The sequence below is a fragment of the Lutjanus erythropterus genome, chromosome 20, assembly GCF_056507025.1.
Source record: "Lutjanus erythropterus isolate fLutEry1 chromosome 20, fLutEry1.hap2, whole genome shotgun sequence".
NCBI classification, from domain to species: Eukaryota; Metazoa; Chordata; class Actinopteri; order Lutjaniformes; family Lutjanidae; genus Lutjanus; species Lutjanus erythropterus.
Genome location: NC_139336.1, coordinates 18,768,200 through 18,839,717, shown reverse-complemented (window position 1 = coordinate 18,839,717; position 71,518 = coordinate 18,768,200). Strand labels below are relative to the sequence as shown.

General features: G+C 39.0%; 4 protein-coding genes across 8 annotated transcripts in view; 2 read left to right on the top strand and 2 right to left on the bottom strand.

Annotated features, from left to right (window-relative positions):
- Positions 1 to 20,647, top strand: part of glis3 (GLIS family zinc finger 3) — a 22,363-nt gene extending 1,716 nt beyond the window's left edge. The window contains exons 2-10 of one of the 4 annotated variants that reach the window (XM_084745919.1): positions 893 to 1,055; positions 1,142 to 2,270; positions 11,273 to 11,434; positions 11,561 to 11,671; positions 15,395 to 15,536; positions 15,674 to 15,746; positions 19,105 to 19,262; positions 19,782 to 19,946; positions 20,108 to 20,647. In XM_084745919.1, the coding sequence (XP_084602045.1) occupies positions 893 to 1,055; positions 1,142 to 2,270; positions 11,273 to 11,434; positions 11,561 to 11,671; positions 15,395 to 15,536; positions 15,674 to 15,746; positions 19,105 to 19,262; positions 19,782 to 19,946; positions 20,108 to 20,229 (2,225 nt within the window). In that variant the 3' untranslated portion in view covers positions 20,230 to 20,647. Of the gene's footprint in view, positions 1 to 892; positions 1,056 to 1,141; positions 2,271 to 11,272; positions 11,435 to 11,560; positions 11,672 to 15,394; positions 15,537 to 15,609; positions 15,747 to 19,104; positions 19,263 to 19,781; positions 19,947 to 20,107 lie in introns of those variants that run through there. The other 3 variants (XM_084745921.1, XM_084745920.1, XR_014772625.1) reach the window with 3 other exon arrangements.
- Positions 20,648 to 26,433: 5,786 nt separating this feature from the next.
- rfx3 (regulatory factor X, 3 (influences HLA class II expression)) lies at positions 26,434 to 47,334 on the top strand. The gene is made up of 17 exons (XM_084746361.1): positions 26,434 to 26,548; positions 32,934 to 33,046; positions 33,150 to 33,238; positions 35,067 to 35,325; positions 37,847 to 37,921; positions 38,201 to 38,382; positions 39,310 to 39,429; positions 39,523 to 39,647; positions 39,751 to 39,866; positions 40,756 to 40,871; positions 40,957 to 41,111; positions 41,210 to 41,307; positions 41,862 to 42,011; positions 42,372 to 42,580; positions 42,670 to 42,823; positions 42,990 to 43,032; positions 44,394 to 47,334. Exons 2-17 carry the CDS (start codon positions 32,939 to 32,941, stop codon positions 44,672 to 44,674), a joined length of 2,280 nt encoding a protein of 759 aa, XP_084602487.1. The 5' UTR covers positions 26,434 to 26,548; positions 32,934 to 32,938; the 3' UTR covers positions 44,675 to 47,334.
- A 6,856-nt stretch (positions 47,335 to 54,190) lies between these two features.
- Positions 54,191 to 62,081, bottom strand: smad4a (SMAD family member 4a). 2 transcript variants are annotated; one of them, XM_084746691.1, is made up of 11 exons: positions 61,683 to 62,079; positions 59,925 to 60,289; positions 59,636 to 59,810; positions 59,386 to 59,415; positions 58,312 to 58,515; positions 58,105 to 58,212; positions 56,765 to 56,815; positions 56,488 to 56,671; positions 56,160 to 56,328; positions 55,731 to 55,869; positions 54,191 to 54,848 (listed from the first exon to the last, which is right to left on the bottom strand). In XM_084746691.1, exons 2-11 carry the CDS (start codon positions 60,162 to 60,164, stop codon positions 54,637 to 54,639), a joined length of 1,512 nt encoding a protein of 503 aa, XP_084602817.1. In that variant the 5' UTR covers positions 60,165 to 60,289; positions 61,683 to 62,079; the 3' UTR covers positions 54,191 to 54,636. The 2 variants fall into 2 exon arrangements, with proteins under 2 accessions (XP_084602817.1, XP_084602816.1); XM_084746690.1 differs by having other exon boundaries at positions 58,105 to 58,515; positions 61,683 to 62,081.
- A 6,546-nt stretch (positions 62,082 to 68,627) lies between these two features.
- LOC146308374 (bone morphogenetic protein 10-like) lies at positions 68,628 to 70,769 on the bottom strand. Its single transcript, XM_084745970.1, has 2 exons — positions 70,241 to 70,769; positions 68,628 to 69,719 (listed from the first exon to the last, which is right to left on the bottom strand). Exons 1-2 carry the CDS (start codon positions 70,572 to 70,574, stop codon positions 68,677 to 68,679), a joined length of 1,377 nt encoding a protein of 458 aa, XP_084602096.1. The 5' UTR covers positions 70,575 to 70,769; the 3' UTR covers positions 68,628 to 68,676.
- Positions 70,770 to 71,518: the final 749 nt, after the last annotated feature.

Sequence of the window (71,518 nt, the reverse complement as noted above, 5' to 3'; positions counted from 1 at the left end):
TGGAAATGATTATATCTGTCTTTGTAGAATAAAAAGTTTTTGGACTTTTGGACTTGGAAATAATATTTGAAATGTTTGGATCACATGAGTCAGAAACAATCCTACGCAGCCACCATGGACTCTAATTAAATAATATAATACTAATTAACTTTATCTGAAACTGCAGAAATAATGGGTTTAAATGCACAGCATTTGACTGTTGATTTAGAATTCAAATAGTCATGTTATGAACAAAGCTTCAAACTATTAAGGTGACAAAGGTACAAACATGCTTTACACGAGTAGAAATACAGATGCTTGTGTAAAAAGAGAGTGAAGTACTGATTCAACTTCTTTCCTTCAGTAAAAGAGAAAGAGTACAGGCTCTGAAATGTGCACAAAATATAAAAAGTAGCCGTCTGAAGGACATTCCTACTGGCTGTCTCTGTGCAAAGCTAACTGACCCTCATCTTTTCTCCTCTGTTGAGTCTCCCTCTCCCTGTCATCTTTTAAGTTGTTTTTGTTTTGTTGTGTGTGATATGCATCAGTGGACAAATGAATCATCATTTCTATGTGTTAGCGTCCCATCCATTTAGCTTGAATTCAGTCATGATGCTGAGAAGGCAGTATACAATGATGCAAACCAACAATAATCAATAATTTACCTCAAATGCGTTAAAACTAAAGTAACATGCCTGTTTTGAAAGTTTAACGACTAGAAAGTACATATTCTTGTGTTAAAATGTAGAGAGCAAAAGTAAAAAGTTGTCAGACAAACAAATACTCAAGTTAAGTACAGATATCTGAAAACTCCATTTAACAACGTGTTTGTAATTCATTACTAAACTAACTGTAACCTTTTCATTACTAAATTATCTCCCATACCGACATTCTGTTTTGGTGTTGTGTCCAGCAGGTTGCTCCGTTTCTGGACCCACCATGGAAGTATGCGGTCAGCCAGCTGTTGCTAACCTGACAGTGACCAGCAGTCCCATGACTGCTGTGACAGGCCAGCAGTACACTGCAGGACCTCCATCACATCCACACAGTGTGCAGATTCCCCACACTGATGCCAGGTGGGAAATATCAATAACAGTATGCGATGATGAGCTCACTAAAGCTTAAAAGTGATACTAAAGTGAATAACAACGATCTGTTTCAGATCCTTACTGTCCAGAGAATCCCTGGCATCCACTACGCTGAGTCTGTTTGAAACACAGTCAATGTTTAGTGGCAGACACGACTGGCCATATGGTTACCGTGTGCTTCCTCCTCTGGGTCCAACGCAGGGCTCCACCCAGGCCAGCGAGGGAGGCGTGCAGCTCAGCCTTTCCCCTGGCACGGCCATGTCTGGCACGACTGTATCAGGTGGCACCAGCACCTCTGCCTCGCTGCCCTCGTACCTCTTTGCAGGTGATGCCGGAAGCCCCAGACAGTCCCGTGCAAAGAAGAGAGCGCTCTCCATGTCACCTTTGTCAGATGTCATGGGTATTGATTTCAACTCCATCATACGCACCTCACCTACCTCACTCGTGGCTTATATAAATGGTTCTCGCAGCTCTCCATCCTCCTACCCCACCCTCTCACCTGTCCAATCTGAAGGTTACGGTCACTTCCTGGGTGTGAGGGGCTGCTCCATCCCCCAGACCCACCCCTACAGCATGCCAGGCTCTTTGCAGGCTCTGGCCCCGCACACGGAGTGTGGCCGCATGCAGATGCTTGAAGAGGGAGGGGGTCTGGAGAGCCAGATGGCTAACATGGTGGTGGAGCAGCAGTGCCTCCCAGAGGAAGGAGGGGCACTGGAGAAGACTTCAGAGAGCTGTAGCCAAAACACCAACAACCTGCTGCCACATCTACAGTTACAGCCAACATTGTTGACTACAATCCAAGAAACTGCTACTCCACAGGGGCCTCCGCCACCCTACCACTCACACCAGCACATCCACCTCACTAGATGTCACAGCAAAATAAAGCCCCCTTCTCAGGATCCCATGGTTCCTCCCAGGCATGGGATGAGCTTTTTACACCAGGCACCAATGCTGGAGGAAGAAGAAGGAGAGTTGGAGGACTATGGGGCCCACTGCTGCAGGTGGATGAACTGCAGTGCAGTGTATGAGCAACAGGAGGAGCTGGTAAAGCACATAGAAAAGCTGCATGTGGACCAGAGGAAGGCTGAGGATTTCACATGCTACTGGGTGGGCTGCCCACGCAACTTCAAGCCATTCAATGCCCGATACAAGCTCCTTATCCACATGAGAGTCCACTCTGGAGAGAAACCCAACAAATGCACGGTACACAATGCAGATTACATGTTATCTAATGCAACTGTCTATATAACTGAAGTCTGTATTTTATTGTCATACTTTCTCTTCCTCTTTGAGAGAAGATTCAGTAACACTTTATAATAACAATCATTAATAAATGGGAAATTAAACTTTAGTTAATAGTTATTTTACTGTTACCAAACATTCAAATATTGTGCATATATTCTTTATAGACCATTTAAAAAGTAATTCTAACATCAGTTGCAACTTAATAATGGCCATCCATATGTTTTTCGATGCACTACACAGTATTTATTAAACATTTACAAAATATTATAAACATCAGTTGTAACTTTACAAAAACCATCCAGATAATATTTATTGACAACACACTCCCTACTCATCAAATGCAGCAGCTTGGTCAGTGGCTCTACACTTCAAATGCTGATGTTGCAAGTACCACTCTCGCATTGGTTTTGCACTTGCATAGCACATACATAATGCAAAGTAACAAAACGAAACGTAACCCAGTGTGAAACTCTGTAACACAATACATCATATTGCAACACAATGTAACACAAGACAGTGTAGCATAACATAATGTAACATAATACAACATAACATAATGTAACGCAACATAATGTAGAACAACAAAACACAACATAATGTAATGCAGTGTAATGCAACATAACATAACAGCACAGGAGATAATACAACATACCATAATGGAACGTAACATAGCGTAACACAACAACACTTAACGCAACATAAGGCAGCATAACGGAAAACAAGTAATGTAATGTAATGTAATGCAATGCATGACACAGTGTGATGCAATGTGACATGATGTGACACAATGCAACGTAATGTAACGGAACGCAGCATAATATAACACAAGGTAATGTAATGTAACGTACCATTGTGTGATGTAACATGATGCAATACAAAACAACATAACGGAACGTGATGCAACGGAAAGTATCACAGCGCAATGTAACACAACATAGCATAACACAACATAGCGTAACACAACATAGCATAACACAACGTAATGCAGCCCAACGCTACACTACATAACGCAACGTAACATAATGTAACGTGACGTAACACGACATGATGTGACATAGTGTAATGCAATGCATTAATGACTTCTTAAAACAAATTTTAAGTTTCATTTTGCCATCTATTAATGATAAAGTGTTATTGAAGACTGTGTATGCTGTCCTTCCTCCTAACAATACACAGGTAGCACAGCTCAAACTGAATCAGGCGATATTTTACTCATTTGTGAGAAGCCTGAGTTAATGCAGTCAAAGCAGGAACATGATGAATGTCAGGGGCTCACCGAGTTCAATACTCAGTGTTCCATTCAGTGCCACAGTATCTATTTGAAGGCTTTCAAGCCCTAGGCTGCAGGAAAAAAAGCCTTTTTAGGACAAATGCCTTCATGTGCTGTGTGTTTATGGCCAAGGTTTAGATCAGAAATATGGTCTCTCTCGCCTCTTAACTTTAGCCATGGGGTAATTAGCGGAGCTCTGTGATAATTGACATGGGAGTTAACTCAATTATGTAGTTATTAAATCAGCACAAAGGATGCCTAGCACTTTAGATCTGGCATGGCACCATGGTTCTCTAGTAGCTACTGGGCCTGTCAGCAGCAGGGGGTTTGCCAGGCCGCCGTCTGACAAACTTGGCCATCGTTCTGGGAAGGTGATGCCCCGTAGTCTGGCTCTCTACAGGTCTGCCTCTGTGACCAAAGAGTTGGCATTTTCCATGGGCCTGATTATTGATGAAATAGTAGCTCTTTTTGTCCAAGATGGATGAGCTAGTTCTTTTAGATGTGGTTTAATTTAATGATACTTCTTTAGTTTGGTTACTTTTTTTTAATTTAATGTGAGTCTAGAATATCAAAACAAGACTTAGAGGCTACAGCTGAACTGAGGCACAGCAGCGCTTTGAACTTAATGCTTTTGTCAGCACGCTAACATGCTCACAATGACAAAGCTAATATGCAGATGCTAATATTTGATAATTGGTAATAAACACAAATTACAGCTAAAGCTGATATGAATGTCATTAGCTTCTCCGGTATTTGGTAAAAACCAAGCCACTGGACAATAATAATTTTAATCTAATCATTAGCTCACGTTCTCAAAGTTTTGAAAACTGAGTGCCAATATAGAGAGCCAGTATATGATTAGAGCTGCACAGGAAAACTATGAACTTGTTGTAGGATTTAGTATTGGTCTCACACTCAAGGAACATTAAAAAATCCTTGAGGACCAAATTCACCTGTTTGCAGATAAGGCAGGTGACTTTATCTGTCCCTTGAGATCCAACAAAGTTGAAAGAGTTGATCAGTTTTCCCTGAAACCTCCTTTTGTACTTAACCATACTGCGTTTTGTCTGTGGTGGCTTTTTCTTCTCACTTCCACATGAAACTGCAGAGTTGTACACCAAAATACATCACTAGCGTTGATGACAGAATGTAATTCCCACGACACTCACGATGTGCCACTAGTTGCCATGCAACCAACAGCTTTCTACAAGTTGTGTTTCTTTACCTAACAGACACTTCACAGTGTAAAGGGGGCACAGTTTGATGCAGTACCCAAGTGGTGTATTAAGTGTAGACGATTGAAAGTGAGAGTATTGAAATGGACTGATGATAAATGTCTAATGCATGCCTTTCATATCATATTTTGGTGCTGAATCTTAGGGCTGCCATTGGCCCACGGGCCACACTTTAAGATCCCTGCATTAGCTGAATAGTTGAAGGGATCGCCAAAGTAATTACAATTCATCCAGAGAGGACCTCTACTAAATTTCACAGCAAACCATCTAAAAAGTGTAATTATGGTGGCACTAGAAGAAAACCTAGGGAATTATCAAAGTCAGTAGGCTGCATTGTCTGGGCAGCATGGATATCCGTAACAGATTTTGTACTAAAAATGTGTCACAGGATGAAGTGAAAACTTTGGCCTGCTGGTGGTGTTTCGAGGAAAAGTCATGGGATCACCAAAGTTATTAGGATTCATTATCTGGGCACCATCAGTACCAATTTCATGGCGTTCCACTTTGTAGTGTAGATCAGATATTTCACTAAAAGCCAGAACAGACAGAAAGTCACAGGATCACCAAAATCAGCAGGATTAATCCTGTGGGGTCTATAATTGTCAGAAACAAATTGGCATGGCAATCATTCTAATAGTTGTTTAGCTATTTCAGTATGGACCAAAACGGTGGACCAACCAACCAACCAACCAACAGACGTTACCATCCATAATTTTTCTGCACCAGTCTCCGTAGTGGTTGTTCTTGGTGGGGATAATTGGGTCTCTGTAAATATTATTAAGACTCTTGACTGAGGAGTTTTGACCTGCTCTATCTGGAAATTGCCCAGAGATTACTTTTGTTATGATTTGGCGCTATACAAATAAAACAGACCCGACTCGCCATGAGCCAAAATGATGTATGGATTGTACAAGACCCTTCTTTTTCTTTTTCTCGCTCCCTCTGGGAAAATACTTGAGACTTAGATGAGTAATTGACAGACGACTGGCCAAACATGCTTCATGTCACTGCTTTCAACAAGTCAATTATTAACAGCGTGCATACCTGCAGTTGACCTTTTGTACCAAAATACTCACTTATTAGTTGAAGCACACTCTGTTGCCATGGGGCCGCGATCGTTGGATGGCTCTGTGTTCCATGTAATCATTCAGTAATGAAGAAAGTATTCATGGTCACAACCCATAGCCAAAAACAAAATAGTGAGAGACACTTGTGTTTTTGCTGCAGTCATTATAGTACAGACTCACTGTGAACATATCATTCCTGTTTAATGAGATATTCCAATTCTGTGTGGATTTTCTTCAGGTCAAGTTTGAACATTATGTCACAGGGACAGGCTTTTGTTTCCTCTCTTTACATGAATATTTTTGTAGATCTGAGCACGAGTCTGTGCATGTGATTACCTCTGCTCTCTCTGAGAAGGAAATGTTAGATATAAAACCTCTGGATGAGTTAGAATAGCTAAAAGTACTTCGTCTGAAGAACCAGCCTTTAAATTCTATAACAGTCCAAGATGCAGCACTTCTCAGGAGATGATTGGCAGCTGAACAAACTGATGTGTGATAAATGAAGTGTGAGCCGGCAGCAGAACAATGAGGTAGCTCCTGTTACACAGTGAACATAAAGGGCAGGCCCGGGCTTGTACCTGTCATCTCACAATCTGTTTAATGATGATTGAACAGTGAATAGTTTGTTAGCATATCCTTGGCTCGCCAGTTTTATTTGCTATTTTCTGTCACTACGATTTAAAAATATGAGGTCTTAAAGGCTCGGCTTGAAATTTCTACATTCATTGTGAGTCAGCACGTTAATTATATTTTTTTGGGATGATTTCTTAAACATAATTCTGTGCTGATAATTGCTCCTCGGGTCGAGGAGAAATGGCTCGGCTCTTTGGAAATATTAGCTATCATGTTTTATACAACTTACTACTACAACACTGAAAATGCCCACTTAGTTCATTTCAGCTATAATATCTGAGTACATTTTGTTTTTAATTTTGATTTTTACTGAATTCAAAATATACTTTTTTTTAAACAATAATTGGCATCAGTTATTAGCAGCATTTAGCCAAGATTTACTTCTTCTACTTTCTCTCACTATGCATTATTCATGCAGTGATCAATCTGTGCGTTTGCATAGAGTGAAAATGAAACCATAGTCTCTTGCTAATCCACTAAATTTTCCTGCATGAGCAGCTTGTAATTCAAGCCATAGGCCTACTAATGCCACTGAGGGCAGGGCTGATTTCAGGCTTGACAGCATTTGAAGTGCCATCCTTACAATTGTTTACAGTGAACAAACTTGGTTTTGGCACTAAGAAATTATTTTACTTTTTAGTACCTGGAATACATTTTCACATCACAGCATTAGTCATTATTCTGCATTAGTTTATTTTGTCCCCATGTAAACTTTTGTTCTATTGCAAACTAAAAAAAAAGTAAACAAAAGTAAAACAAGTTGCTGATTAAAAAAAAACAATGAATTCTAATCTGGAGATGGATGTAATTTTTTAGTGTCAGTGCACAAGCCCTATTAAGCTTGTACTTTACATGTCAGCAAGTATGCAAGGGTCAGATAGGGTCCATGTGAATTTGTGTCAATTTTGTCATCAGTGGGTGCTCGCATAGGCTCTGTGCGGCAATCCGCATATCCCCCATTTGTTGTGACCACGCCAACGTGTCCATGTGGTCACTACAGATGACGCGTGTGTGGAATGCGTCCTGCAAGCAGACTTCAGGAAGTAAAAGCAAAACTAACAGGACTCAGTCTGGGTGTGTAATCCAGCCCTTACAAGGGTTGTTACCATACTGACCCCTGAAATGGCTCTGATACTGCTTATAATGCTCGCTCAGCTATACGCAAGTATGGGAGTCTATATGCACACTTGGATGGATGTTTGCTATTGGCCTATACGCAGGTCAGATATTAGAATCTGGTAGGACAAATGGTATTAGAACAAAGATTATTATAATTATATAAAACTACAAAGAATTAAAATATACAGGAAATGTATTTAGTTTTGGTCTTTGTCAATTTGGTCAGATTTGTCAACACAACAAGCAAAAGGATGCATACCAATTATGTCTACATAACTGTGAGTCAGTTGCCTTCAAGTGTTGTGTTTGTATTTCAATACCTTTTCTAAACTTCTTAAATCTTGCCCCTGACCAGTACCACCCATATTAAAATAAAATCAAAAACTAAAACTAATACTGAAACTAATAAAAATATAAAACTAAACATTTTAAAACAAAATAATTAACTAAAACAAGCAAATAGACAAAACTATAATATCTTTAATTGGACCATCTCTACTTGTTTCAAGATATTGTAGTTATTTATTGATCCATTACTCTAAACCCCCTCTTCCATGTCATGTCCTCTAAATTTAGTTATAATAACAATTATTGATGCTTTGTAACATTTATTATTTAAATATTTGAAGCTTCATTGATTTATGTTGTTTTCTGTGAAGAATTTCTTTCCCATTTTTTGAGTTGTTGTGGCAAAACTATCACTCCTCAAGTAACGTCTCTCCAGGAATGTACAAGCTGGTGGAGACAGGGACTGAAGAGCTAAAAATATACAGTATAAGGAAACAAGTAGGAAAAAAAAGAGCAAAGAGGGTAGAAATATCACTGATGAAACAGAGAGGAGGAGTGGAGTCCTGAGTGAATTGACCTCAGAGTAAGACTGGGCACTGGACAGACCCTGCTGGCACATACTGCAGCTGTCATTGTTCGGCCAGGGCATGAGTACCTGCCAGGACCTGTCAGAAGCTGGCCGTAACACTGATCTACACTGAGGAGCCGTGCTGCTTTCTTTTCAGCCCAAACGTCCCTCGCGACAAACTAAAAAGCCCTCTGCGCTTTATGAGCGCTTCATGAGACAGAGAGGGAGAGTTACACAGTTACCCACCCCTGGCTATAGTCCTGGAGTCTTGGCAGTATTTTAGCTTTATGCTGGTTCTCAATTGTCCGTTCACTTTGGTTCTGAGAGACTATTTATCTCTGTCTGTGCTGTGTTTTTTTCTTATGGTACTCATGCTTAGGGGTCTGTTGTTAATTCTTTTCCTTTAGCTACATGTAGGATTGGTCCACATTGCAAGTGCATCCCCTTATGAAGAAGCGTTTACTGTAATAGCACAGAATTGGAACGAGTGCCTGAGTGAAGTGCGTTGGAAGAGGTTATAAGAAGCATTTCTCATTTTGCACTACTTTGCTGTTTTTGTTCAGTCTCTAATTTAGTCTATTGCCTTGATGAAATGTTAAGAATTCTTCATATTCAGTGCTTGTTCAATGCGAGACCTTGTGCTTTAATAAAATTTCCAGGATATAACCACCACCCATTTAAAGCTTTGACTGGCAGTTTATTTTTGGCATCACTGGGCAAAAGTTCCATAATAACCTTTAAGCATAATGTAATTCATGTATTCCAACAGAAAACTTGACACTTGCTCTTCCACTTGGCTCTGTTTTCAGACCCCCGGTGGGGTGGGTGGGGGTGGGGCTGTTGAGCCATTTTGACCCACTCATCACCAAAACATGTCATATGTAAATTTTCACCAGTTTCATGACTTTTCAAGCAGGTATAGCCCCTCAAAAAGGCACTTCATTTTGTGAAATAATAACAATTCCATAAGGTTCCACAGGGTCCAAAATTGCTTACTGAACTTTTAACAGTGGCTTTGCTGCAAAGAAAGTTAAGCCAAAAGTGATTTGAAAAATGTGTGGGGGGAAAAAAAATCTCAGCTACAGAAACATGATGTGCTTGGTATAGTTTTTGATGAAGAGATGTCAGGAAAAAGCTTTGTCGTGAGGAGAAAAAAAGATAAAAAAAAAAAAAAAAAAAAAGTATTTCTAGGTGGCCTGCAGAGGAATGTTGTTGGTGAACTATTACTGGGAAGAAAAAAAAAGATTTTAATTTGGGTTTGGCGGTGATGATTGAGAGGTATCAGTATGTGAGGAATCTAGCCTTAGAGGAAAAAATAACAAAATTGGACATGGTCTGTGTGTTTTCTTCATAAGGCTTAGTAAAAACATTCCAAACCCCCTGTGAACAGGAAGAGGGAGAGCAAAGTTCTGGCCTTGCAGAAGAAAAGCTTTGATGATTCACATATTTTAGCAGTGAAGTCACTGTGGTCGCATGATGCAGCAAAAAAGCAGTTTCATGGTCTGGATTACTGTGGTATTATTGTTTTCCTGAATTCCAAGAAGTGCAAGGCCATGATGTTATACACTGTCTATATAATATAGTAATTCTACAGTCTAACTTTGTTGTAAATGTAGAATAGTCTACTAGCAGTGACTTGAGTTTTTTGTAACTGATACCAGCTGCTGTCAAGGTGATGCAAGATGAAGGATTCAAAACACAAATGACAATACAGTGATGTGTGTATAAACACTGACCCCTGCTGGTGTAACACACCACCATCATAGATGTATGACTGAAATCTTTGTCTTAGTAAAACAATCAAAGTATATTAGAAACAGTGGGAGAGTAAATAGTCTTTAAACAGATTTTTGCTGGTGCATTTCACTTAAAACCAGGAAGAACAGAAGTGAGAACAAACCATATATTTCAACCACATTTGTGCCTCTTTAAAATTGAATAAAGTATAATTTAGACTAATTCTCACTCATTAATAGTCAATGTCAACATGTGAGTTAAAAACCATAACTAGGAATAAAGAGGTAAAATAATAAAGACAGAATAAAACAACAAAAGATGTAAATAAAATAAAATAATAGAGCAGGATCATGACTTTTAAGAGCAGTAGACACTTAATTCTGGGTATTTTTGCAGGCTTATGCACAGAACAAGAGTGCTTGTTAAGGTAGTTACATATCTCAGATTGAATAAGGTAATTACTGCCCAGCCAATCATGTATCAGGCTCATTAATGTACCTTAAATTATTATAATTACAACAGGTGGATGTTCCTCACAGTTTGATGCTCTCTGTACCCTTTGACTCCAACTAAGTTGTAAATTCCAGTTAAATTACACCTCAACAACATCTGAAAGTGTGCTGACAAATATGAAAAACTCCCAAATGTTACCCTCTTAGCTGCTGGCCTGTCAGCCATGAAACTACTGTAGCATGGAGCAGTTAGGGCTTACTTGAGTGTCAGTTGAGACTAAATGGCAGTAATTTTTCCATTCAAAAGGTTTTCTATGTTTTCCTTTTCCACTCCCTCCCACACACTGAGGTCAGCAGGCCTTTGTCTGCACCGACTTCCAGCTCATAGCTCATAGCTCCAAGTATGTGTGCAATACCAGGTCAAAGATAGATTGTAGAGTCTGTATTGAATATTAAACTGGATGGAGCCAGTAACTAAAAAACATGAGGGCATTGAAATGAATGAGCCCAAGGTCTGTTTTAAATGCATGTAGTATAAATACCTGATGACAGTGGACTGCTTGACTTAACTGCGTTCATGTGTGTTTACAGTTCGAGGGCTGCAAGAAGGCTTTCTCTCGACTAGAAAATCTGAAGATCCACCTGCGTAGCCACACAGGGGAGAAACCCTACCTGTGTCAGCACCCGGGATGTCACAAGGCCTTCAGCAACTCAAGTGACAGAGCTAAACACCAGCGTACACATCTGGAAACAGTGAGTGGCAGCCATGCACAGACAAATACAATTATGGATGAAATTTGAACGTTTTCGTATATTTGTCTGTGTTTCTTTGCCTCTACGAGGAGTCCTACATGTTGTCATGTGTCTGTGGTTGTACAGAAGCCATATACGTGTCAGGTGCCTGGCTGTGCAAAGCGTTATACTGATCCCAGCTCCTTGAGGAAACACGTGAAATCCCACTCTACAAAGGAACGGCAGTTACGGAAAAAGGTACACACTACAGTGGATGCTGATTTTAACATTTTTTTCCTCTTTTGTAACAAACACTATTGTTCGTGAGAAATAAACACATCCCATTTTCTTCTTCTGTGCACACAGAAGGTTTATTTCTCTCAAATTCTGTTCACAAATCTGTTCAAATCCCTGCACAGGTATGCCTTGGACTGGTCGCAGTAAAAGCCCACTTTATCCTGAAAAAAAGACATTTATTAGGCACTGAGTCATGGCTACTTCACATAGGCCAACAGATGGATTAGAGCAGCCACATGTCACATCTCTGTCTTAAAATCAAACGCGCACTGTAAAAGCAGCCGGTCAGTATGTGTGTCAGTGTCAAACACTTCATCACAGCTAAGTTAATGATGTTTGAGTAAATGGCATGTGTGCCCATTGTGCCTGTAGATCGAAGCAAATCAGGAAACAATCTTAGTGATCGTAAAACTAATGTTTTTACTGTGAAAAAATATGAATCTTACCATAAATGACCTCCTTTTAGAATAGAGTTTGGTTTAACAGTCAGCAAAAACAGCAAAATAAACATCTTAACGATATTAAAAGTGACAGATGTTTGAAATAGATTACCTGAAGATTCATTTACATTGTTTTGTTTGTTAACTTTGATGGAGTGAGATTAAAAGGACACCAATTTTTTATTTTGTCTATGTAATAATGATCTTTCATCGGCAAAGACATGGTATAAGTGTCCCTCTGACTTGCCAGAGGATTTTGGCTCCTAATAAATGATAGGGTTTTCTTATTTTATGTGTATAAGCTGGCAAAGACCTTGGAATTTGTATTTACCGACATTCAGATTAGAGTGTGTTTTCACCCAAAAAGGGCGGTGACGTGGCACAGGAGCAAAGTACCCAGATGGACTCATCCATACCATGTGTTTTTCCCAGGAGGGCAAAGTCATGACCCTCTGCCTCTGATTGGCTAACCCTAATCAATCACTCTTCATGCCTAAATATAACTAACCAACGAAGACAGAGTACTACCCAGTCAGTGTCAGACTAAGGTGGGTCATGACTTTGCTCTCCTGAGAAAAAAACTGGAATCTGTAGTGCCAAGTGAAATAACCACAGTTCAGTGCTTAATAAATGTCTTTTTTCAGGATAAAACTTCACATTTCAGAGTGGCATTTTACACACATCTGTGCAATGATCATGCTGTTTAATCTCTGTATGCCACACCTGTCTGGTAGATTATCTGAGCAAAGGATAAGCGCTCACTAATATGGACAATGCATCAACAAAATTTGAGAGAAATAAAACGTTTGTGTGCACAGAAGAAGTCTTAGATTTTTTACTTAAACTCTAGAAAAATGGAAGCAAAAACAACTCATATAATGTACTTATTCATTTTAGTTTATTGACCGATAAAAATAAATTGATTTGTAAAAGATATACAGAAAGCTGACTCCAGGATTCACAGTCAAAAATAACTCTTCACCTTGACCAGATCTCATTAGTGGTGATTACAATTAGATAGCATCACTTCCTCAGTATTACAGCCATGAACAAAGAGCTCCATTTACACATCTCATGTGTGTCATTATGTTTTCATTTGTCCTAATTAACTGACAGTATGAGTATATGTTCTCTTTGATGTGCTCTCCATCCCACTCTGTTAAGGTCGGCAACTTCACTATTCAGAGAAATGAAACTTTCATTAACTCAACATCTAGGTGTCCATGCAATCAGATGGAAATATCCACTAAGCCGTTTTGTCAGTTTATGCACCCATAAACATTAACACAAACAGCTGGTTTACACAGAAATACACATATTATGTTTTTTGTCATGTGTTTGACCTTTTTAACCTCCTTAATTTTCCACTTCGGGCGACTTTATTACACATTATGGCACCGCAGTGTTGCTGTTAAGATATTTGTTTGTGTGAGAGAGATTTATGCTCTTAAGCTCTCACGGAGGGTGATGTCACCATAGATACAGACAAAGAAGGTGGGTTGTTACTAAAAAAAGTGACATTTTACAAAGTCTCCCACATGCACAACTTCTTTCATCTAAAACTCAAATAACCATTTAAAGTAATTCTGATTTGACTGATGATTCTCAAGATAGAGTGCACGGCATGTTTCTTCCTTACAAAGATCACTTAATCCTAACTGATAAACTGTAAAATAATCTTCGTTGATATCCATTAGCTTTTTTTGTCTTGTCTTTTTGTCTTATGAGCAAATAGTTCTGATGGTAACAAACAGGCGTTAAAGCTATAATTCTCAAGATTTTTATCATATTAAACCAAATATTTGATGCTATTTATGGCTGGCATTTATTCTGCTAGAGCTAATAAACGCATTGACACTGATTAGTTACTTCTCTATAAAGTAGTGTGTACTATCAGTGGGGGAGTATGCCATAGTGGATTCTGATGGCATGCACATGCACAAGTAGGGTGACGAGACATCCTACAAAATTCAGGACAGTCCCAAATTACAAGCAGTTGTCCCAGATCTCGGGTCATGTCCTTTGTGTCCCAAAAATTAACCATTATAGTGATATATAAGTTAGGCAAAATATGAATTCCTGAAAATATTCTGATAAAATCAGTTATGTAGGCCATCTGCTTTTAGTTATCAAAAATGTGCTGTTCATAAATAACAGATTGTTTATGTCATCTGGTTTAAACCAGATGATGGAGAGTGCAGACGCAACTTTGGGAGGGATTTGTGATGAAAAATATCCATTAAAAAGTGTTTGTAGCTCCTACAGCTTAATGATAAAACATTTAAAATGACTGTAACACACCTGTCACATGTGGCAGGTCATCCTCAGAACAGCAAAATCATAATATCAGTGTAAGTGCTATATTTAAAATATTTTCACCACAGCCTTTTCTGATGAGAAACCACCATTATATGAGCCAAAATATCCCTCTCTCCAAAGCCACCAGACTCTTTTGACTTTCCTTTGGTCATTTTAACTTGCAGAAGATGGGAGTTCCTGGTCTACCACTGCCTTGCGTTACTGTGTTTATATCTGTGTCTTAAAAGGATAGTTTGAATTTACCCAATAACACAGACTTACAGATCAAGGCAGCGGTAGACCAGCAACTCCTGTGTTCTGCAAGGTAAAATTACTATTTTTGCAAATTGAGTCTGGTTTGAATGAGAGCCAAAGCAATAAATAATGCCTTTCTCATACAGATTCTTACCAATATTAATTATGCTTTGGTTATTTTTGCCTTTATTGGATTAAAGGTAGTAGAAGAACCGGGAATGTGAGAGGAGGCAAAGTTGTGTGGCTGCAACAATTTTTTCCAACCATATTCCAATCAAAAGCACCTTATGTGTGTTTCTGGTTCATTTTTAATGTGATTTTTTTTTTCTTTTGCATAGATTCTTCTTTTTCTTGGCCTCTGCTAATAAAAAAGACACTGCTATGACCATGTTCAGATCTATTAAAGAAGCTTTTCTAACATTTACAAGGAAGAAGTGCTCAAGGTGACCTGCCAGAGAAAGCATAAAAATAAAATTTTAGTTAATTTAGTAATTTCTAACTGATTTAAAACATCCACATGAAATATATACAGTGCACAACAGCAAAGCAAAACAACACAATACACTATTTCTTATAAATGACTAATAGATGTAATCTTGTAGATAATTGTAATATAAATTTTGCCATAATCCCAAACTGCTTCTGCTGTTCACCTCTGTTTATGTTTATCTTCCATGTGTTATTTCTGTAGATGAAATCCACAGCCGATGTGACCCAGGACACACTTAAAGACTGTTTAACCATCCACCCTCTACAGCCAAACCTTTCTCCTCTGGCAAGGATAGACAGCAACTTAAACTCTTCCCCTGTTGCATCTCATGATTCATACTCTGGTATGTCATTACTCTTTACATTAAAAAGATACTTAACCATACTCCCCTTCAAGTTACCGTGTGCACATAATAGGTTTATCCATTAGATTTAGGCTGTGGTGGACAGCCCTGAAGTGTCTGTCATCCCTGTTCCTCAGCTGCTCCACAGGGACAAGACTCCTCCAGCGATCCTCACCTGGCTCTGTTGTGCTCCTTACAAGACGATTACAGGTACTGGGGTTTTATTTGTCTGACGGTTTTATACTTGGAATTATATGAAAAAGTTCTTTGACAAAAATGCACAAAAAGCTAAGCCTGCACATACCTATTCATGAGAAAAAAATCAAAGCCTTTTCATGTTAATCTTTTGGAAACACTGTGAAATATAACCATGTGCAGCAACATAAGAGTCAACAGTTGGAGCAGTTAGCTTTGCTCAGCGAGCCAACTGCTATTTTCTTTTCTTTTTGTATTCGCATTGGCAGAGTGAGATCTTGACTGATTTAAATGCTCTTTTCTCCCTTTTGGTGATCTGAAACAATCAATTTAAACATTGGTTGTCATGGCTTCAAGTCTATAAGCTCATAATTAGAATAATCAGTTTAAAAGAAAGCACTATTTTGTAGCCTGATGAAAGCATCTAAAGGGCTGGGGGGGGTTTTTGGGGTTTTTGTTTTTGGTGTGTGTGGGTGGGTTTATGTTACGGCTGGGAAGAGGTTTTACAGGTTGGGGATGGCCAACAACACATTTCCCTGGTCAGCCCCATAGGAAAACCTCACTTCATCTATACACTTCAAAGCATGTGATAAAGTATTTCTGTCTCTCTGAGCAGCCAGATGCTCATGGCTCCTCACTGGCTCTGATTGTTCTCATATCAGCGGTAGGCCAAAGCATTCACTGCGGGATTCTGGGTAGACAATTGGCTTGTGAAAGCAGACCTTGCCTTGCCTCATTGGTCTCGACCGCTGGTATTAATGGATGCTATAGCCACCGACAAGAGCAGCTAAGGAATTCAATAAGTGAATCATAAAATCTAAAAAATACCATTTAAGGTCCAGTGGGAGAAGAGAGATGCTGTAATTACTTTTTTAGATGTTAAATCAATTGTGAAATCCTTGTTGCCATTTTCTGTACACTTTTCTTGGGATTCCTCTTTGGTTCCCATTCAGTGCTTGTATATTGTCAGCAAACTCTGGCTTGCAAACATGTTTCTTGGCCAAACCTAACAGCAGGGGTGTCAGCTGCCGTGGCCACCGAACAGTATTTAAATTTACTAGTTTAATCCTCCGTATTTACCAATGTGAATCTGAAAGGAATTCCTTGATTTTTCTTAATGTTGTAACAAGTATAAAAATGAAGCTAATGCTTTACTGTAGAGTTGAACTCCAATAAAACTGTATACAAACCATTCTCTGAGGTTAAACAAGTCTTCCTATAAGTCTTTATCATCATCTACAGACTGTAAAAAAATCATACTCGAGTTTAGAAGAATCAACTAATCTTTTCTTATTAATTTAAAGGAGAAATATGTAATATATTTACTGTACTAAATCATAAAATTACCATCATATGTCATATGTGTATAGGACTAGTCCTCGCTTGTAACTGTCAAATTACAATCTTGCACTCCTGTGTTCCTGCAGCCTCTTTGAGCTTCCTCAAGTCGGGGGAGGAGGAGGTTGGGGGAAACAACTTTCTTCAACCATAGATTGTATATTAAGTAGAGATTCAACCTATTTAATATACCGACTGTGGCTCCAACTTGCTATTTGTGGATGAACAATTGTTACATATTGCTCATTTAAACTTAAATTTTTAATTTATTTTCAGACCACTTCAGAAGCATGAGTTCCTCAATTTGATGTCTTTTGACTTGAAATGATGAGTTGAATGAATGTGCTGCACAGATCTCAACCATCTCATGAAATTAAGTTTCTAAAGACTTCCAGGCAGACTTTCCAGCATGCATTATTTGAGAGTTAAAACTCTCCTGAGACTAGTTGCTTGTTTCCAGTGAAGAAACTAACACATCTAACAAAATGAAAAAATAATCAATGATAATAAATATTAAATGCTGTTGGTTAAACTTAATGTTGTTAGCCGCTTGAACATGCTTTCTCAAATATCAAGTTTATTTGACTAGAAAAGTTTATTCGTTTTGAATCATTTCAAAATGAACTCAACTTGTCTTTTCAAATTCAGTCAGCTTGTAATTTGAAGGCAGACCATTGTGTTTAAGTTAAAACAAATCATTTATCACTACAGTGTATAAAAGATTGATGAAGAAACAAATTGCAGGCATAGAGTCGCACTATTGTGCTGGAAAATGCCTTGAATGAGTTTGTGTTGCACAGGCCACAGTGTACAGGGTTCAGACTGCAGAACATCATAAAGTGCCTCTGTTGCTTCTTACATCAATTGCCAAGCACACAGAATCTGTGGTCATAACCTCCATAACTGGAACACCTGAGATGCTGCATTTTTTCATTATTGTGCAGAAACTATATATTTTATTGCAAATAGCAATACCATACATATACTTTGAACTCTCTGAGAAAACATCCTACATGGAGTGCACTGTACAGTGTATCTCCATTGTTGTACCAGAATTATGGGTTAAATCAGCTGTGCTGGAACTGAGGCAGAAGAATCCATGAAAGCATATATTTTTTCCTCAGTGTATGGATGTAGCAGAGACAGAAAAGTTAGTGAGGACAGAGAAAGCTTTCTGCATTCTTTTTAGTGGTTATTTCAAATACATATATGCAGTGTTGTCCATCGCATGTGTGGCATTCAGTCAAATAAAAGATTGCCTCAGGACAGAGGCAGACAATGGCAGATTTATCTCATGCGAATGGTTGTGAAATCAGTGCTGTGTCAAATTTACACAGTATGTGTGAAACTGTCACCTTGTCATTAGCTGATGAGGGGTGGATTAATTAAAGCTTTATTTGCAGGTTAACTGGTTACCATGCATTTTGTTGAACTGAGAAAAAAAACAATTATTAATTTGCTGATTATTTTCTAGATTAATCAATTATTCCTTTGGTCTATAAAATATCAGAAAATAATCTCAAAGTTCACAGTGATGTGTTTAAATGTCTTTTTTGTCAGTCCAAAACCGATCACTACTCAGTTTAATATGATGGGGAAAAAAGAGAGAGAGAGAAAGAGGGAGAGAGAGCAGGAAGTCACCACATGTGATCAGTATTGCATGAAAAATTATTTAATAAATTAATGAAGTTGATCACCATATTTGAATATGATCTAATGTAATGTGCATTTCTTTGGAAAATGTAATATTGAAAGAATTAAAAGACACAACAATAAAAAACATCACTATGGCTGCTGCTTCCCCTGATGTGCAGGGGTGCAAGGGCAAGTGTAAGCGTTAACAAGAAGTATTTTTATATTTAAAATTACGTGTCTGTTGTTTTGGAAATCATTGATGTACAAGGATTTTTCTGCATAATCTACAGAAAACAAAGCAATAATTATTATTTTATTTTTTTTTATAATTAAAACAATATATTGTTCTTTTTTCTTAATTCCACAAGCAGAGTATTTACTTCAGTTTGAAATATTTCAGGTTTGTTGATCCTTCCCCTCACCAGCTCTTCCCCGGGGACCAGTGTGGGCCTTGCTCTTCCACCTGCCTCCAACATCCTCCCAATGGGACATCCCTGCAGAACAAACGAGATCTGAAGCACCCCAGCCAGCCTCCTGATCTGGCAGATCACAATCCTGGTACTCCGAGCTTTACTGTCACTGTATTCTTTAGCTTTTGTCAAGAAAATGTAAAAACAGAGGGGGAATCTCTCCTTAAATTAGGTTAAGAGTTCAAATAAGAGCCTATTAACAAATGTCAGGGTGCTCTGACAGTCTGTTTGAACAGATTTTCTTACGTTCACATTAATTGCGCAGTATATCTTTATGATGTGTAGCAGGTGGCTGGTGATTTTTCTAGTTAGACAGAATCAGGCGGCTCCACTCTGTGTACCTTTAAATAGATATCACTTCTTTTCCCCTCAGAGTTGACAGCCACAGTGATGTTGACAAGGTGTTCAGAAACACACTGTTTTGTTTTAACTGCTGAGATAAAGACAGGCTTTTGAAAAGACAGAAAAGCGCAATTTGTTTCACTTATGGGGTCTAACTCTGCTGTTCTACTAGAATGTATAATTAAGGCAGAAAAGGTATAGACTTTACTTGAATTGTTCTTTACAATAAGGGTAAAACAATGAGGCTTTCTCGTTTACTCTGTAGAGCTCTCAGGGAAGATGAAGATGCTATATTGTCCTCCACAATATGGTGGGATCACAGCACAGAGTCACCTGATGCAAGATGATGCCTTTGGTGACAGCCTCCCTCCAGCAGTCAATAATCCCAATGGGGTGGCCACCTCACAAACAGCTCTTTCCTGCATTACAGGTAATGAAAATACAGTCTAACCAGGATTTCTTAAGAGTGAGCATTTTATTGCCATTGGATTTCACACCTCTCACTGTGCATACATGCATCTGTGTATTTACGTGTATGTATGTGGGTGTGGGTGTGTGTCTGTGTGTGGGTGGGTGCGGGTGCATCTGCAGGATTTGATGTACACAGCCAAACACAGGATGTGGCTCCTTCTCAAGAACTGCATGGAGGGGATTTCTTCAGTGTGGTGGACGAGTGCACTAACCAGGTCTCCTGCATCTATACAGAGGGATGACATCACTCAATTGTTACTATGCACTGTTTTGTGACTCCACTCCGTTTAAAGGGACATTCACCCAAAAATCAAAAATGCATATTGTGCTCTTACCTGTAGGGCTGTAGGGCTCCATTTAGATTGTTTTGGTGTGAGCTGCCAAGTTTTGGAGATATATCGACATGGGCTTCTCTCGAATATAATGGGACTAGCCGGCACTCAAACTCAAGAGCAAAGTCTCTTTCCAGAAATCATGACCAAGTTACTCAAGGTAATCCACAGACTGTGCTGTGAGCAGTTTCACGTAGGAGCTATTTTCTTTCTGCAAAGGAACAAAACTACTTCAGACTTCAGTAGGTATAGGGACCAAAATTACTTGGGTAGGGTTAGGAACAAAAAGTACTTGGATAGGTTTAGGAACAAAATTTACTTGGGTGGAGTCAGGAGCAAAATCTACTTGGGTAGATTTAGGGACAAAAGCTATTTTATTTAACCAGGAAGTCCCATTGAGATTCACAATCTCTTTTACAAGAGAGACTTGGCCAAGGTAGCAGCCGATCACAACATATTAAAATGTAGCAAATACAACATATTAAACAAAAAATTAACAGTAAAACAACAACTATTAAAACATCACCACATTCTTTATGATCCCCTTAAATACTACTGCCAAAAACTACTTGGGAGGGGTTATAAACAAAATCTACTTGGGTTTTAGAACACAGACAGAACAGTAGGACGGGACTAGGCAGAACAGCCTTGAGGGAAAAAAAAATAATGCGGTTGGCAGATGTAGTTCAGGAGAAATAAAATAGTTCATACATGAACCTGCTCACAATACAGGTCTGAGGTTTATCATGAGTTCTGATTGGTGGATGATTTGTTGAAAGAGACATCGCTGTTGAGTTTTTCTTGGCGCTTTGAGCACCACCAGCCAAGTGTCTTCTAGTGCCATTGTGTCGGAGAGACACCTCTACGGCCAATATCTCCAAAACTTGCAACTCACACCAAAACAATCTAGATGGATAAACAGCAAGAGGAAAAAAATATGTATTTTTGATTTTGGTGTGAATTGTCCCTTTAAATCAAATGGTTATAGGAGGAACACTTAAGATGGCGCTGCAACCTGGCAACAGCTTCACTTACCCAAATAAAAGGATATTTGATTAAAATAATCTAAGATGCTGCTCCCTGGGTTGGATAACACTGAGGACTCATACATTCTTTAGATTTCTTTATTTTCTCTCTTCAACTAAACCTTTTATAAACGACTCAACACTCTGAAGGCTTCTGCCTCCATAATCAATGTATAGTAATGAGTGAGCCTAGAGGATTTAAATGTTTACTCTCTTAGTTTTTATACAGCTTGTGTATGACATGTAGTAAGTACTTCAGGGGGTGACATTTCACACAATATTCAACACTGCAATCAAAGCAAAGTATGCAAGGGATCATTTATTAAGGTTTTTCTTAGAACCATGGCTTTGTAACTATAGTAACAAGATAGCCTTACCATTTCACTGTAAGGTTCATAGACATAATCTGTTGTTTGAATATAGTGACTTGCTATGAGTGTTCTTGTGCTGTGTGATTTGACCATACTGGTGATTTTGCATGCTTTAGTGTATTTACTGCAAATATACGTACACTTTACATCACAGATGACCCTTTCTGAAAGAATGGTTCAGTGCTGCACATTTTACAGTCATTAATTTCAGTTAATTTCCATATGGTGTGAAAATGAACTTGTGGAGACTTTAGAACTTGCTTGAGATAGGTAAACTATCACATTGCTGCCTTCATTTTTGCCAGTTAGTTATTGTTGCATTCTAATGCAGTGCAGACTCAATTCAACTTGCACTTTCAGCTGCATTACCATGCAACTATAACACAAATATAAGAATAAAAGAAGACACATGCATCATCATGGATGACCCAACACAAAATTTGAAGTTGCTGCAAAAGTTTGATTGTTATAGTGTTGTGAAATGGCCATGAGGATCATTCAAAAACCTATTCAAACTCTAAAGCAAGCTTTGAAAAATGATCAGGAACTAGGGCTGCACAACTACTCAAACTATAATCAAAATGACAGTATGGCCAAGTGCAATATTCAGTTTCCAATCCAATTTTTGATAAAGGAAGAATGTGTGATAAAGCAGCATTAAAATGAAGTACTGTAGTGCCAGGCCAGAGATGTCCTGGCCTACATGTGTTGTTCTCCAGATGTATGAAAACATGTTTGTTTGGTGTGGCGCGCTAAATTATGCAAAAAATTTTGTTATGGGGCTTTAACTTTTATAAATATTCAGAATGGATCAAGAAAAAGAAGTAAATCATTTGTACCCTTGTCAGTTGTCATGACTTGTGTCTGTCATTAATATGAAGTTGCACCAAGCTCCCTTGTGGATCAGTTCATGCTGACTGTTTTTTTTAAAGCTCACCACACATATCATTTACAAGGATACAAATCCAACACCCCCATTCTCCTGAAAAATAAAAATGGAGGACAAGAGATGTTAATTTATGCCTTTTAAGCAGCCTGTTGGTCTGTCACTCAAGAGCAAGGCCCATGATGTAACCTACTGATATCTTTGTGGCTCTCAAAAATACTTAGTGTGGGTAGTTTGTGGATTTCTAAAAGCATTTTTGATACTTTGCACACTATGAACCATATTTTCTGAAGCAAAATTTAACTAATTTAATTGTTCAAGTCAGTATCTCATTCTCTATTTACATACACAAAACAAGACAAAGTTTTTTTTGTTTTGTTTTGTTTTTTAAAAGGCACAGCAAAACAATATAAATAACTTGATGCACTGAAATCCTGGAGGTAATAAGCTAACGTAAATCACAGAAGTAATTAGCAAGCACTGCTGTAAACCTGAGCAGTGTGAAAAGCCACAGGTCCAGCAGGCACCAGTCTTCACAGCAGTGTATTTTTCTTGTTTGAAATTGAAAGGACAAACTGTATTACTTGAAAATAATTCTTTTAGCAAAAGAGTGTCATGCTTCAGATGGGGGTTTCAGTAGTTGCTTAGCAACAACAACAGCTTTTCCAAAAAGCATCTGTTTAGTACTGCTAACCAAAAAAAAAAAGTGTTGCGCAGTGGACACAGGTGGTTGGTTAAGCTTTGTATGCAGTATCAAGCCTCTTAACAATGCTGGCTTTGCTTGGTCACCCCTTCCCAGTTGAAAACTTCTGTATGTTTTTAGCCCTCCCAATTCTATGTTTTAAAAAACTTATATTTAGTAGTCTAATTTTATGGATATCAATGTTTCTCTGCCAGTAGTCACCACTTTTGCACAACATACAAAAATGAAAGTATGTTGCAGTAATTTAAAATTAAAATATTACAATAATTGCTTGTCAAGTAAAGGCAAACTTCCAGTTTTGTTAAACAGTCTATTGTTTGCTGTACTATGTCAGAAAGACGGGTCTCAGTTTGAGAATCAAACAAGGAACATTCAAAAGCCCTGAGGCGATTTACACCTACAATGATATCATTTAATTGTTCAGGTAGAAAGATTCAGTCACTGTCAAGTAGGTCAGTGAGAATAATGCAAAAAAATGCAAAGAATGGCATTCAACCATCTGATATAGTGAAAAGGATCAGTGCCTGTGGACACTTGTGATTACAAATTAACACAACCACAAATGTAGGAGAGGTCAGAGGTTAATGTAAAGGAAATATTTGGTCAGCATTTATTTTATAGCTATTTACTACCAGTTTTGCCTTATTATTGTTCCTGCCTTTGCCTCAAGACTTCCAAAAAAGATGGGAGGTGGGAGAACAGAAAAAAAAAGCCTAGACTTCATTTGGGCAGAATTTTATATGATCTACTGCTGAGCTCTCAAACTTGAGAAACAAGAAGTGGCTGTAACATGTTTAGACAAAAGTGGGATCCTTTAACATTGTCATTTCCATATTTTCTAATGAGAATTATATGTCTGAATGAATGCAAATGGATTATGGCCTAATTCTGTATTGAAAACAGTTAAACCACTCTGGTGGGCAATAGGGGTTTGATAGTAAACCATTGTTTCTTTTATTCAGCTGTGCCTGATTTTGTGAACTTAAAAAAAGTGAATGTCAAGAGAAGCATACCTCTGTGGCAAAATGAATTGTTCATTCCACTGGAAAAAGGCAAAATGAAAAAGCAACACCCAGATGTTGCTGCGGCTGAGACAAAGACCAGAATGGGTTCACACGGTAACTTTAGGAGCATATTTTGCTATTTGAAGAAAAACTTGATAGGAGAACTGCAACAGATATATTAAACTATATCTTCTCTCTGGTTAAAATAAAAACTTTAATAACAAAATCATTGCAGCATTTAATTAAATCACCTTAAAAAGAAGCACTAGTATCACCATGAATCATCATCTTCACAGGTCTACTCATAATCATGACAGAATAAAAATAAAGTAGCACCTAAATTATTTCCACATTATGATTTATGAATTAGGTGTTTATAAAACCTGGGGGGTATCAGCTTACAGAAAATTAACAGCATCTTGAAAACATTCAGACTTGTACTGTTTAGAGAAGGAGTGTTAAACATATGGCATGTGGACCAGAACTGTCCCACCAAAGGGTCCATTTCAGCCTACTGGATAATGTTTGCAAAGTGTAAGAATCTGCAGAACAGTCATTCATTCCAGAAAAATTGAAATTGGAAAATTAAAAGAATTTCTAGATCTCAACAAGGTCTGTTAAATCTTAAAGAAGTAAAAGACTATTTTGTTGATCAATTCTAAAATACTAGAAAAAAATGTTTTGTGCATTTGTAGATCCACTGTGATCTATATGATCTGTGTGGTCTGTAATGCACATGTAATGACAGTTTACTGAACGTTGAAAAACAGAGAATTGTTAAAAATGCACTTTTTTATAAGACATCTCAGGCTGTTTATCATCAGTAAGTGGATGATTCATTAATATTTAATGTTTTCAGAATGAAGCGTAGACTGGAGACGGCTGCAACAAGGGACAGTTGCAGTCAGTTGTATTTCTTCAATTAGCAACAGACTAGAGTGATGAAACTCATATTGCACACGCTCAGTTAACCCTCTCCACACCAGGAAGACAGAAGACACATTCAACATCTGCTGTTGCATTTATTGATTGCCATATTTTTTTTTTTCATGAGCTGTTTTTTGGCACGCTTTCCTGATCATTTGTATGAATTGATAAAAACTTACTGAGTTTAAATCATAATTTTGTTGATTTCTAGGTGACATGGTAAGCATGTGTCAATGTCAGTGTATCCAGCTAGTGCATGATATTTTGTCATAGCTGATGCCATATCAAAACAGACAAAACAGCAGTATTTTTAAGCATTATCAAGTAATTTTTGCACTTTTGTACAATAAAGACATGTTTGCTAAAAGTTTGTTGCATCGCAAATCGTTCCATTCTTCCTGTCTTACACAGAAATATAGTGATTGAATAACATCTGTAACAGCTGGACATTGACTCAAGGTAGGCCTATGTTCTATGCATAGATAAAAGTAGTTAACTGTAATTTAATAAATATTAATAATTAAATAAATAACATTATTGCAAAACAATGCATATTTTCACAATTCTATGCTCATTGAAGTAAAAAGTATTTTAACATGTTCCTGCCCCTTGATCCTGTTGCAAATGTCTCCTGGGGAGGGGTCAGTTGCAACATCTGACTTACTCCTTTTGAATAAATATTGTTGATAACATGTAATCACCTCTTAATAGTATGGGTAATTAGTAGACAGATGCAAGTTTGATATATTAGGATTTGGTTGGTCTAGTCCAAATAGTCTCTGATTAACTGGGAGTAATGCAAAAAGGGTTGCAACTGCCCCTAGTCTCCCCTACTTAATTACGTCAAAAGAGGGAAATATTTGGGTTGTATGTGGCCCATGAACTGAAATGTGTGGTTTAGAGAACCGGCCTACAGGTTTTGTTTGAACCCAAAATGACCACAATATAAACCGATTTCTGACTTTATTTCAACAATCTATAACATGTTATTAATTCTTGGTTGATTTAAAGTCTCCAAATAAATCCAATTAAACGCTCGGGTCCTGTCGTTACATATTCCCAATATGCTCAAATCCATATGTATCTGGCAGTGATCTTATTTCCGTTAAGGCTGTGTTAAGTGCGCTTTAATCTCCTCCCACCTGCCTGGTAAGGTTGCGCGCTCCCGGTGAGTTTTATAGCAACTGTTGCCCAGTGAAGCAGCGCCATAGTCACCGTAGTCCTGGCGACTGTAACCCACCAACAACAACCTCTCGCTCCATCATTACCACCTCCTCCACCATCCTCATCTCATCAACCAGTCCACAGCTCAGGTTTGGATACATTTTTTTTCACTATTTTTAGCCTGAATTTAACCCCTCTCTCGCTTCGAGGAATAAATTGGTGAAGGAGATATTAATGCTATGGTTAATGTTTTGTCTGCTGCTGAATGAAGGCTCGGTGAATAGCTGGGGTAGTTTGCTAGCGAGGGTGTTTCTTTGTGACGTGGTAGCCTGCTTGCTAACGTTGCCTGTAGATACCCACAGCTGTGAGAGGTCCTGCTCGCTAGCACAAGCTAGCTATGTGCCCTCACCGGGTGCTACTTGGTGGCTAAAACTCACCCAGATGTGCCTAGTGTGACAGAGAACGTGTTTTCCGTGTTACTCGTGTGTTTAAACTTGCCATAGTGAGTGGTAGCATAGGTCTGAGCTAGTCACTGATGCTAGCTGGTCAGCTGGAGCAGGAGCAGGTGTCTGTTGTTGCTAGGTTGCTAACGCCAGCGTTGCCTTCTTACAATGCCTGTTGGTAGCCCATATTTTGGCTAATGTTACGGTGATATAGCAAGTTTGTGTTTCAAAAATCTTGTTCATGATACAAAATCACTCACGTCGATCAGCATTGGAAAGTGCTTTGAGCTACACTGGCACACAGTAACTGCTATTGACAATAGCTAAGCCATTACTTTCCCTTTTGTCTTAGGGAGCAAGATAGCTTCGCTAGCTTTCCATCTGCCCTCTTTGTGGCATCAGATGGCTGTGATAAGCTATCTGATAACAAGGCGAAGTTTTGTAGTGGAAAAAACACCTGCCCGATTAGCATTAAAATCATGATACTACCCATTTTATCAGGGATCATTTCGGTTTTCTGCATTGCACATTCTGCAGCTGGGCTGGTAACGTCAATACTCATCCACCCCTTCTGTAATACAGGTATATTCCAGATTATTAAACAGTTAAACGATTACATTTTCTATTTTTACTATATTTGTATGTGTATATCCCAGGGTGCTCAAGAAAGGGAAGGTGGAGTGCGTTAAATCCAGCATATCTCTAGAGAATGGATGTCTAGTTGTTAGTTAACAGTTTAATATTGTGCTAGATTGATTTTAGGCTCACTTGCATTGGGAATAACTATTAAATGTCAAATACTCTATAGTCCCTTCCTCACTACAGAATTGTAAACTCGCATTTTAGCATATTACAGCTTCACAATTAATAGAAATAATATCAAAATCGCAATATTGAAATCACAGAATCTGCAATTTTTTGATGAAAAAAAAAGTGTGCAACAAAATAGCATTATAAAGGAGTACTGTAGTGCTGCAGAGATGCCCTGACCTTCAAATCTTGTTCTCCAGAAAATGTTTTTGTTTGGTCCATACTTGGGGTGTTAGAAAACATTGAATATTGCTGTATTATATTTTGTGATACTGTATCAATTCTCAAAATATGGTATCATGATATAAAGATACATGCACAGGTTCTTGGCAGTGGCTAATTTTGTGTTTTGTTTAAACCACTGACTGCTAGATAGCATTGTTGTTACCTTTTTTGTTGTTGTTTTTAAATTAAAAAGTAAACTTTTTAAAAAAAAAACTCAAATGTAATACATATGTTGGTTTATTTTTACACAATGACACTTCCAAAAATTAAATTAAAAAATAGTAATATATCATCTTGCTTTCTTACTTTTTGATCGCAATATGTTGAATCGTAACCCCTGTGTATTGATATGTATCATATCCTCAATTTCTTGTGAATGCACAGCCCTAGTCCATACAGCAACAAATGTGTCTTCCTCAATAGTTTTTTTTTCTCAGTAAAAATTAAAATTAGGATGCAGAAACCATGCCGACCACTCCCCACTTCCCACGAATCATATCACCATCCAAAAATCTGTCAAAATAATTGCTTCTTCTTTTTTTCACCATATCATGCAGCCCTATAGAATTCCTTAATCCTACAGTCCGGTCATATGTAAGTAGAGACTTGGTTTCTAAATGTTGCATCACAATTATTCTTGAGTCCATTGGGTCTCCTGTGCAGCTGCGACCTCTGATTCCCGTTGAGAACAGGTGTGTGTGTGTGTGTGTGTGTGTGTGTGTGTGTGTGTGTGTGTGTGTGTGTGTGTAGAAGTGGGTGGCGGATAAGTGCATAAGTGGTGGGACTCTTGCCCATCCAAGCCTTTATTTCTGTCCACTACAGAAAAGGTATTTGGCAGTATATAAAAACTTGATTGTTAATTGTCATCCTTAGATGTTGGTTTAATTGACTGATTTTTATAAGCTATGAACCATGAATCTATAACTACTGATTGATCTCTTTTATTTGCATGTCATGCACTCACAGTGTCCAACTCTCATAAATTTATAAGAGATAAGTTTAAATGCCCAGTCTGTATGCATTTATTACAAAATTACAATTCATTTTACAACTCAGTCTGTAAAAAAAAAAAAAAAAAAAAAAAAACTCAGGCTTTTCATAATCATCTAGCCAAAAGAAGTCAACATAAGTGGAGGACATTTTAGAAAAAAGAACACCCTGTATGTCCTCAACAGGACAGGACAGCAAAACAAAAAATGAACCTCATTCTCAATTTCACCTCGCTCACACAACAAACAAAGCCTGTCCACCTCTGGAGTGGTGTCAAACCTGCTGGCCTTTACGGCAAATGGTAATGTTCCTGAACATAACCATGCACATGGGATTCATTGTCTTTTGTTTAAAGTACTACAGGAAGACAGTAAGTTTGTGTTTTTGTTTATACAATCTATCAACAGACCATTTTTCTCTATATATGAGAAACATTTTGCTTGTGGAATGTGAATGACAGATCATTCAAATAAAATAAGGATTTCAAGTCATTATTAGGTCTTGTGTGTGAGCAAAAACTTTTTTTATTGATATGCAAGTGACAGAGTCAGAGCAACTCTAACCAATTACTTCAAAATACCAAGGGTGCAATTTTCACACAAACTGTAGATGAAGCCCAAAATAATGTTAATATATTAATCTGTTGGCATATACAACCCAAAATAGGCCATGCACAGACACCCCCGCACACACACAAAACAGGATGTTGGGAACTGCTAGTTATCAGATCATGTTTCGACTTTACCTGTTGTCCTGTAGCACAGAAATAGTACCATGCCACCTGCTGCCTGGATCCTGTTACATTTCCAATCACTTAAAGAGGGGCTGATTAATTCAATTATTCACTCATCCATTTTCATGGCTTAGCAGAATGCAGCATGTTTGGTTTGTTATTTTCTCTCAGCCTGCCAGAAATAAGGTATATTGTTGGTGAAAAGGGAGACTTAAAGGTCCTTTTTCATTTTTTTCCCCTTCCTAAACCCACATCTGACAATTAGGATGACATTTCTGCTTGCAACAGTCCTTGTATGACCCAAAATCAGATTAAATGCTGAATCCAAGCTTTGTTACTTTGACTTATTTTTATTATTGTGGCCTGACCAACAGTATCCTATATTTTGATGCAGAGTTTTTGACTTCAAAATCAACATCAGCAGTCCTTAATAGCACAAGTCAGACCCAGTTTTCATTATAATCTGAAAATCCAACTCCTAAACAAACAGCACTTTGCATAACCCTACACACACACACACACACACACACACACACACACACACACACACACACACACACACTCTTCAGCTCCCAATTACATCTTCCTCCACCTGTTTTCCTGCTGTATTACCACCTGATCATGTTCCTGTCTTTCCTTGGTTTATGTGTGTATGTTTGTGTGTGACTGGGAAAGATTTTGGGTACTTTTCAGCCATGTTTATCTGTTCTTATTTCTTTACTTACATTTGTTAGACTCCACCCTTATTATACATGATCATTAGTGAAGCAAATGATGGTTCGGTGTATTTTCTGGTAGCTATTACGATGATGTGAACCTTGCACTCGTCTTTACTCTTTGTTGCTTCTTGTAATGTTAGGAAGGGAGGAACTGAGGGAAGAAAACGCAGGGCAAAATGTTGCCCTCCTTGGTGGCTTTTGTTCCTCTGTGTCTTTGTAGGGCTTGCACTTGCTCAGTGGAGCACAGTATTTAAGTGGGCCACAAGGGAGTGCCTGAATGATGAGGCAGGAGGTGTGTTTTTGTGTGTGTATATGAGTGTGTGTGTGTGTGTTTTTGTGGAGGGGGTTGGGGTGAGGCAAAAAGAGTGTGTTGTGATGCAGGGGCTCCTTCCCTCGATTAGGTGGGCTCAGTCATGGGCTGTGTACTTTAGCTTTCCAACCACGCTGTGGAATATGTCTGTATTCTCTCCTCACAAGTCCTTTTTTTAGCATTGGGATATAGTGAGCTTCAGGCTGCAGTTTGACTGTGCCAGTGCAGTTTGACATTTTTATCACTTTGGTAGCCTGCATCCAGTGGCTTTCACACATCAGGGTAAAGGAGTTGCATGTGTATCACAGTGTAAGCCTATCTTAATCACATCTTTTTTTTTAACCTCTTTAACTCTGATGGATTCAGTAAAACCATCTTTATATGGGGAAGGTGTGTAGCAAAATGCATTGTTCGAACCCACAGAACCAGCAAAACTTTTCTAATGTAGATCTCAAAGCGTTCAATTTTTAAAAAAAAAGATGTGTAAAATGATTCTGGTGCTGATGATGCTGATGATGGTTTTAACTCAAAATTAATGTCTTATAACTTCACTGAAATGTTGGGACAAGCAAACTGCGTGTGGTGCTGTCGTGCAGTCTAGAAAGAAAGACCAGTTTTGATTTAAGCAATCTTAAGGTGGCACTGAAAAGGAAAATCCTGATTTTTAAAAGGTTAATAGATCATCATAGTTTACAGGGCTGTTTGAAGTTGCAGGATATAAATATTTGAACTGGATAGTCGTTTACTTTTCCATGAGCCAAACTGCCGCATGTCTCGCAACAGCCTGCTGACATTGTCTGACAGTGATAGTATATACACACATCCCCCTCCCCAAGGTGTTGAAAATAGTCATGCTGAAGCAGAAGGCTTGGCGTTAATGAATCTCAGTGTATGCTTAAAGAAAATGCATATTTTTTCCTGATGCTTTACTATTCCTCCTAACTCGCAGTGTGCCAGAAGAGACTGACTCAGCTTTGTAGTTCAACTTTGAGGTTAGTCACCCCGGCCCTGAAACAGATAAAGTGATAGCCTTCATCCAGAGAAACAAGCCTGTAAGATATTGAAGATAAAGAAAAAGGGAAGGGGCGGGCTGTCCCTGGAGAGAGTCGAAGCTGTTAGGAGACCCGGCTTAATTAACCAAGAGAGGCTTGTTCATGGAAACTGTGATGGGGAGGAGTTGGCCTGCCCCTGGAAGGAATGGGAGATGGTAGCCTTACTATTATTAACTCACAAACACAGGTTCACCATCAGTGTCTCTTCATGCACTCATCTTTCAAAACAGTTCACTAAAGGCTTAATTAGTGAATATTGTAGACATGGTCTTAAATCTCTGATGCAATATAGCTCTTTTATTAGAAGGAATGACACTATCTCATAAAAATACTTAAAAAGTAGTTATTCCTAGCACCTTTTCTTAGTGTTGGTCTAGGACTTCAACTCTCAAAAAACGCTAAACCTGTAAAAATGGGGACTGGCAGAGCAGCGAGAAGCAGCATCTATTTGGAGTTTGTTAAATATTAACTTGTTTTATGGCTGTGAACATGGAGACAAGACCATGTGGCACTGATGCATGAGGCTCTTTCAGTACATTGAGTACCACAAGGCAGAAACAGGTGCTTGGGAAGAGTTGCTCTTGAGCAGCTTTAGTAGCATTGATTTGGGTAAAACTGACAAGAGTCTATGGTGAAAGCTCATGTTTTATGCCTGGATTGCTATCTCATTTAGGCAGATTTTGTGTTCATACCTAACTAAAGGTTTTGTCATGTAATATAATAGGTTCATCTCTTTGTTATTAAATGCAATTTGTTGTAGACACATATTAAAAATGTGTTTTTCAGGAAGAAAACCCCTGGGTCACAAATATACTATTTAATGGCAGCAATATGTTGAATGTTTTCTTTGTGAAAATCAAATCAATGTCACAGTGATTCGGTCTATGTTTGTTGAGCTTTTAGAAGTTGAGGTCACTGATTTTATGATTATGTCACTAGTTGTGATAAAATAAGACAAGAAAAAGAAAAAAGTGGCCTTTTGCCTATTGTGAATTATAATTCTGTTTTCAGCAATAACCAGAAGAATACAAACCTATAACAGTAATTAGATTATTTAAGTGAGTTATCAATTTTTGATGCTGCATGAGTGTTGGCACAGTGCTGCATGAGTGTTGGCTCAGTGGTATATTAAGATTGTCACGTTGTTTATAATTAGTTGTAAAGTTGCTTTACCAGTTAAACCTGTCGGGTGACAGTTCTTGGTTTTCAGTATCTGTCTACAGTAAGATTGTGTTTTCTCTGTCTTATTTAGGCGCCATGCAGACCCCTGAAGCAGGCGCTGACTCCACTTCCACTGTCCCTCTTCAGACCACCGTGCCTGTCCAGCCTACCGGCTCCACCCAGCAGGTGCCTGTCCAGCAACAGGTACATTCATCCTGTCTGTGTGTATATTGTGTCTGAACAGCACTGTGTGTGATTTAAGTCAGTTAAATAACTGTTTTGCAACTCTTGCAATTTGTCTCATCAGGCCCAGACTGTTCAACAGGTTCAGCATGTTTACCCAGCACAGGTGCAGTATGTGGAGGAAAACAGTGGCGTCTACACCAATGGCAACATGTGAGTCAATCTGTTACCCAGCTCTGCTCTTATACCACTCCACAAATATTAGCGCTACATCCCTGCAGCCTGTTCTTTCTCCTCTCAAGTCTCTTCACACCATCATTCATGTCACAAGCACATGATGTTGGAGGGAGTGCCTTCGTTTTTTTGTGTTTGTTTTCTTTTCTGAGGGTTGTGCAGTGGTCTGTTTGATTGTGCTCAGTCACCTGAACATGACCAGAAGTAGGCCTGGATTTTAAGTGCTGATGCTACGACAGGGTCTCCTGGGTCTGAGGAATGGGGTTACACATACCACTAATGAACCCGAGCTGTGTTTGTTTTGCTGTGATAGACACATAGACTTACATCAGTGCACCAGACACAAGCTGACATACTGTGTGACCTCAGCCACTGGTGGAAACGCTCATGTAAAGGGCAACGTCAGTGCTCAGAAATACAAAGTCATACATCCACCAAACAGCTGGAGGCAGGAACTGACTACCAGGTTTGTGCCAACATAATGTACGATAGGGTCAAAGGGTCACCCAAGTCTCATACAAAAACACATTTTTAAGGTTTGCAAATATAAGGAGTGTGTATTTTCACCTGGGTGACATGACAACTATTCAGTATTTTACACCTGCCCCAGTTGTTTGGCTAAAAATCAACAAAGACTCTGTAGAGAAGAGATTGTGGTGGATGAATGAGGTAAACACAGGACTCTACCATAGAAGACTGGGGTTTGAGTCCTGTTTGGAACAAGAAGTCACAGTGTGACTTTTTAAATTTTAAGTCAGTTCAATTTTATGTGTATTGCGCCAAATCATAACAAAGTTACATCAAGGTATTTTTCAATTAGAGCAGGTCTAGACCATCCTCTTTATAAAGCCAATCGTTCCCACCAAGAGTAAGCACTGAGGCAACTGTGTGAGAAAAAACTTTTAACAGACAGAAACCTTGAATGATCAAGGCTCTTTATTAAGGGTGGGGGCCACGCATCGGAATCAGAAAGAAAGTGGGGGAACTTATCTTTATTATTTCAAATTTATAGTCTTTTTTAAAATATATATATATATATATATATATATATTATTTTCAGTTTTTAGTCATAGTTTAGCTAGGTTTGGTAAACAAAACTGCTTGGTTTGTCTCTGCTATGCAGATGTAAATAGCCACACTGGCTGTGTACATGCAATTAGCATTGTTGACTACTGACACCTGAGTGTCAGTCTCTTTCAGGCTAGTTGATATACACGTGGGTGTAAATAGCCTCACTGACTATTCCATTTCAGGTGCAAATGGAATTGTTGGTTACGGACACCTGGGTGCTAATAGCACCTGCAATAAATACTTGGTGTTACTTTGAAAACTAAGCAACCACTGACCATTAAAATGATAATACATTTTGGACTGTTCTCATTATGATAATGATTGACAATATTGACTTACTAAGTTTTTTTTATTTTTATTTATTTTTGTCATTTTCATTTTTCAACTGCAGTTTTGATAGGTTTAGGAAACAAAACAGCTTGGCTTGTCACTGCCATATGAGTATATATAGCCTCAGTGGCTACTTACACCCTGGGTGCAAATAGCATTGTTGGCTACAGATACCTGGCTGCAAGTAGCACCTGCCATAAATATTTGATGTTACTTTGAAAATTGACCATTAAAAATGATAATACATTTTGGACTGCCCTCACTGTGATAATTATTGACTGTATTTGACTTTATAATTGTTGTCTATAGGCTAAAGATAATTTAAACAAAACTTTATTCTAAGAGAGGTTTGTTTTTCACATCTGTTTGGGCACATTGACTGACTGCTAAACTCTCTTCCGAACAGAAGAACCTACTCGTACTCAGAGCCGCAGCTGTATAGCCAGAACAGTGGAGGGAGCTACTTCGACACACAGGGCAGCTCGTCACAAGTGTCCACCGTGGTGACATCTCATGGCATGACCAACAATGGAGGAGGGGGCAGTGGAGGAATGAGCATGAATCTGGCGGGGGGTCAGGTAATCAGCAGCAGTCCTGGAGCTTACATCATGGACAACGCTGGACCCCACCCTGCCACCCAGACCGCGCGAGCTTCCCCAGCTACTGTAAGTACACAGCACTCACTGACTGTGGCCCCTCAGCTGCCTTTGCCTGCCTGCATTTGTGTGTTTGTTGATAGACCATTTGACTAGTAACTTCTGCCTCTTCCCTGTTTACATCCACTAGACTCTAGACTCTTCATATTAACATAGATGCTCTGTTTCTGTCAGACTTAATGATCTATGCACTTGTTGGATCCAAAATGTAGGACGCTATTCTCAATATTTGTGTCATGTTTTCAAAATTTCAGCATACTAGATATATTTATGTCACGTTATAGAGAAACAACTTTTCTGTGCACCTCCTCCATGATTGTGTATGGTGTGTATTATCCCTGGAGATTATGTGTGCTGCGTAGGCTGGGCCTGAGTCTCTCTAGTGATCTGGCAGCATTGTTCACATTGTAACCCTTAATATTTAATGTTCAACTAATGTGGGGCTTTCTTTACATCCCCGATCTCATCTGTCTGTTATTCCCACTCTTTGGTGTAGAAAAAGGAGGGAGTAAAACCTGACAGACAGTTTTATTAAGGTGGGAAGGCTGTTTTGGGAATGTCTCTCTGGAGAACCAAAGCTCCACAGACTCATCCGCTCCTCATAAGAGTCCTGCACTGGACAAAGTGCTTTGCTCTTTTGCTATAATCTGAGCGCCCCATTTGACATTTTCATATAGTTCACCATAATGACCCTTTCTGGCAGGAATGTAATGGTGATGCTTGTTGACTGAAATTACGTGATGTGGATGTCAGTCATGGCAGAGAATTAAAACATTCAATAATGGCTAAGTAAAGGAGAAATCCTTTTTATTGTAATCAGAATGTGTGCACAGGAGTTTTAACAGCTTAACCAAAATAATGGCTCATGCATGTCTAGCCTAAGTGATGTACTTGACAAGATAAATGGGCCCCAGACATGGGCATTACTCTGGTATTCAATCCCAGTTATTTGCTCAATATTTTCCAGGGCTGTAATCAACAAAATAAAATCTTTGTCAACTAAAATTCTACTTACTCATCAACTAATCAATCGGTCGATGGGGGGGAAATAATGTGCATTATCTCTGGATTAACTAAGCCAGCCTGGTACCTGGCAGCCTAAATAAGTGCTAATCAAAGTTACACATCTCTGCCAAGCAAATGAATTCCTGCAGTTTTCATATGTAGCTGTATCATTACCTTTAGGGCATGTCTATCAAGTAAATTTACATACAGTAACAACACAAGGACACACACACCAGCGACAAGGATCACAGAGCAGAACCGGCTGGTTTCCATTTAAATTAACCCTTCTTATGGCACAAAGTCACTTGAAAAAACAGTTAGGGTTATCTGATCTCCTACTCTCGTTATTAAGTTAGTTTCAGATGAGGCTTAACATTCAAACAGTTTCTCTTGACCGTCCCTCAGTATTATAACATTGTCAAACATCACCCCAGCCTGTGGCATTACAGGCACATTAGCTGCGCAACATGCTAATGCCAATTTCAACATGATCACCTTGGAAATAAACACTAAAACAACATAAAACACATACAGTTTCGAGTTTGAAGTTGGGTCACAAACAGGTGACACTGATCTAGCACTGAGCTTGATCTATTAGCGGCCGGTGTTGATTGCTTTTCAAAGCTTTTCGACAGAGTAAAATCCATGTCATCAAAAAGAAACTTTTTAACAACTCAGCTCTTCTGTCATCTGAGGCTGGGGGCCGATGTAATGATATTTGCTGGTACTTTGGGAGCCAAGTAAATGTTCAAAATAAAATTCATCAGGTCCCTCTGACTCCCCCAGAAATATCAGCATATGAAGCGCTTTTCTCCTATGAAAGTAACACCAACGACTGTCCAGCCAGTGAGAATTTGGTTGGACAAGAGCATGTTGACCAGCTACCTAGAGGGTGTCAGCCCTAATAATTTCACATGTATGGCATTAAAACATGTATCAAAAGCAACAAAAAGTCCCAGAGTTTTGAATTGGTATTGGACAGTACTGGTGCTGATAAACGACGCCAATGATATCAAATTGAAACACAACACTAATTTGCTAGAAATGCACAAGAAAAATTTGCAGTCACTAGTAACAAAACAAATGTCAATACCCAGTTAGACTTCACTCTGAAGCGCGAACCAGCTGTTCAGCATAACTCTCAGGTTGACGTGCAGGTGTTAGAAAATCCATCTTGGCACACTGCCCTAGTCTTTTGTTTTTGTAATCGAGTCTGGCATTTCCTCTGCACCTGACAGTTGTTATGAGTGGATCTGAGCTGGTGGAATCTTGAAGAGTTGTGTGTCTGCCAGCTATCCACAGTTGATGTACTTAGTTGAGCCTGTGTCCCCAAAGCTTTTCCTTAAATGACAGATAGTCCTGCTCTGCTTGGGTTTAGTGGTGCTTGCTTTGGGATCCTTTCTAGATTCTCTTTATTTTTGCTAGTGGCCACTAATGTGTCTACATCAACTCTTTATTTTTCTCTTGCTTTTGTTTTTATTTCCCCCTCTTACATTTTGTTGTCCTGTGCTTCATGGTTTATCAGATTGAAATGGCGATTGAGACGCTCCAAAAATCTGAGGGTTTATCCAGTCAGAGAAGCTCGCTGCTCAACAGCCATGTAAGTTGCTTTTACTAATGCTTGCCCTTGACCTTTGCTAGACTCACTCTCTTGCTCTTCTGCCTCTCTCAACTCTCTGTACATTTGAGTTTGATTTGGTGCTTGCTGTTTTTGTTGCCGTTTTAATTGTAACTATTGCTTTAAATTCACTGGCTGCTATAGAACTGCTTTTGCAGAGGTGTAACACTGCAGCATCAAGATTATAGACGGTCTGCAGTCTTTCCACACACTTTGTCAGAGTGTGAATCTCTTGAGTAAAGAGCATGTATTCCCTTGTAGCTCCAGTGGCTGCTGGACAATTACGAGACAGCAGAGGGCGTAAGTCTACCACGATCCACCCTCTACAATCATTATCTGCGCCACTGCCAGGAGCAGAAACTGGACCCTGTAAATGCAGCCTCTTTTGGCAAACTCATCCGCTCCATCTTCATGGGACTCCGTACAAGGCGCCTTGGGACAAGGTTATTATTTTAGTATTTTTTTTCTATTTTCTTTGTCATGGTTAAGGAAAAGTTGTCAGATTTTCAACTAATGGCAGTATGCTTGGCTTCTCTTACCGTTTGTTATCCACTTAAACTCTGATCTACTAAAAGCCTCATTGGTTCATCTTTTCTGTCCCTCTCCTAGTTCATGTGTACTTTTCTTAAACCTCACACTGAGTATGCTTACAGGCGCACTAGTTTTCTGTCACTCAATATGACAGTATTTCAAATTTGATACAGGTCATGTAAATGGCATATTTCATTTGCATATACTGACTTTGGTCTTATTCTGAATGTAGCATTTTCTGAATATGTGCAGTATGCCAGTATTATTATTATTATATAAAGTCCACATTTCTGTTTAGGACTAACACCTACTTTTAAACATTATGAAAGACTTGAATACCATTTTTTTTTTTTGATATGCGCAACTAGAGTGGCATTATTAATTAATTAATCGATTATTAAATTAATTACCAAATGTTTGGATAACCAATTAATCCGTTTGAGTAATTATTTCAGAAAAAAATCAGCTGGATCAATCAAGAAAATAATGAATAGATTAATCAACAGTGAAAATACTCCTTGCTGCAGTCCTTATCGCAATGCTGGCCTTTTCAAGAAGGCGGTTGAGCAAATGAAAGATGGAGGCTCATTTGTACGGTTGAACAAGTCCAAAGAATTAAAATGGCTCAAATGACTCCAGCCATTACACTTTTCCATAATCAGAGCATGCACAACTGTGTACTTGGTAACATTAATGGAATATTCATTAGTCATATAAACAGCTTAGTAGGAATATTGTCTTTGTCAGAATAAGTGCAAAAACTGGAATATTTTGTGCATCTAAATGTAGTCATTTGAGACTCTTAATGTTTGATCACGTTTGCTTTTTTTTTCTTGCAGAGGAAACTCTAAATATCATTACTATGGAATACGTGTGAAACCAGATTCCCCGCTCAACAGACTCCAAGAAGACATGCAGTACATGGCCCTCAGACAGCAACCTGTTCAGCAGAAACAGAGGTAACACAGGCAGCTAGTAATGCATACAGACATGATGCAGTACATGCTGTGACGCAAGTCTTATAGATAATGAAGTGAGCCGTTTGATTTCAGGTTCAAGCCAGTGCAGAAGTTTGACTCCTGCTCTGGGGAGAATTACTCAGGTGGAGGTCAGCCCCATCCTGGTGCAGCAGAGCAGACGGTCATTGCACAGAGCCAACACCACCAGCAGTTCCTTGGTTAGCTGCTTTTCTCTTTTGAATGTCCAAACCAAAAAAAAAACATGCATGCACTGAAATATACTATCCACAGTGGTCATTTAAATTTGTTTTGCCCCAATAGATGCATCACGGGCACTCCCCGACTTTGTAGAACTGGACCTGGGACAGAGCAATACGGAGAACATCAGTCCAGAGGATGTGAAAGCTCTGCAGTCCCTTTACAGAGAGCACTGTGAGGTTAGACCCATTGCATTCTCTTTGTATTCATTGCAAAGTCTCCACTGCTGAACAAAAGCTAAGTAATCCCTTTCAATATTGTAGAATTCATCGATGCAACATCATCAATATAACTATGCAGGCATTGTGACTGTACATTCATCTATTGATCTGCCAGGACTCGCTGCATTTCACCACTCCTTAAATCTATTCCACTTATCTTCTATCAAGATTGTCATTCACTCCTAGAATTGAGTCAATTTTTTTCCCTGCTTACATATATATATATAGTCTTTAGTCTGTCAGTATCAATCATGACAGCAAGTGAGTAGTTTAATCTTACTTAAGCCATTTTTAATGAGAAAAGACTAATAAGACAGAAAATACTAAATAAAGTTTTACAACTTTTGAAGAAGAAAATGTACTCAAAGTTTTGTTTTAGAGTGTGGAAACTTTGAGAAAGGTCATGTGTGCTTATAGTGGCAGAGATTTGTAAATGCCAGCTGCTGGCATTTTGGAACATAATTTTCTCTTCATCTTGTGAAGTTTTCAATCACAGCTCTCTTAATGTCTGAAAACTAAGGATCAGGTCATCCACAGGGTATGGCCAAGACCTTATTGTCTGACAAACAGCTATCCTCCTCCTGATAAAAGGGTCAGTTCAGCTAAATTACAAAACAACATATTTCCTCATGCTCTTGAGTTGTTGGCTAGCCATCTAGATAGTTTGGGAATGATGTACTGAGGCTCTGAGATGACCATGTATGAGTTTTTTGCTGCTATGTCAATACAACTTATAATATCCTGGTTCCTCTGGATAATAACCTTGGTGTTGACAGCTTTCAAAAAGTCTTTTTCTTCCTCATTTAGTGAAAGCTATTCACCACTTTTGGTATCTTTTTTGTTTCAGGCCATCCTGGATGTGGTTGTCAACCTCCAGTTCAGTCTAATTGAGAAGTTGTGGCAGACCTTCTGGCGTTATTCTCCCCCTGACTCTGTAGAGGGAGCCACTGTAACAGAAAACAGGTGAGGTCAAGCTGATGATAATCTACAGTATTGACTGTTGCAAACTGAAAGGCATCTTCCTAAGTCTGGTTTGTTCATTCCTCAGCAGCGTGAGTGAGATTGAAGCACGGCTCCCACGATCACAGCTAGTGGTGCTGTGCAGAAACGAGGCTGTCCTCAAATGGATGAGCACCTGTGACCATCTAATGTACCAGGCCCTTGTGGAGATCCTCATTCCTGATGTCCTGAGACCCATTCCCAGTGAGCCACACTCATGAACCCCTGTCATGTTTACATGTTTGCTGCATTAATTCTTTTAATATCATAATCATTAATTCACTGTTGTTTTTTGTCTTCAGGTGCCTTGACTCAAGCCATTCGCAACTTTGCCAAAAGCCTGGAAGGTTGGCTCAATAATGCCATGAATGCCATTCCACAGAGAATGATCCAGACCAAGGTACACTGAGAGTATTCATACAATGAAAACATCGCCTGTTACTATTCCAAAAATATATAATTAAAGGGACAAGCCAAAATCACCCCTAAAATACATATTTTTCCTCCAAACTGTTGTGCTACTTTGTGCTCCATCTAGACTGTTTTGGTGTGAGTTGGAGAATTTTGGAGATATCAGTTATAGAGATGTCTGCCTTCACTTGAATATAATGGGACTAAATGGCACTCAGCTTGCACTGCTCAAAATGCCAAAGAGACATTGCTGTTGACTTTGTCAAAGGCATTTTCTTTTGGTGCTTTGAGCACCACAAGCCAAGTGTCATTTAATCCCATTATATTTGATAGAAGGCAGACATCTCTACAAAACTCAGCAACTCACACTGAAACTATCTAGATGGATAAATGGCACTACAGGTAAGAGGAAAAATATGTATTTTTGATTTGGGGTGATCTGTCCCTTTAACACTGAAGAGTAATATTTTAGCTATCAGTTTTGAAAGGTATGTAAACTTACGATGTGTAACACCTGGGCTTTTGTGTGTGTTCTCTCCACAGATTGCCGCTGTTAGTGCCTTTGCGCAAACACTGCGCAGATACACATCTCTGAACCACCTGGCTCAAGCGGCCCGAGCTGTGTTGCAAAACACATCACAGATCAACCAGATGCTGAGTGATCTCAACCGTGTTGACTTTGCCAACGTACAGGTCAGAACAGCTCTTTCTGTTTCGATTTTCAGTGATGGTGCTTTTGTTATGTATATGGTATTGTACCTTCCAAAAAGTACTCCTTTTCTGAAGCTACTGCAAGGAAGTTACATATTTTGTTGGTTTTTGAGGCCCCTGTGGACAAAGGAGTAGTGTTTTTACTGTAATTACCACGAATTATAATGTCAAAATTAAAATTGTGTAAATAAAAATCTCCTCTTGCTTCTTTTTACCTGCCTAACATTTTGCCTGGGCAAATGTCAACATAGGCTCGTTTTGTTCAGTTTTACAGAGACTTTTAACTTTTCCTTTGACAGTACAGGCGTGAACCTCCAGTTCTATCTTTATGTTGCTGTATAGGAGCAGGCATCATGGGTGTGCCAGTGTGAGGAGGGAGTGGTTCAGCACTTGGAGCAGGACTTCAAGGCCACACTACAGCAGCAAAGCTCTCTGGAGCAGTGGGCAGCCTGGCTAGAGAATGTGGTCACTCAGGTGCTCAAGCCATACGAGCACCGGCCCAGCTTCCCCAGAGCGGCTCGACAGTTCCTGCTCAAGTGGTCCTTCTACAGGTCTGCAACAAAAATAATAATAACCATATTGAGTACATTGTTTCAAAGAGACAAAAGCCTTACAGTGTTTTTTTTTCATGTCTCCACAGTTCTATGGTGATCAGGGACCTGACCCTGCGCAGTGCTGCCAGCTTTGGTTCCTTCCACCTGATTCGCCTGCTGTATGATGAGTACATGTTTTACCTGGTGGAGCATCGTGTGGCTCAAGCTACTGGAGAGACACCCATTGGTGTCATGGGGGAGGTATAACTGAAGCATCTTGTTTTCATAATAGTTTATAGTGCCACCATGAAACACTACATTATATGATACACTGTTTGTCAGATGTCAGATTTCTGTTGTTTGGTCATTTTCTATAAGAGATGTTTTACCTAAATTACAATTTAGTATCTTTGTCTTTTTTTTTCAGTTCGACAGCCTCAACACTCTGTCTCTCACTAACATCGATAAAGGTATGTGGCAAAATGTATAAAGCGCAATAGCCTGACCACTGTTCTAGAAAAGAGATCCTGTTGTTGACGACTGGTGTAACTGTTTAACAGTAATCACATTTTCCAACTCAAGAGACTTTCTATGTTTTTACAACCAGTTAAATTCAGTGGTCATTTAGGTCAGTACCGGGCAGCTGAATATGTGGTTAATGAGCTGAGACTGATGAGAGATTCTGTGCAAACAAAGAGAAACATTTTTGGCCTCATTACAATCAAATGTGATATCACACAGTGACATACTGTGCCTTTAATATTATTACACTGAGGTATTTGTATTTGTGTATTGAAAGGGATAATTTAGATTATTTTGAAGTGGGGTTGTATGAGGTATGGATAGTTAGTGTATGTATTACAGTAGATGGCAGCCCCCACTTTAGAGAAGCAAAGAGGAGTACCAGTACAGAAGCTAAACAAGTAACTGCTGAGGACAGGGACAGCAACAAAATGTATTTAAGCCACATAAAAACATCAATATCAGTTTAATTGTATGCTGTACCACTTTACCTTGCCACCAGACAGCCTTTTCTGACAGCAAACCATCAACAGCTCTTTTGTTCAACCAGACTCCATTAGCAAAAACTGCAATTTTACCTCACAGACCACAGGAGTTGCGGGTCTACCACTGCTTTGATCTGTTTGTTTGTGCTGTTGTGTGACTAAGATCAGTCCAAACTAACCATTAAAAACACTGAAGTCACATAGTAACAAAAACTAACTAAAAGATGAAGGCATCAGTAGACCAGCAACTCTTGTGTTCTGTGAGGTAAAATGACTGATTTTGCCCATAGAGTTTGGTTGGTTTGGAGAGAGTGATATTTTGCTTATATAACAATGTTTTTTTGTTGGAGAAGGCAGTCCAGTGGCCAGGTTAGTTGCTGAAAATATTGTAAATTTAGCATACACTTAAACTGATATTATGTACATTGCTTAGCTTCCCTTCTTTTCCAAACTGGAGGTACGTCGACAGCCATCTACCGTAGGTAATACACTGACTAAGTACCTCATACAGCCCCACTTCAGATAATCCAGACTATCCCATTAATGTTTTACTCTTTTTTCCCTCCACATTTGAAATAGCCTTAATTGCAGAAAAAATCCTTTGTAGTATTAAATGAAGTCGAATTGACAAAACTGCAATCATCACCTGTAGCAGCAGCAGTGCATATGAGGTACATGTTTCCAGTTAAACATCAATGAACCCATGAACTAAACATCTAGTGAAGAGTCAAGTTCTTAGCTGTGTTCAGTAGTAACATTTTCATGATAACCTTGAGCTATTAAGTCTGCACCACTGTTGATATGTGTTGGTTTCTCCTGTGCAGATGAAGCCAGTGGGATGGACAGTGACTTGGAAGAGGACACGGAGGAGTCCGGGGAACCTCTTGCCAAGCGAGAGAAGTCGGAGCACGAAGTGATCCAGGTGATCCAGGTGGGGGCCCTAGAGGACGGGTCCCACCCTGTGGTAGGGGTTGTCCAGCCAGGTGTCCTCCACTCGCTCCCCCAGCCTCCACAGGACCACAGTGAGCACATCCTAACCCCTTCTGCTGGTACTCCCACCATCCGCCACTGCAGCGCCACAGGCAACACCTATGCCTCCGTTTGAGGGTCTGGGGGCACGGCTGACCTTGTCTGGCCTATTTTTGCTATCTCACTCTCCACATATCTTTCTCTCTGTAAGTCTAGATGTTTCAGTCGCTCTCATGCATTGTCTCTGTCTGCACTCGTGTGGACGTCGCTCTCCCCTCCCCTGGTCTAACCTGGTCTGTGGGAGGGGGTGGGTCTCTTAAATGATGATAGCCGAGATGTGCTGTCCATGTCTGACTGCTTAGATTCTGGATGTGTCGTCGTCCCATAAGTCTTTGCTCTATCACAATGCAGCAGCTGGAGGAGGACTAATTTGACCCGTTAAATGTTTCCTGCCTCTGTCTAAACAGACAGGTTTTATCATGAAGGAAACTCCTTCAAACTACTGATGTCTCAGAGCTCAAATCCATGTCACTAGTCCCAGCAGAGCAAAGTCATCGATTGACTCAAGACCTTCGCCTATTGTAAATATTTTGCTGTACTTTCAATTGGTATTACCCAAAACTCATGGTGCTATCATTGTGTTTCTTTTAATTTCCACTTATCCCTCTTAATTTTAGTATCATTTATGTCAACATGCATTCCAACTGCTGAAAACATTTGGCTGAACAAAAGATTTTGAGTATTGTATGTAGCTAAAAAAACAAAGGGATGACGTTTTACGTGTTTGAAAAAGAATCATGGGGCAGTTTTGTCCATTCTTTTTGAAATTATATAGTAGCCACCCAATGATAACCACTCAGATTTTAGCCACAGAAAAAGAAACCCCTAAAGAAATATCTGTGCTGCTACTTGTGTATATAGAAACGAGATTGAGAAGACCGGCTGTACAAAACCACTTCCTCAATGCTAGCTTTTTCTATGCACTCCGTGCATAACGCTTGCCTTTGTTCATTTTAGATGCTCTGTAGTGTTGTTTACGTGACTTTGAGCTGTAATCTCGAAAACAACTTTTACTGGACAAGCTCCCCTGTTTTTGTTTTTGTTTTTTTTTGTTTTTTTTGCAGTTTCTGTCTTAATGAAATTTAAGTTCACGAAGGACCAAAACCAAACCAACAAGAAGAAGCTGAGAGTGAGCCGTTTTGGGCTCACCCTGAGAGCTGTTTCCTGTCCCACAGTGCCATGTTGCAGAGCAGAAGGAATGTCAGGGATTTAATGTACCTCGGCTTTATCATAGTGCCTTATCCTTAAAAATGCAGCTGTCCTTGTAGTCCTGACTGTGTGCTGTAGAGAGCCCACAGCCCCTCTGCATTGTTCCAGCCACAGATTTTTTGGCTTTTCTGGTGACTCGTGGCTGGATTTGGGCTGGCTCATCAGTGTCGAGACCAAGGGATGCAGGCACAGACTCACACCTGTTGTTTTCTCTGGATCAGCTCTACTTAAGCTTATTATCTGAATCATGGTCTTTAGCCTTGCTCCTGCCCTCACTCTGCCCTCTTGAGGCCTATTCTTGCATTAGCCTTTGTTATCGGGTGAAGTGTGTGTGTGTTTATGTGTGAGTGTGAACACGGATGCATTGGTCTGCACTGTGTTTTTATGTGTGTATATACTGTAAGCCTGTGTGTCTGCGTGCTTGTGTGTGTATGTGTTGGAACACATCCATCAGTCACCCTACCTCAAACCAGTGGTGCCAGCCCTTTTGACGCGTGCAGCACAGTCACCAAACCTTATTGCACACACACCACTGTACTGCACAAATCTCAACGCGATGGAGAAAAACAGCATTGCTTTTTCTCTCACCTCTGATAACATTTACACTTCAGTTTTTAGCCCATAAAAAATGCTTTTCATCCTTTGTTCCCTGTTTAAAGATCATCTTTGTACAGTGGACCAAAAGTAGATATTTTGTGATATTCAAAGAGATATATAGATATATATATGTATAGTATATATAATGATGATACACTACATATATTTGTTGCTTTTTATGTGGTTTGATCTGATTGTTTATATGTGATTGTTTCTTTTGGTAGCTCCTCTGTGATTAGTTCATAGACTGTGAAATGGGGAAAGGCATGGGGACTAACTTCTGATTCATTAGACTACATCGATACTTGAACTGTTATAGCCTTCTATGTCGTGGAGAATATTGAGATTAATCCTCTAAATAGGAACATTTTGTTACTAAAAATGATTTTTATTATTTTTCTTTTCATGTTTGAAATGGTCTGCACCATTGCTCTGCAGAAATGTTTATTTATTGATATTTATTGTGTTTTTTGTTTTGGTTGAGATGCTTGACCCATTACAACATATTATTATGGGTACTGATAATGAATCATGAATTATACCACTACAAAGAGCAGACCTACTGTACAGGAGGACCCGAAGGTTTTTTGAATGTTTTGTTTGTTTTGTTTTCTTTTCAAGTCATGTATGTAGGTTGATTGTGGTAGAAAAAAGGGTCAACACTGTATTTGCTGTATTCTAAGTCCTTTGGGTTCTATCACTACTGAAGAATTCCTTTCAGATACTACAAAACACTGGATTTATGCCATTTGTTTTAGTTGTGCCTGTGTAGATAACATGCTTAGCAGTAAATGAGGGTGGGAAACTGCCAATACTGCGTATCATTGAGGTTACTGGGTCAGAGGACTCTCACCAATGTTCTGTTAAAGGTCCAGTGTGTAAGATTTACAGTGATCTAATGGAAGAAATGACATATAATCATAAGTTGAAGACCCTTCAGTTGACTGCAGCTCCTCCAGTCAAGCAGTGTTTTTTTTCTTTCTTTTTCAGTCAGTGTGCAGTTACAGGATAAAATGGATAGATAGTTACAAAAATGCACAGGAACATTTCAATGAAGAATTATAATTAAGGGGCATCATAAATATAGTTTTATTACCTAGCGCATTTATTTTTTAAAAAATCTGGTGAAACAAGTAATGCGACAGCACGGCAGGCTTTAACCTTTACAAGCAAAGTGTCTAAATTACCACAAAACTAACTGATGGAAGCAGAGAAGAGTGATAAAAATGGAGCACGAATTATGCACACTCAGCCAATTCACTTGAGTGCATCAGCGCACAGCACAAGTGACACTTGTTTGCTTGTGCTTGATTTTGCCACTGACAGACTCAGATTGTTATAACTGTCTGACTTTAAAATACGTTTTGTTTAACCAGAAACAGCTGTCATGTTGCTCTTGTCAAACTAATCATACTCTCTTTGCCAAATTGTAATTTTAAAATTGGCTTTGTCAGCTTCATTCAAGCTAAACAGAAACAAAATAAACTCACCAAAACATCTTGGGTTGTCTTTCCACAGCTCCAAAAAAACAAACTCTGGTTTGGTCAAAATATAAACCTTACTTCATGGCGTGAAGGAGTGTGGCGCATTTAGTGCAGGTGATGCCAGACAGTGGCTGCTGCAACCTGGGCTCCACAGATGCACTTGGATTTATAACTAAACTACAGGACATCACAGCTTACCAAGAAAGACATTAAAACATGAGTCATACTGTTAAAAAAAAAAAAAAAGAACCTTTGAATCTTCATATTGAACAGCCAAGTCTGATTCAACAGGACAGCCCTAGTGTTCAATCTACACCTACAATCTACAGCAGGTACGGGTCCTCTTCCCTGGGGGCCATGTTCCCACAGTAAACGTAAGTAAGTAGAAAGAAGAGACAACCAAACACTGGCTCTAGATTTGGCTTTTCGCGTTCTTTGGGAGTCTCATGGACACCACAAGTTCTCCTACAATCTTGGAAGGACAGGGTTACAAGAGGTGTTTGCAGTCCTCAAGTTCACAACTAGATCCCACTAAATCCTCCACACTGGTCCTTTAAATCATCTCCATGACACCACTGGCAATCTGAAAAGTAAATTCTGGCAACCCTGAAGACACATTCCAGATTAAACCTGCAGTCGCAGTACACATCCCATGCTGCAGCCTTACCCTCATCCTGCTGGAACAGAGTGCACACAAATCTGGCTTTATTATTATGTTGCTTAAGGACAGTTTGACAAGTCTGCAAGAAAAAGGTCAATGAACTTGTTAAAGGCCTGAGGCATTTTGTTTAGTCTGTGACCATAATGAACTCGGCATGATAGATTGCTCCCCGACTCTTGGTATTGAACTGCTGAATACAAGTTGGGAGAACACTGGGAAAGTAATGAAAATGTCCAATAAAAAATGATTCGATACAAAAACTTAAGCCCTAGATCACCTCTTATACTTTCTCCAGAGCTGCACATAAATCTCATAAGAACTACCCCATTCCCAAAAGCTGACTTGACTGACTTCCAACACTCACTGGATTTTTGAGAGTGAAGTTGTAAAAAGTGACAGACACCCAGACCTAAAAAGTTTAAGTCTGTAACTTAAAATTTCAAATCATGCTGTAAATCTGGGTAGTGTGTACCGCTTAGGAATGGAAGGAGGAAGGGATACTTTTTCTTCTTTTACTTTTTCTGTCACTGAATAATTTTGTTAACATATGAATCTCATATGTCACATAAATTAACTACAAATTGTAGATGTAAACTTGTATTATTTTGTGCCTGAAGTGAAAATGGCTTATAAAAATGTTTTCTTTAAATCTTAATCGTGTGCTTTAGGATCATAAGTGCTTTCTGTTCTTGCACGCCTACCATGTGCTGCTAGAAACTGTTTTTGTCAGTTTTGTTTTTTTCCTATTTTATTTTTTACATTAAAGGTACAGTGTGTAAGATTTAGGGAGCTCTGTTTGCAGAATATGACAGGAATTAAGTATAAAATCCATTAACAATAATAATAATAATTATATTCATTAGTATGTTTCCGTTAGTGTAAAATCAATCTGAAATTGTTGTGTTTCGTTACCTTAAAAAGAGCCATTTATATCACAGAAGGTGTTCGGCATGTTGCACCACCATGTTTCTACAGTAGCCCATGACTAGGTCAGAAAAAAAGTGGTATCGGTGCATCTGAAGTAAAAGTGCAAGTATTTACATTTGGGTACTTGCCCATCCCCAGTACAAACATGCATACTTAATAATTCCATTACTGTTCTCACAGCGACGTTAAAAACATTTTTATCAGATACTTTTCACTTTCTAAATGTAACAAATTGTTGCTGGTTCCCGGTGGTTGCATAGCAAACTCCTTGAACTCTGCATCGTGTTAAAGCAGCTACTTTTTGTAAAGTAATATTGGGTGTGGTGGTAGGTTCTGAGTACACGTTATCAATGCATCCCTACCCAGGATGGACAAACTCAACACTGGCTCTAAATGTGTTTTTGCAGCCACTGTAGATTCTCATGCATGCATGGAAGGGGAGGGTGAGGCAAGCAGTATTCTGCTGGTTGCAAACTACAACCTCCCCGTTAGCTAGATGCCACTAAATCTTACACACTCGTCCTTTAAACTCACGTGCCAGACAGCGATTTAGCTTTCTTGCATCTCAAAGCCTGCCTGGTCAACACTGGACTGATGATAATGCTGCCAACACAATTGTACTTTATTTCTTAGTGTCTTTTAAATTGAGATTGTTTTTGTATCAGTTGTTTTGCAAATGAGCCCGTTTCCAACCAGAAAAACGTTAAAAAAAAAGAGAGAGAGACATAAGCTATTCCTTAACCTGTCATAGGAGCGAAAGCTAAGAGATGCCTCTTCACCTGGACAAAACGGCAGCTTCACTGACCCATAGCAGACTCCAGTGCCTTTCATTTCGCCCTGGCCAGAGCAGATGGCCTGGGTGACTATTGGGTCTCTGGTGGGCTACAGATCGAGGCTATCAGAGCAGACATTACATTGCACAGGTGCTGCCACTGAGAAGACAGCCAGGATTGAGGAAGTGAAAAGACCTGTCCTCAGACTGGACTATTTATTATTTACTGGATGTGACACCACACACACACACTCACATGCACACACACACACACACACACACACACACACACAGTCAGTCATACTTAGTAGTTTACACATGGTAGATTATCTGCAGACGGCTTTTTATTGTATAGAACTGGTTAATGAACAAGGAGAGTTACTGTAAGTAAAAATGCTCTCTTCTGACTTGTTTTCTCATGATCGTGATTTCTTTTTGTCAAATGATATTTTCTGAATGCTGTGACCTGTTTGAGATTTGTATTTGGATGTTTTCAAGTGCCATTTGACAGTCTAGTGAGTCGTGGCCATCTGTAGCACGCTCTAATGCAAGCACAAGCATTTGGCAGTGGCATTTGGGGAAGGTTTTTATTTTGATTCACCCTAGACAAAAATATGTATATATCAAAAACTGAAAAAAGGTATATTTATTTGTGTCCTAATTATTTGATTTGTTCTTTTGGTGAACTTTTTATCAAGATATGTTGGCTAAAGTGCTTTTGTGATTTCTTTTTTTTCCTCTTTTTTTGGATAATGTATAGTATCTGATATAATATATACACACAAACTTCATGTGACTTTCTTTTTGTGTGCCATTAAGTTTTTCTTCTCAAATTGGCAAGCAAACCAATGCGTGTAGGGTGATTTGTATTGTGTATTTTACATAAAAAAACGAGGACAATTGGGGGACTTTTATATTTATAAAGACATTATCATTTAGTGTGTCGTATTGATGAATATAGAAACTATTAAAGACACATGTAGTTTGGTTTTCTGAATATTTCAGATCTCAGCTCAGGCTAGCTTCTTAGTGTTGTTTTCTTAAAATTTGTGACTTGTCTTTGCAGTAATAAACGTTTTCTTGTTGAAAGTCAGCGTCCTTTACGCGTCCTCGTAATTTAACTAGTAAGGCTGCAACTAACAATTATTTTTATTATTGATGAATTTGCTGTTTAACATTTGTGACTTGACTTGACTTAAGAGCTGTAGAATATAATGTCACAGTGAAGATGACCTTTGACCTGTTGGATACAAAATGTCACCATGTCATCATTTTGTCCAATGTCCTGAATTTCTAATTAGCTTATAAATGTTTGAGTTATGTCCAAAATCATTTTGAGGTCACAGTGACTGTGACCTTTGACCACCAAAATCAGTACATCCTTGGGTTTAAATGGATGTTTGTACCAAATTTTAAGAATTCCCTGAAGGTGTTCCTCAGATATCGAATTCACATCAATAATCATAATCAGTTCATCCTTGAATCCCAGTGGTTATTTGTGCCAAATGTGAAGAAATTGGAAAATGGGTGCTTGCACAGTTTGAAGAAATTCCTTCCAAGTGTTCTTGAAATATCACATTCACAAGAGTGGGACAGATGGACAGGCAAACCAAAAACATGATGTCTTGTTTGTCACCAGTGCAGTGGCCTAAAAATGGCAATTAATCAGTTCTCAAAATAGTTTGCATTAGTTTTCTTTTGACCAACTTAATCATTGCAGCTCTACACAATCACTCAAATTCCAAAATAAGACAGTTTCACAACTCCATCGCTACATGTTAGCCCGTTAAATTTTATTCAACCATATTCATACATATAAACACCAATATCATTCAAACTCCATATGTATTCAGAATGTATGACACAAATGTAAAGATCAAGATGAGCATGAACTTGCATTTCCTCAAAATTGTACAGCATTCTTCTTTTTTAAATCATTTTCAATTATGACCAGAGTGGTTCATCATTGTAACCGTAAAGGTAGCAAAAGAGTATAAAATACTGCAACAGCTGTAAGTTAACAGAGCTCCAAATACCAAAATATTGTTGGATCAATAGTGCTGAGCAAAACTTAAAATGAGTTGATAATTGAAACCAGGCTTTTACAAGCGACATAACACTGAAATGACTGCAGTCTGATAACCTTTTCACTTTTCATAGGGTATATTTGGCATCATTATGGCTTAAACTTCCTCTCACAGTTCTTTCCTTGCTTCCTTTACTCAGCTGTTGTCTAGAATATGTTAAGTGTCATCCAAGTAATACTCAAATTAAAATGGGTGGCGGTAAGCCATCTTAAAGTGATGCTCCACCCAAAATCTATCTTTTGAGTATCAAAGATTCACTGCCTGTTGGTTTGAAAGGTGTTTTTTTTATGGCAGTTTCAGCCTACACAGACACAATATAAAATTTCATGAACCAAAACTCTGTTTCCAACAGTTTTGCCAGAATAGAGTGAAAAAACACCTTTCAAACTGGCTGTGTTTGGTACTGATGAGCCTGATTTTGGGCAAACACTTGATGGATCTCGCCAAAGATCATTAGCAAGAATAATTTTTCAACTATGCTAAGAGATCATATGGATACAACAAGTAACCACAAATACTATGAAACAAGACAAAATACTTAAGCAAATTAATAAAGTGCTAATGGATACTATGTGGGCATCTAATCAAAAGAATGACAATTACAAACAAGATTACGCAAATGTGTTATAACCTTTTCTTTTTAAAATATTTCATAATTTCAATGAAATTTGGGGTTTGAAAAACTTCAGTAGAAAACATTAGCCTTGACTTGTGGAACTGATTTATGGTTTTGAAAAAGAAGCTGCAGTCAGCTAAAATGGGCTTTTGCTAAAATGCTTTTTACGTCATTTAAAAACAACTATTCAAAAGGGGAATATAAATTAAAAAAAATGTCAAACAAAGACTGTCAGCATTGAAAAAATATTTAAGACTACATCTTACAAAAACATGAGTAATGAATAACATGACTTTACATAAACGTCGCAATCTGTGAAGGGGGAAAAAGTCCACTTGCATGAAGCCGTATAGACACCGGCGAGCCAGTGAAGGAGGACTGGACTGGCAGTATACTCCAACTGCAATCACATGTAGTGTGTTCAGACATGGTAAAGAAAATACAAAGAAACCACACTACGCTCAGTGGTGGTGGTGGTGATGGGGTCTGAGTTCATCTTTGTGTAAACATAAATCATCCACCTGCCACCCAGACAAACGGATTATTTTTCTCCAGGTTAGAGACCTGCACCTCCCTGTAGGCTATATTACTTTTTAAGTGATGTCAAGCAGTGCAAGCGTTCCAGGTGATTTTTTTATTTATTGTGTGTTGTCCTGATGTGTGAATGTTTTCTTTCACCATTTATGTTAATGATTAGAGACTGCATTCAGTAAGTATCATGGAAAATTCAAACAACAAAACTAAAAACTGGCATCATACACTTGACAGGATAGAGGACATTCTTCAGAGGAAACAATTAAATCATCAATGAAGTTGTGTTTCTGTCCCTCATGCATAAATGCATACAGTCTCTCTCTTAAGGGGCAAACACACCCCATTTCCTAGCTACAACCCATCCACTATTAATCAGGATGTTAAATTTTATGACCCAGTAAGCCTGATCCGTGGATTAATGGCAGTGTCTGCAGTTGTAACTGTGCTCCATGCATCACTTATGCTCAGCTTAACTGGTTTTCAGCCAAATACCATAGTTTTCCCTCTTACCAAATAGTCCAAAAAGAGGAATTTAGTCATTTAGCCAGATATGGGGGCTGTAAACATCTTAAAATCTTAAATATGGACATGTTAACACTGAAAGTTGACTATGAATCATTCCTTCACACCCTACACTCTTGTGGTGATGCATTTTGTTTTGTGAAGCACTAAAGCCAATTAAATCACTGAAAGGCTTTTTGCATCTTTCAGTCCCAGTGTGGACACGTGCTTTAATTCATTTGACTTCAGATTTGAGAGGCACACAGCCTTGTTCCCTTCATGCTGTTATGTAGTTCCTATTATTTAACGTCTGAATGCTGTCTTCTTTTTTCATGTGCATCCTCTTGGCAGCATGTTAAGTACTACAACCCCTCCCAGTGTGACTCACATGTTCCTCCAGCTGTTCTGGAAGTCACTGAACTTACAGACTTAGAGGCTCACTCAGCACACTGCCAACTGCTCACAGCACTGGATTTGAGAGAAGTGTGTTTGGAGTATACTGCCAGGCTTTATGTCCTTGTTCCTACAACCTACTCGGCATCCCTGTCGTTGCAGTCCTCCTTCAGCACCCCAGGTCTATAAGTGAAGTGGTCTGTTAAAAGTTCAGTCTGATTTTATTTTTTGTGTGTGTCCAGTTCATGTCTTTTAACTCAGTCAAGAGGCTGCGGGTCAGCTATGGGCATGGTGTGCAGAACTTCATCCAATAGCTGCAGAGCTCGGTGTAAATGGATCTCGATCCAGCAGGGCGTCTCTTTGATGCTTTGCCGTGGGTAGTCAGGCCCCCAGCCCTTCACGAAGCTCATCCGCAGGATGCACAGCCTGCGCAGGTCATCAACCCCAATGCCTGCAGCAGCAGACAAACCTGCAGGGGAATTACAGGGAGCAACTTTTAGATCAATGTGGCACTATAGGCCAAACCTTGCAAAGATGTTAGCCAAGTTACTGTTGTAGTAAAAGTTGGAACATATACACACACAGCTAAAACAGAAAAGATACTACTGCTGTGCACGTCTCCCACTTCCACAGGCTACACATTTTACTGTATTTAAGCTAAACAAACAGTGTTGTTGATGTTGTTCGCTATGTGCAAATTAATTTCATCATCTCCAACTTAAGTTGTTATTGCTGAGCATGCCAATGCTCAAACATTTTGTAAAGGATTTCGATGAATAACAGCAGTTAAAGCAGAGCAAACTGCTTGATATGTACTCACTCTTAATGTGGTTATTCAATCAAAGTTTGTTCTACAGCAGTAAGATAACTCTCCCATTAAATGGGAAAACAAGAAAGGGGAGCAGCACGTTGTATAGTCACAATTGTTTCATCTCAGTTGTATTTTTGTACATGTGTGAAACATAGTATTGAAGCGTGAATAAATGTGTTTTTTAATATCACCAAATTCTGGAATCTGACATAAATCTTCAAGACTCTTCTATGTTCAGGGTTTTTGTCTTTTTAAGATTAGTGAACTTTCCAACTGTAATGTTCTGCAACTCAAAAGCAAAGCCCATTTGTGTGCTTGCTCTTTGCTTAACACTTTTGGATGTTGAATTTAAAGTGGCTCTAATATTTAATTGGTTGTTTTTGTTGGCCAGCTATTCAGTCTCTATTACCAAACACATCTCACAACGCCAAGCAACATTAACTTTCTAACACCACAGAGAAATGCTCTGCACAAACATGTCTGGGTCCATTCATAGTAAAACACTTGTTTAAGGGTACATGTAGTAGTAAGTACACTCACTGATAGCAGGAGCGATGCCTCCCACAGAGCCTGGCCCAGGGATGTTCCCGGCCACTGCTGCTGCCTGGGCTGCAGCTGCTGCCTGAGCTGTCGCTGCTTGCTGCTGCATCTGCCTGTGGCACTGACGCAAGTCAAACACCTGGCAGGGGACAAGACAAACACTCAAATCTGATGACAAGACAAGATACTGAATGAACACTCAAGCCTTTGTGGATGCTCTACATATTTTACTGTGATTATAGTTACTCTAATTCTGAGCATAATGCATTAACATAGGAGTATGGTATTTAGAATGCATTAATTGTATTATGACTGGATTATTGGTGTGCATGTAAATGTAGCCAGTGTCAAGAACAATGCAAAATTGAAAGCTAATAACTACTTTAAATGTTTCTGATTTTCATTGTGACTATTGTGCTGCAATCTAACCTTGATATAAGCGCTGGGGTAAATCTTGTGAACTGCATCACCAGGAGCGCGTCCAGCCTCTCGATCAAGGTAATAACTCTGCACAAACACTGCATGATCACTCAAACAGCGCACCCATACATCTCCTTCACCTTTGCACTCCAGCTGCACACCTTTCCCAATATGAAGCCTAACAAAAGAAATTACGGGGAAAAAAAACTAGTAAACACAGAGAAGTGGGATACTACAGACATTTTACATTACTGTAAATCAGTTATCACACCTAGAGACATTTACTGAACATGGAACTGTTTGAATGAACTATATCTTCAAGTATGTGGTGAAGTACCTGGCTCTCTCTATGTTCTCTGTTCTGTGGACGTTGCTCAACTGGCCCAAGCAGAAGCGATCCCCTCCCGATGGATCCACATAGCCGTCCACAGTCACTATCGGACATGTGGATGGCACCTTAAACGTCTCCCCAACCTGGACATCCATCTCAAAGTATGCAATGGAGCACCAGTACTCTGGAGCTGCGACAAACCAACAAGCGACATCAGGTCAAATAGGTTTTACTGAGTATGTTAAACATGTGGACTGTCTTCCATCTGCAGCTTGACACTCACCAGGGTGATTGGATATGGGGGGCTGGAACGCAATTTCGTTGGTAACAGGCCCTGCAACAACAGGTGGATATTAATTTTCAAAAGCCGTTCTGACCAGCTCTTAAGATGTATTATTTAGAAATGAGCACAGATCATGCAGTGTTGGCTTTGAAAATAAGATTTCATAAAATGTCATAGGGGGAGGCTGATTACACACCAACAGCTAGTCTTAACTTCAACCACAGGAACACATTTTCACTTCAGCTCATCACATATTCAGGAATGTATAATGCATTAATATATCTAAAAATTATCTAAACGTTAGATATCAGTTTATTCTGTCACAGCCTGCATTCAACCTTATTTCCATTTTGTATGTCAAAACACTGTGTTGGTTTTACAAGCTGTCATCTGACCAACTTTGCTGATAAAAACATCCACGGCTCGGTGAGCCATCACATACAAGCTGGAAGAGAGGGACTACCGTCTGATGGGGCCACAACCCTGACTAGTGGCAGGCAGCTGCATAACACCGTACAGGCAAGAACAGAGGCATTGTGCAGGAATAAAATACTGATAAATAGTTTAATTGACTAGTATTTCTGGTGCCAACTAGACAGAGTGGCGATGTTTAATCGTGTAGTCGACATCTCTACTCTCTATAGCAATAAGGATGGGAAATTAACTTTTTAAAATGTGAACATGATGGATAATGTTCAGATTCACCAGCCACTAAAAGTAAATCATTATTTTCCATCTGAAATCTACCAGCCACTTTCGTGACTGGTGCCAGTTTTCTACTCTTGTAGCAATATTTTCCACAATACTGTCAGACACTTAGAATAACAACATGAGCCTGTCAGTGGCAAAACAGGCACTTTTACTGGAGACACTTTGACAGTACACCGTTTCGTGGAGGGATTATGTTGCAGTTTTGCTTCTGCCGGCAGCAGCACTCTCCCGCAGTACTGGACCAATTTCAAAACTTGTTGTCACTTGGACACAAAAACATAAACAAATGGGGTCCAGTTTGAAAATACCATAATGCCTGATAACGAAACCATCTTCTGAGGTTCCATCAAATACAATACATAACACTGATGTCTTTAACAAATCAGCTTATACATCAGAGGTGCCTTGTCTTAGAATAAGTGGTGAACTAGCAGCTCCATGCCTTCCTAGAGGTTAATGATGTCCTCTGGCCACAGTCGTCAATGTTAAGCTAAATAACTAATTAACAGAGCTCATTATGCTAATAGGACATTATCTCCATCCACTTGAAAGAGGACAGGTACTCATGAATTAAACCGACTTTTTAAGGCCTGGTGTGGGTTTTGCATAAGAGTTCTCCATCTACTCACAGTAATGCCCTGTGTGAGGCATGGGTGGATGATGCTGTAGATGCCCATTCTGATGTTGAGGCACTGCAGGGGTGAAGCTGCTATTTCTGCTCCAGTTGGGGTTAGGATCTGTAAATATAAACAGAAAAGAGTTGAGTGTTGCCAAATTTGTACCAAGAGCATATTCCATTATCTTTGCATATATGTAGTCCCTGTGTTGTGTCTCACTTGATGGTCCAGCACTGATAGTGGAGAAAGCAGACGTTGATGCTGAACTGCTGCCCTCTGATGGAGGGAGTAGAGCGGGGCTGCTGAAGGTCTCCTGTGGCCCAGGCCTCGACGGGGGATGCTGGATAGTCTGCAGGTGGCTCTCGGAGCTTGAGTGAGATTGCTGGTTGTCATAGTCATACTCATCCTTTACCATAAGCGGAGCTACATAGAGACAACAGACATAAGGGTAAGACTGATTAACAGCCACAGTATCTTTAAAGGCATAGTTCACATTATTTGAAGTGGTGTTGTATGAGGTACTTATCAATAGTGTATTACCTTCAGTAGATGCCTGTCGACACATTCCCAGTTTAAAGAAGGAGAGATGAGCACCAGCACGAAGCTAAGCAATGAACTATTCTGGACAGGGTCAGCAACAAAACGTATCTTAACCACCTAAAAAATGATCAATATCAAGTCTACACTATATTTAGAACATTTTCACCACTAAACTTTGCAATCAGAAAGCCTTCTGAAATGGGAAACCGCCAATGTATAAGCCAATTATTACTCCCTTCAAAACAACCCAACTACATAGACAAAAGTTTACTGCACAGAACATGGGAGTTGCTTGTCTACTGCTGACTAGATCTGTTAACTTGTCTGTGTTATTGTGTGACTTTGGTGAATGTGAACTATCCTTCTAAAACACAGAGGTCACAAAATAATTTCACCTACGGAGTTTGGTTGATTTAAAGGGAGTGATATTTGGCATAACGGCGGTTTCTTGTCAGTAAGCCCTGTCTGATGGCAAAGAAAAGATTCTAAATACAACACACTTAAAAACGATAAAGATTTTTTTAGGTGTACCTCTCTGAAAAACACCTTTTGTTGCTGACCCTGTCCACAGCAGTTTTTTTATTTAGTTAATATGCTGGTGCCCTACGCTGCTTCTCCTAACTGGGAGCATGCCAATCAGCATCTACTGTAGGTAACACACTGACTATCAATAAACACCTCATACATCCCCCCAGGAAATAATCCAAACTATCCTTTTAACAAACAAACAGGAAGACTTTGGCACCTTCTTACCTGAACTTGATAGGGTCAGTCCTGATAAGTCTGCAAACACATGAAAAAGAATGCATGTATCAGTCAATCAATGTATGAAGATCAGTATTCTAAAGATGGCCTTTGTTTTCAACCAGATTTAAAGGAGCAAAATCATGTTAAAAATACATCAACTTATATCAATCTTAATCCATCAAATGTGGTGTAATTCTATATTTACCATTTATTTAAAACAAGAAGATCTAATCGCAAGCATGCAATTCTTACTTACCAATACCTGGAGAGACCACCCTCTCATAGTGGTATGGGTTGACACAAACATTGTCACATTTCAGGTCAAAGGCATACTGGCAATATTTCACATGTTTTAATTCATTCTTGTGTAGATCAGGCCATCGCCATAGTCGGGCATAGACAACATGGGGGAAACCTTTACGTCCTGCAACCTAAAGCACAGAGAGGAAGCTCAAATGAGACAGGCAGTGTTTCTTTGGCAACCCTCACAGGTTTCTCTTACAATTACAAGACACCAACTTGGTGCTGTGTATTTGCTACTATACCTGTAGGCGTCCATCCAGAGTTCGCTGTATGGTTACACATTTGCTAGGATGAGCTCCATTTGTAGTGATGGCTGTGATAAGGGAATCCAGCTCATCCTTCTTCTCCTTCAGCTTCTTGACAAGACTCTCAATAGCTCGCTTAGCAAAGCTTTCACTCTCTCCTCCCTGTCGGTGGCACATCAGGCTATGCACAATGCTCAGACAGGCATCGTTGCTTGTGGGAGTGTTTGTGATTGACATCTTGCTCCTTAGGTTTCAACCCTGAGGGGGGGGGGGGGGGTTCCTAGTTGTATTCTCTATGCCTTTACAAGTAAATGTGTCAAGGTGAAAGTGCTGTTGATCCAATACTTCCCAAGCTTAGAAACCTAAAACAGAAAGAGCAGTGTCTTATAACTGAGAGTTCAAATGGATATGCCAACCAAAACTTAATTTTGTATAAGATAAAGTAACACTCAATGAAGAATCTGTGTATCACGCCAGAAATAAAAAAAACGTATTTTTCTTCTTTCCTGTAGTGCTTTTTTCCATCCAGATTGTTTTGATGTGAGCTGCTGAGTTTCGGAGATATCGGCTGCAGAGATCTCTGCTTTCTCTCAAATATAGATGGCATCTTGTGGTGCTCAAAGCACCAAAAACTGCATTTTAAAACCTCAACAGAAATTTCTGTCTCCAGGAAGCATGATTCAAGCTAATCCACAGACCTTGTGAGCGGTTTCATGCAGGAACTATTTTCTTGCTACCAACTTCCAACTGTATCAACGTGCAGAGGTAACTAAGTGTGCATCTCCTTATGGATGAGAGGCTCATGCTGGTGACAGTGAGGAATGTAAACATTGTTGTCGTCCTCGGCAAAGCTGTAACTTCTCATCCATGAGTAGTCACATACTTTGTACAGGTAATGTGTTTGGTGGGAGTAGGTTGGTAGAAAGAAAATAGTTCATAAATGAAACTGCTCACAATACAGTCTGTGGATTATCTTGAGTATTTTTGAGAGACATGTCTTTGGCTGTTATCCCTATAACTCAACAACTCACACCAAAACAATCTACATGGATAAGCAGCACTACAGATAAAAGGTTAAAATGTGTGTTTCGGACATTCTGGTGAACTGCCCCTTTAATGTTGAAGCTTAAGTGAATTTAACGTAACTTTAAAATGACAGGAAGAAAAGGGGTTGTGGGTAACTTTCAAAATGCAATAACTTTTACTTTACATTACAATTCGACAATCTCTACATTTAAACCTCACATTTATGTCTCTGTCTTGGTACAGCTGCAGAAAATACTGTGTTTGTCATCTCAAAAACATGGCTATTACCTTATATATTGTCTAAATTACAACACAAAACATTCATGTGGCACCGAAACCTGAATAGGATTTATTATATTAAGATAAAATAAACATTAGGTAAGCGTTTGATTTCTAATAGCATTTTCGCAATAACCGTAACGTTAGCTAATGGGTGCAAAAGCTAATAAACACAGGTATCCTTCTGAACAATGCCTCAGTAGTATGAAACCCAACCTGACCTAATTTAAACTTCTCATTTACGCTATAACTTACGACCATTCAGTAAACACACGTCTGGTAAAAGTATTATTATTGAACATTTAGTAGGCTAACATTTCAGCTAACGGTGAGTGCTTCTATTGGCGTTAGCTAGTTAACTAACGTAAATACAGTTAGCGCTGGTTCGCCTGAGCTAGCATCCGCTTCCTATCATTACAACAATCAAATACAACTGATTTGTGAACTTACAGTGATTTCTCCCAGCAGTAGCGTCAGTCCCAGTGGCACAGGCTGATAAGTGAGTGATTTTAAAAGTTAATCCGTTATCTATCGATAACTACCTTGCTTTACTGTTATTTCTGCTAGCCTGCTAGCTAGCACATACGCTAACAGCTAACGCTAAAAAAAAAAAAAACCTTCATCAACTCACGCTCGCTCGCTTCTGTGATTGCCCAAATCCGCTATCTCACAAAATGTTAAAGTGTCCTTACACTCGTTTATCTGTTCACCTCACTACATTTAAACTGTAGAGACGATACAGGCTAACAACAAGAATACGGTTACTGGCTAGCTGGGCACGAAAATAAACAATAAATTCCTCTCCTCCGCCCTCCACCCACCACCATGCCCCAACTGAGCATGCACGCGTAAAATGTGACAGGCGTGGCGCTGCTGTTTGTTGTCGTATTTGTTAAAAAAATAAAATATAATTAAATATACCATTTAACAGGCATTTTAGCGCGAGTGACAGCCATTTTTTTAATGAACCTGTCATTTTATTTTTAGCATTTGTGTAACTGCCTTCTGGGCTACATGTATGCTAATTTTGGGGTGCATTGCAGATGTGCCAGTATTCTTGAAAACGTTATTCCCCTCGAAATGAGCCATGGTTTGATTCAGTATTCAACATCAAGTCAGTTAACAGCTGAAATGTCCAAACACTTCCAATAATCAATGGCCTGTTAGGGCTGGATTACTAGCTCAACTAACTTACTAACAGGGGTAAAGTGGGCAACTGCTCAGTGGCCCCAGACCCAGGGCCCCAAAGGGTGACTGCATTTCAGTAGGTTTATAGAATCGACTTGGCACTATTAATGCACATCATCAACTGGAACTGAAACAATTTTTTAAATGTACAGAAACAGTAGTATTGTGATTTTGTGTTAGAAATGTGCACAGGTCAGGGGTCTGCAGCCTGTGGCTCTGGGGCCTCCAGGCTCTTTAGCCCCACAAAAAATTAGATGTAAATGGACAACGTTTATTTTCTTTTTACATTTTAATTTTCTCTTACCATTGTTGTAAGCCTAAAGTGAATCTTATATTCTCCAACTGTAAAAATTTGTACCCAGTACACGAAATGAGAAAAAAATTGAATATTTCACCAATAAAGTGTGAATCTACAGCTCTACTCCTTCATTAGGTTAGCTTTGGATGCCAAATCCAAAACAAGAAAAGTCACAGAGGAAAACAGAGAATTTAACAGTTGTGGACATTCAGCATAGACAATCATGTATGTGCACAAAAAATAAGGCTGATTTGTCCAACTGCATTTGAGATTGGCTGCAGAGAAGCTTTGAGTGGTTTGATCCTGTATTACTTTAAAGTTACTACGCAAGATGCTGGTGATTGCAAAGGGGCTACATCCAAATATTCTTTTCAGGTGGCCTGGCAGAGATATGCACTCAATGGATGGTTGTAAACTGTGGGTAGTATTTGTCTCTGATGTCTTGGTACAGCTGGCAGGTGGTAAAAAAAAAAGTGCAGCTCAGTCTCCACCTCCTGCTGTGTGCAGAGGGTGCATAGTCTTTCTTCTCAGGGGAGGGAGATCTGCGGCAGCCTCTTCTCACTGCATCTGTACACAGTCTCAGATTTTCCTAGTGTTGGATCAGTCACAGTGGTCAGGTAATCTACCACTGCATATTCTATATTTAGGGCTAAACAGAATTCCATTCAGCTCTGGTTTCTGGATGATTCATTCCAGTGTGCCAAATAGTTTTCTTTTTGTTTTATCATTTAGAGCCGTTAGTCTAAAGGGGGGTTCTGCCGGGGGGTCTGTGTGTTTGTGAGCCAACTTCCAGAACCAGCTGGCTGAGGGATTTCTCTCTAGGGTCTCTCTGTGGGGTCTGTCAGGGTCACTAAATGCTTTCTTGTTTAAGTTTTATAATTCGTTGGCATCATCCTACTTGCATTATTTGGAGTTTTCCAGTGGATGCTGAGAATAAATTTGCAGAATTCCGCATTACTTTGTTGGTTTATGTGGCTGGAAGCTGCAATGTCTGTCGTGTGAACTGTACCTGGTGGGTACTTGAAGATGGCAAGGTACATATACAATAGTCTACTAAGTGGGTTGGAGGAATTAGAGTGGCAGTAACAGCCATAATAATCATAAATCACTCTTTATGACAATATCTGAACATTCCGTTTACATGCCAAAATTACAGTACGTGCCAAATAAGTTTGTTATAATGCTATTTAATATTTGCTGGATGCATGTCAGTGTCAACAACAAGACTTATTCAAATTATTTTAAATTCATATTATTAAATTACCTCAAGATGATGTTCTCCAAACTCATCAGCAGGTGTAGCAGCCCTGCAGCAATCCTTTCTTTTGTGGAGTAGTCATTTTTTTACTGTAATATAAAGTCTCCCCCTTGTGGTTATACAGTAATATAGTGTGACATGACAGGAATCCTGGATCCCGTTTCCAGACAATGTAAATTTTAGGTGGAGGAAATAATACATTATGAAAATGCAGTTTAATGTATCTTTTCTTCAGCAGTGAAAATATTTGCCATAATGGTGATGGTGATTATAGATTTCTCTGCATTTGAAGAAATAATAAATTGTAGATGTCATTAATATTATAATTACATCCACATCTTGTTCTCATTTGTGTAGATTAAGTGCCACGAACATTTCATTGATATACAGTTCGATGGCATTTAGGTGTGAAATCTTAACTTATGAACAAGATTTAGGTGACCACAAATCAAATTTTTATTATGTATATTATAAAACAAACATATTCGATGTTTATGCAGTTAAAGAAAACAGTTAATATAGAGAAGAGTGTTCAAGCTTAAAAGCAAACAGAAAATGTGGAGAACATTAATGACATGGAAAAAACAATCTAATTGCTTCTTTAGACTGATCCTCTAGGAGATGTCTGATGAATGATGAAAGTAAAATAAAATTCATAATTTTTATGTTGAAGAGAGGGGAATCTAAAACATTTTGGACAGCAGGAGAGGATCTTTTAACTTTTTCTCACTGGAAAAAATAAAAAAGCAAATGCGTGCACAATGGATCATAAAGGTGCATTTAGTCACATGCAGGACACATTTCTGTCTCTGTATTTAACGTTCTGTTTTCCCCACTGAGGTTCAATTGTCGAAATAGTATGTCAGTTTTGAGAAACAGAATAGACCCAGATTGTTATAGTTATTAGTCATTACTCATCTTCTCCCTGCCTTCACCAGGGAGTGCATAATTTTTCGCCCACAGCAGCTCCCACGTTCTGAATTTTTTAAAGCAACTGATCAAAAGTGTGGTGTGCCTGGAATTTTTTTTTCCAATTTTATAATGTTTGCCACACAGTAACAAAGCGTTTTAATACCTATTTATACACATACATATTAATACATTTAAATGAAGACACATTTTTGACAGTAATGTACTGCTCCTCCAAAACACAGTAAAATCCCATCATTGTTATCATTGTTCATCCTCCTTTTTGGAATCAAATAAAAAGGCAAAGGAAAATTAAATTTGGGCATGGTAGCCCAATTTATGACTAAGGTTAAATTAAAGCTTGAGAAGTTTCTATATTTTAAAACTTTTTGTATGACTGCTTTCTCTTGAGTAGAATCAGTGGGTTAAGGCTAATGTACCTGCATTCAGCAAGGTATGGGGGTGGGGGGGATTGTTTCACTATTTTACTACTAGTATTTTGAGATAATGAGGTGGTGTTATTGTAATTTTTCTAAGTCAAAAGGAGAGTCAAAAGAAAATATTAATAATGATATGAAATTATATATTAAATTCAGATTAAATTTTTTTACAGTCAAACAAAACAAACTAAAATAGCAACAAGCCATTATGAACAAAGAAATCAATGCATATTTTAGGAATATTTTCTACATATTGTAACTTTATTCTAAGCTACACATTGGGAAATCAATTTGTTCTCTGCCAGTCGATATCTCTGCCCTGCACACTTGGCCTATGTAAATCTGTGTGCAGAGTGAGGATCCTATTAAGTTAGAAGGTTCCACAGTGTTATTCCATTATTGTTATCTGCTTCCGACTGTTAACAGCAGAAGCTAGGTGATGATGTGACATGTATTTTTTCCATTTGTACTGTTGCTGCTGAGGCCTTGATAAGGGCGTCCAGCATGCCCGTGTCAGAAAAAGGAAGTGGGAGGGTTCAGAGGGCACCGAACAACCTGATGGCAGGATTGTCAATAGAGCATGTTGGCGTTGGAGACCAGGAATCTGACACCACCTTCTCACAAATGCTGCCACTTGGAGTGGCGTCTCATCCTGAGTGACGGTCTACAAGACTCCAGGCTCTGACACCTCGTTATCACCGTGGCATGGACACGGGCAGAGAGAGGCCCGCCAGGCATGTGACGCTAGAGGGACGGGGATTAAGGTTGTTAGGTGGGCAGTGTTGTGTTATACCTGACAATGAAACAGGGTGCACAAGAGATCAAAAACTGCTCAATGAATGATGTTTGTTTTCAGATGTTTTATTTGTAACAACCATACTAAGATTAATGTTGGTGTGAGAGCCAAAAGCAGGATATGAATGGCCGGGGTGTAAAGAAAGATTTCACAGCAGTTGACAGCAACATTAGGTAAGAGAAATTGTACATTTTTCAGACGAGAAGCCCCGGAGAGCTCCAAGACACCGTGGAAATCCTCTCCTGGTCAAAAGCCATCGAAAATATATTTTCTGCAAGTTTGGCAACCAAGTAAGAGGAAAAATGTCACATTCTTTAAATCACTTCAGTGGCTCCAACCTGCCACAGGGCACAGAAACAAATTACACCATTTACAAATCTGCAGCATGTACATCCACTTATGAAGCATTTTGGCGAGACTGTGATTCAATTACAGTTGATTTAAGAGACTTTTCATACTTGACAAAAAACATACAGCATACTGTCAGTAGTGCAAAACATTGCTATCCTGTGGCCTACCATAAAATGTGCATTTTTCTTTTGTTAAAGAACATTTCAGTTTGGATAAGGTGGAGATTCTCATCTTCTGCATTGGAAGTAGTTTCTGTCAGAACAAAACGCAGATAGAAAAAAGTTTTGAGAAACTTTGATTAAAAAAAAAAAAGCCAGCCAACATCGGCACTGAAAGAACCCAAAGTGCAAACTTCACTTTTATCAGATTCTGTATCTTGAAACTTAAACAAAACAAAATATTTGTACATATTTTGGAGTTGTATAGATCTCAAATACATTTTTCCAAATTATTCAGAAAACTGTAACTGATATCAGTGCTGCAGTATTTAAAGGACCAGTGTGTAAAATTTACAGGGATTTATTAGCAGAGTATGACAGGAATGGACTATAATATTCATTCATTCATTCAAGAATGTTCTTACTGGTGTATGATGACCTGAAAAAAGAATTGTTGTGTTTTTGTTACTTCATAATGAGCCGTTTATATCTACAGACAGTGTGGCGTCTCTTCATAGATGTATATACAGAACCTCGACAGAGCATTGCTGCTACTTTGCCTCCAGTTGTTCTCAGTGGCCACTTGCAATATTGCAGCATTTTCCCCATAAGCCACCAATATAAAAGACACATTGTTAAAACTGTTGACAGGACACCTCGTAGTGCAAAGTGTCAATTTTCCATTCTGATCTTTTATTCATGAAGGTTTATATTTGTAAAACTTTGAGTCAGGAAACATGATTTAAAAATCTGTGATGACATCACAATGTAAAGTCATCCTCGCTGGATGACACTAAATCCTACACACTGGTCCTTTAACCTTTTGACGACATGGAGCTCATTTCATCTGAAGCAGACTGAAGAGAATTTTTTAGCAGGATGCTGGTACAGTGGAAACCTCTTACAGTGATGACATTATTACCGTTTTTTTTGTTTTTCTTTATTTCTCATGCAGATGACAGTCTAATTAACACTTGTATATTTATTTGTAAATGTATTGCCTGCTTGAGGGAGCATTATGTGACATTTCCAAAGTAGGTTCAACCACAGGTGCTTTTCCCGAGTGTTTTCTGCCTCTGTCACAAGCAGACTGATATTCATTGTTTGAGTGGACTAGACGTAGCCTGAGGCTCACTGCTGTAACTTGTTGACTCATTTTTGGTAGTTTGTCACAAGCCTTGAGGGAAAAGATTTTTTCTGCATTTTTCATCACTGGTTTTTTCATGATTTCGATCCCAGCTGGAAGCAGATGTCACTGTGAGCCAAATAATCAATGAGGTAAAGTAAAATTACTATAAGGTTGGGGTCAACAACATGCAGCTCTTTTGCTCCTCTCAGCTGGCTCCCTGTGGCCTTAAAAATTATATGGAAATGAATGGTTCTTTTTTTAACATCAAAATAATTTTCATTTATCATTGGTCTATGCCTAAAGTGATTCTAACATCCTATTCAGCAAATTAAAAAAAAAAAAAAAAACGTGTGTCATAGCTTTGTTTATGGCTCAGTGCTTTTTCCTATATAAGCAGTTGATCACTGTAACAGTTTCCACTGTATTAACACCATATTTGCAAAAACATGGCCAGTTATTGTTGTTTACAATGAATTGTGGAACTTACCCAAAAACATTTTTAAATACAAAAATTGGCAAACAATTATGTAATAAATCAGGACAGACAGTCTGTTTACAGTAAAGGGATTTGCAGCACTTTGAAAGCTTTGTATTCTACAATAATATAATAACTGATTTACCTTTATACAATTACAAATTTACATCATATAGCACAGATTTGTGTCCATCCCTAATTTACAACTAAGTCTAGACTCGTGTTTTACACACCACTGTATGAGATCTTAGATACTGTGGAAACAAGCACATGAGAACATGATAGATAGATAGATAGATAGATAGATAGATAGATAGATAGATAGATAGATAGATAGATAGATAGATAGATAGATAGATAGATAGATAGATAGATGGTGATCATTTCTTTAGCTTTATAAGTTCACAGTCTCTATCTCTGTGTTACAGCGTCACTGTCAGGACTATCTACAGCCACACTCTGCTACCACCATCCCTTCATACTTGTGGTTGAAAGTGATCACCCCATTATCGTGATAAAGGAGTGAGATCGGCTCCAGCTTAGTGGGTACGCAGCAGGCACGCGATGCCCTCTCTGGACTCTTAACACTCAGCAGTGTCTGCACTATCGCATGTTTGGTGGGCGAGACCTCAGAGGTCATGGGTGGGTTGCATACACCGTTGCACTCGTACGCCTCGTAGCCCAGAGGCTGGATGATCCACGTATCCCAGCCAATGTCTTTAAAATCCACAAACAGTGGGGTCCTCTTGCATGGCTCGCTCTTAACATTGCGACGGATTCGGGAAGGTGTGTTGTAGATAAGATTGGACTGCAGCTGCGAGAGAGACTGTGTGTCCAGCTCGTCCTGCTTGCTGTGAGTATCGTGACCCCAGTAAGCCCCCTGGCTCTGGCCCATGTTTTCAAGAAGGTCATTCTCATGTTCAATCATCTGGCTGAGCTCTTGTTTATCCAGTTTGTGATCTCTGCTCTGATCATCTGAGAATACAATCATCACTGCATTGTGTTTCCCCTCCAAGCTCCTGTCGATATCAATCTCAGTCGACCTCCTGCCCTCCTCTGTTACCTCCTGCGTGGCCCCTTCCTCCTCTGACCCCGGGCTTGCAATATGCACCTCCAGTCTGTGAGTTGCACACCCTGACTTCAGCCAGAGTGTAACCACATGAGTCAGGTCAAATGACAGCCAGCTGTTATCTTTGGCATGAATATGCTTTGTCACCAGTTCCTCCAGATCCTTCATCTCCACCACCTCCTCTTTATCCCTCCTTCTCCCTTCTTTCCCCACCTCTTTTGTCCAAACAACACCCTCATGTATTTTGTAGATGGTCACCTTGCAGTCGATGCCACCATACGGTCTTTGGGCCCTCTGGACAAGGGTGAAAAGGCGAAGCTCAGCTATTGTTATGTGCTCATGGTGGCGCATTGAGATGTTGAACAGCAGGGGATGTATCGTCACACCCCTGGTTGTTTTACTGTATGGGGAAGAATCTGAAATCAAAAATCAATAAGTGTGTCTCAATGCATTTTGTAGGTTTCTGTGCTCAAAACCTAAATAACAATAAAGGGAATGCTGAATCAGCAGTTTTTTGGTTTGTTCAAATCATATTACTCAGAAATTCTCAAGACTTTGTTCAAGTGCATCCTGTGTGAATTAAACAGTACTATGACTTCTATAAACCAAAGAAGCTGAATCAGTATTCCCTTTAAATACGTTAAATTTTAAAATGTACTTGTGTAAAATGCACAGTCGCAACAAAAGATGTTTTGCTTGTTTTTTGGTTTGGTTCACTCACACATAGTCAGGCCTTTGCTGAAGGCCAGTTTGTGTCAATTAAAGCAGCATTTTGACTTCATTAAACCAAACTACATCATCCCAGTGATTCCAAGGTTAATCCTTTAAATCTCTTTTACATGTTATTTTTGTAAAATGCAAACCAAAGTTTTACATTTATTATGCAATAATACATTTTCCGAGATTTCCATGGTGTTAAACAAAAACAAGTTTGTACCTTCATTCTTGAAACTGCGCACAATGTTGGCAGAGGGCACAGCAGTGTGGTCGTGGGCAAATCGGTTGTACAGCTCCAGCATGTACTCCGGTGGCTCCTTGCGGGCAGCGAGGGGCCTGGGCTGGGGCCTCAGCTCAGTGAGGTTCATTGTGGACAGAAAATGGCTCAGAAAGTCCTGCGCATCAAGCAGCGGATTATCACCCCTGCTGACTGACGCCCTGTGATGGTTCTCAGGAGACCTGATGGGACTGCTCAAGCTCAAACCAGTCAATGCCAGAAGCAGGACAGTCAGAGAGTGGATAAAACCAAGGCTGGAGAATACTGAAACGGTCATGGCTGAGTTGAGGAAAGGTTTGAAAATCCAAAAAGTATCGGATGAGAAGATGTTATGGATCCACCTGCAAAATGTTCAACCTTTCAAGGAAGGAGTCTTTAACTCTTCGTTAAAGGACAACAGGTTGCTGTTGGGGTCAATGAGAAAACAGCTTTGCCCTTGTTGATCTTGTGGTTTGGTTCTGAGGGCAGGGCTGTGCTGACATGTTTGGAGATGTCATTACGGCCTGCCCGGCCCTCTTCTTTCTCCCCCCACCAACTTATGACCATCCATAATTTCTACTCATAGTTTGTCTTATTTTGATCTATGCCTTTCTCTCTATCAACAAAGCTTGCCTTACACTGTAAAATTTTCTTAACTTAAAGTTAATGTCCAAGCTGCTTTAAATTTTTTGTATTTTGGAATTTAAAGAGAGAAGTTGCAGTTATTTTTGTAATGATTCAAACCAAATAAACAAGTCAAATAAAAGTGATGTTAATTCAGTTGTACTTGGGAAAACATGTTGAATAAGCTTAAGATACTTGGATAACTCCTCAATTGCACTGACGACCATTACAAACAAATTTGATTTTCTTTTTTATTTAACTCTACAAATAAAGTCAAACGATTTTGAGTTCAAAGAACTCCTGTTTGTAAGTTTTGAAGTGTTCTGGAAATAAATACTAGAGATTGTAATAAACCTTGTATAATTATGTTAAGTTAATGAAAAAATATTAATGGATTCCACTAAATTCCTGTATGTTTTTTGCAGTGTATATTAACTTTAGATTAACATGACTGATTTAACTATGATATTTTATTTTTAAAGAATACTAATTACTGTAGGGATAAAGAAGTTATTGCAATCAATGTAACAAATTCAGTCAGACAAATTAAACATAGACATAATAATGTGTGTATACTTTCATGTCTGATACATAAAATCAACTACCAGTTAATAATAT

What these genes read in the sequence shown, in the direction of transcription:
- rfx3 (XM_084746361.1), top strand. Translation starts at nt 32,939, where the DNA reads ATGCAGACCCCTGAAGCAGGCGCTGACTCCACTTCCACTGTCCCTCTT. An exon ending in AGGTGCCTGTCCAGCAACAG is followed by an intron (nt 33,047 to 33,149) that starts GTACATTCATCC and finishes TTGTCTCATCAG; the next exon opens with GCCCAGACTGTTCAACAGGT. An exon ending in ACAAGGCGCCTTGGGACAAG is followed by an intron (nt 38,383 to 39,309) that starts GTTATTATTTTA and finishes TTTTTCTTGCAG; the next exon opens with AGGAAACTCTAAATATCATT.
- smad4a (XM_084746690.1), bottom strand. Translation starts at nt 60,164, where the DNA reads ATGTCAATCACAAACACTCCCACAAGCAACGATGCCTGTCTGAGCATT. An exon ending in GGTGGTCTCTCCAGGTATTG is followed by an intron (nt 59,416 to 59,635) that starts GTAAGTAAGAAT and finishes ATGTGTTTGCAG; the next exon opens with ACTTATCAGGACTGACCCTA. An exon ending in ACTGACCCTATCAAGTTCAG is followed by an intron (nt 58,516 to 59,385) that starts GTAAGAAGGTGC and finishes GTCTCTATGTAG; the next exon opens with CTCCGCTTATGGTAAAGGAT.
- LOC146308374 (XM_084745970.1), bottom strand. Translation starts at nt 70,574, where the DNA reads ATGACCGTTTCAGTATTCTCCAGCCTTGGTTTTATCCACTCTCTGACT. An exon ending in GCGCAGTTTCAAGAATGAAG is followed by an intron (nt 69,720 to 70,240) that starts GTACAAACTTGT and finishes TTTTGATTTCAG; the next exon opens with ATTCTTCCCCATACAGTAAA.